Source organism: Alosa sapidissima, chromosome 9, assembly GCF_018492685.1.
Source record: "Alosa sapidissima isolate fAloSap1 chromosome 9, fAloSap1.pri, whole genome shotgun sequence".
NCBI lineage: Eukaryota > Metazoa > Chordata > Actinopteri > Clupeiformes > Clupeidae > Alosa > Alosa sapidissima.
Window position 1 is genome coordinate 7,343,272 of NC_055965.1, and position 60,948 is coordinate 7,404,219.

At 42.8% G+C, this 60,948-nt stretch overlaps 4 protein-coding genes across 7 annotated transcripts; 1 reads left to right on the forward strand and 3 right to left on the reverse strand.

Annotated features, from left to right (window-relative positions):
- Window positions 1-7,973: 7,973 nt before the first annotated feature.
- LOC121718238 lies at window positions 7,974-13,997 on the reverse strand. Of its 4 annotated transcripts, none has more exons than XR_006033883.1 (6): window positions 13,479-13,997; window positions 12,656-12,780; window positions 11,033-11,128; window positions 10,276-10,376; window positions 9,215-9,892; window positions 7,974-8,655 (listed from the first exon to the last, which is right to left on the reverse strand). XR_006033883.1 is itself a non-coding variant. In XM_042103172.1 (2 exons), exons 1-2 carry the CDS (start codon window positions 9,537-9,539, stop codon window positions 8,339-8,341), a joined length of 642 nt encoding a protein of 213 aa, XP_041959106.1. In that variant the 5' UTR covers window positions 9,540-9,762; the 3' UTR covers window positions 7,974-8,338. The 4 variants fall into 4 exon arrangements, 1 of the variants encoding a protein (XP_041959106.1); XR_006033881.1 differs by having other exon boundaries at window positions 11,033-11,131; window positions 13,479-13,996; XR_006033882.1 differs by having other exon boundaries at window positions 11,033-11,100; window positions 13,479-13,995.
- Window positions 13,998-18,334: 4,337 nt separating this feature from the next.
- LOC121717876 (testisin-like) lies at window positions 18,335-27,736 on the reverse strand. The gene is made up of 4 exons (XM_042102580.1): window positions 27,728-27,736; window positions 20,097-20,292; window positions 19,757-19,896; window positions 18,335-18,887 (listed from the first exon to the last, which is right to left on the reverse strand). Exons 1-4 carry the CDS (start codon window positions 27,734-27,736, stop codon window positions 18,678-18,680), a joined length of 555 nt encoding a protein of 184 aa, XP_041958514.1. The 3' UTR covers window positions 18,335-18,677.
- Window positions 27,737-35,650: 7,914 nt separating this feature from the next.
- Window positions 35,651-40,666, reverse strand: psmd12 (proteasome 26S subunit, non-ATPase 12). The gene is made up of 11 exons (XM_042103119.1): window positions 40,424-40,666; window positions 39,688-39,747; window positions 39,437-39,565; window positions 38,991-39,098; window positions 38,769-38,873; window positions 38,294-38,443; window positions 38,026-38,160; window positions 37,782-37,894; window positions 37,397-37,571; window positions 36,732-36,809; window positions 35,651-36,327 (listed from the first exon to the last, which is right to left on the reverse strand). The coding sequence occupies exons 1-11, from the start codon at window positions 40,529-40,531 to the stop codon at window positions 36,118-36,120; spliced, it is 1,371 nt and encodes a 456-aa protein (XP_041959053.1). The 5' UTR covers window positions 40,532-40,666; the 3' UTR covers window positions 35,651-36,117.
- Window positions 40,667-40,788: 122 nt separating this feature from the next.
- On the forward strand, window positions 40,789-59,018 carry ppp1r12c (protein phosphatase 1, regulatory subunit 12C). The gene is made up of 19 exons (XM_042103079.1): window positions 40,789-41,466; window positions 42,169-42,343; window positions 42,955-43,085; window positions 43,889-44,007; window positions 46,360-46,519; window positions 48,558-48,702; window positions 49,482-49,556; window positions 50,211-50,412; window positions 51,127-51,194; window positions 52,657-52,787; window positions 53,396-53,483; window positions 53,606-53,723; window positions 54,200-54,318; window positions 55,297-55,346; window positions 55,436-55,475; window positions 56,522-56,626; window positions 57,222-57,272; window positions 57,466-57,516; window positions 57,663-59,018. The coding sequence occupies exons 1-19, from the start codon at window positions 41,237-41,239 to the stop codon at window positions 57,747-57,749; spliced, it is 2,145 nt and encodes a 714-aa protein (XP_041959013.1). The 5' UTR covers window positions 40,789-41,236; the 3' UTR covers window positions 57,750-59,018.
- Window positions 59,019-60,948: the final 1,930 nt, after the last annotated feature.

Genomic DNA, 60,948 nt, shown 5'->3' on the forward strand with positions numbered 1-60,948 from the left:
TTAGCTAAGTTAGCTAAGTAACATGGTTAACATTTTTAGCATGTTAGCATTTTAGCAAAACTGCTAGAAAACATTAGTTAAGTTAGCTAAGTAGCATGGTTAACATTGTAACCATAGTTAAAATTGTTAGCATAACTGCTAGCAAACATTAGAGCTATTCCAACGTTCAGTTATCGTCAAATATCTACCTATACACAGCCATTAAACTATTTGAATATCAACATTCATTAAACTTCCAGTCTGTCAACAACTTTTAAACTATTTACCTTCAACTTTTAAACGGTCTACTTTTTAACTATCTTAAAACTACCTATCTATTAAACTAGCTGTCTATCAACAACTTTTAAACTATCTACATTCAGCTTTTAAACAGTCTACTTTTAAACTATCAACTTTTATTAAGCTATGCAACCACCATGTCTGTTCTAGGATCACCGCAGTAACCAGCTCTGTATTATCTATTTTAACTATACATGATATTTTACATCACAACTTTCAACTTTTCATGCACTGGTAATCCTTGAGAATTGCGTTTCTAGTTATTATTATTTTTCTTTTTACCTTTTTGTGCGCGCTATACAGCCCAAACCGCTTAACGTACAAATTTGGTTGAAACACCGTTCCGTAGATCTTGCAAGGCTTTACTGTCCTATCCGTTTTTCATTTTTGAGAAGTTTATACTTTTTGAGATATTTGTCAGCTTCTAAGCATACAATCTAGCTCTACCTGAACTACACATCCTGTTAAAGTGTTTCCTGTGTGTCAAAATAAAAGTCCCAGCCATATCTCATGCATTCAGCATTATATCTCCAGAACGGCTTGACGTACATGCTTCAAATTTGGTACGAGTGTTTTTATGGACTCAAAGATGAAGTGAGTTGAAGTTGGAGGTTGAAGGTCAAATGTCAAGGTCAAAAACACCTTGAGTGTGATATCTCAAGAATGCCATGTCACACAAGATTCAAATTTGGTTACTCCAAAAGCACCTTTGCCGGTATCACAATTACTGTACCCTACCAACCAGCTAGCAGCAAGCTCAACAGCCCCACCAACACCCTAACCAGCAGACTGCATCCCCTCGTGTAATTCCTCGGAATTGCATTTCTAGTTCCATGTGTAATTCCAATCCGGTACACAAGGTGGCTTAGAATATAAACCTATTGTACATATGTGACAAATGTGCCAATTTACTCTTCTGCTTTAATCACATGCCAACGAGGATACTCAAGACCAAAAAAAGGGCTGGGGTGGATTTCAGGAAGGAGGCTGTCACCTTTTTGATCTGGAGAGTTATGCTGTGAGAGGAGAGCTATCCAAATGTCTAAACTGTCCATTCACATTCTCTGGATACAAACTAGGGCTGCAGGTTCAGTTTGTCAGTTAGGGTGTTTGCACCCGTTGGCTGGTTGAGGTGAAACCTGCAGACAAGAATACCTCCACCAAGCAGGCACTGATGACTGCTCCTGTCGAGGCAGGAAAGGCAGACGCCAACCTGCCCAAGAAGCCTAAGAGCAGTCGCCCTGAGAATGCTGACAGGCACAAAGAAAAGAAGAGAAAGCACAAGCATGACAAGGGTGAGAAAGAGAGGAAGGAGAAACGGCGCCAGAAAGAGACAAGCTCGACCGAGAAAACAACCAAGTCTGGAGAGGAGGGGTCAGAAACGGACAAGAAAGCAGGTGGTTTTAAGGCGCCTATTAGAATCAAAGCACAAGGACTCCTCTAACAAGTCCAAGAGCAAGAAGGCCAAAGAGATGCCGTCTGTCATCAGCCTGCAACCAAGAAGTAAGCTTGGAGAGCGCATTATGCAAGTCTTCCATAAGCTCGGGGACAAGATAGAGAAAGTCAGGCACCCAAAACTAACCCCAGAGGAGGCTGCCAAAACATCTCAATCTGAGCGTCCCAGCTCATCTGGTGGGCAGAGGGGGACGGAGAGAGGATCATGTACCTGAAGCCGGAGCACCCTGGCATGTTCCCCCTCCCCCTCGTCAACTTGGCGCCACTGCCCCCCGGTGCGCCCCGCCGTTTCCACTGCCGGGAGTACTCCGCCACCATCACTGCCGAGCGCCGTGCCGAGAGAGAGGCCATGAAGCACGAGGCCAAGCGGCAGAGGGACAGTACAGTAAAGCTATGAACATAGCTAAGTACAACACTATGCTATGTTTTATGCTATGTACAAGACATGATATGAAGGCAGCATGGTGTTACCTGATAAATAAAACACCCGTTTCAATGTATTTATTTTACATCATATATTTTTTTTATTAATTACTCTGTAGAAATTTGCTTTCACTTCGACATTACAGGGTTTTTTTGTAAATTAGTGTAAAAACGGCCAAATTAAATGAATCAAGATTCCATTTATAAAAGCGGTAATAGGGGAAATATCCGGGGGGGGGGGGGGCACTTTTAATAGGCACTGTATGATGGGCTTGACGATTTAAAGGATTATTCATGTATGCCTGAATACAATGTATTAGTATGTAAGATGGCTAAATAAACAAAGAAAGATAGAGAAAAGGGGAGAGAAATAAAGTGCCAGTGCAGAGGAAAATCAAAATGGGTGCCTACAAGAGAGAAGAAAAGTGCCTGAATGGAAAGAGAAGAGCAGCCCTTGTATTTCTCCTTCCATTCAGGCACTTCCATGCCCTGAAGCAGGCGGTAGATTACACGATTTGAGCTATAACTTAGCACATAACCTCCTCCCGACCAGGTTTAGTTGCGAGCATAAGATACCATGGTGATATAGCGACGTTAAAACAGATCCACTTTCGTGTCACAGCATACCCTGGCTTTGAGAGCAATTTTGGATTTTTACATTTTGGATCACGAATGCGCTTAAATAGTGCTGTACGTGCAAATATCCCATGGACGTGCATGCATACCATACAACAACTGATGACAATTGATTTATTTGATGTTATAGGTTAGACACAAAAACTGACCGCAGTGTAGATTAAGCTATCGCTCATTAATGCGGAAGTAATTGCTTTTAAATAGGCGGTCTTGTGCGTCTCCACGTTTCACGATTGGCTAACGTCATCCCAACACAGAGAACGCGCACAGATCTGAGCTGAAAGCCTAGTTTGACAAATATATCACATAACTGCTATCGTAGTATCACTTAACGTATACCCCTGAGTCAAGGCTTTGTGAAGCCTCGATATGTCTACATAGCCTAGATATGTCTAACGTGCTTCGTAGTATACCCCACATGTCTAGGTTAGGGAGCCGAATTCCAAACACATCAAGGCACGCATGCCCAGTTATTATAATAACTAGTGCCAAAACAAGATAAGTTATAAAAGAGGCAGAGGCTGAAGGTTCAGTCTGAAATTCAAAAGGAAGGTCTTTACTATAGAGATTAGAAGTTATCTCATAAAGGTCTAGAAAGTAACTTTCCAAATTAATAATGTAGTTGTGATTTGAGAAAATATAGTCAGTGTAATGCTGAGCTGGTATGCATACTTGACAGTACATATCATACATAACTATCTCATTCACATCAACATCATGGAACTAACATGAAAATAAAAATAATTTGCGCTGTAAAGTGAATGTTAAAGTTTTATATTCCTTGTATTTCTTCAACAGTTCTGACATGTCATGATGGTACACTTCTAAAGCCCCAAATGCAAAACTCTTTGCTGTCTCAAAACTCTGCAGGTCTTTTTGCTTTTGTGTCATAAAATATGCAACTTTGCATGGAAAGCAGCTCCGTTGGTCCAATGCCTAAAAGAGTGTGAGTTCATGTGTCTGTCTATCAGCATGTTTCTCAGTCGGGTCAGCTGTAGGCTAAGGCCCCTTTCCATGTGTTTGGTTTCCTCCAGCAACTGCTTAGGATTTCTCTGGTACATACTGTAACGCTTCCAATATTCCAATATCAGGTCACGGACCCCGAAGGCCTTTTTTCGTCAGCAAATATGCGCCCCAGGTTGGCTGCTGGACTGTCTTTCACACCTCTGGCATTGAAAACCTGTAGAATTGTGGAGATTATGAGGGCGCCATGCCCACAACTACTGCATTGGGAGCACCAACCCTTTGTATGACACCTGGGAGGCGGCTTGGTAGTTTGCTCATTAGCTCAGCAGAGTAATCTTGCAGCCTTCCATTAGAATTCATTCCCACGTTAATGTACTGTTCTGATAATTCTCTAAAAAACGTGCGAGTCATATTATTAATCTGGTCCTGATTCAGTGACTGTTGTCCACCCATGATGATCCAAAGCACTGCACTGCAGAGAACTCCCTCCGCATGCAAAAGACAGAGCGATTTAAGAGAGGATCTAGTCATACACGTGAAGTTGGGTCCTTATAGCTAAGACCAACCCTGTTTTCTTTTTAAGCAATAAGCCCCGAGAGGCTGGTTTTAGAACAGCTAAGGGGCGTTGTTAGGCACAACGCGCTAACAGAGTAAACAGAGGGACACTCCTATAAGAGGCCGTGGAAAAAATAGCAGCACTTTTCCATGCCAGTTTCCAGATAATGGGAGTTATGGAACATCAAACGGTGGTACAATGGTTTACAGTATTTCAATGATGAGCAAGTTTGCAAGTTCACAGAGCAAAGAGCACTGACAAAGGTAACCAGTCCTAATTGTCTATATGCCAATCCTTAACAGAAAAAAATGACAGATACACTGTGCACAAGGACAGATTATAAACTGTTTATAAACGGTGTGTTTGAATTCCCATCCTGGTAGCATGCCTCTCTCCATTCCACACTGGAGAGAAGTTCATCTTGTCAAAATAACAATTCTATTTCCTTATTAGCTGCATACTTGAGGTTGAGGATATTCAGGCTCAAGTTTTTCACACACATGCATTCATCAGAAGTTCAGGGAACTTCAAGATTCTCTTGTTCAGTTCTGCACTAGAGGGGTGGGTAGTACCACGCTACATGAGTAATGCACATGAGTGAAAAAAGTATTTTTTTTGTGGAACGGCAACTTTCCATATTCCTTTTTCAAAACGGTACTTATACTTATACTCAAGTACATTTTTAAGCCAGTAATCTACTCTTTACTTCACTACATTTTCAATTGCCTCTCGTTACAAGTACAAGATTATTATCGGAGGAGAAAGTATCTCGAGGCATAGGCCTAAAAGCGCACCTCTCCCTCTGTGTACAGAATGAGAATGGTGCAATAAGTCACCTTTAATTTTAAATACCAATAAGACCAAAGAAATGTCAATAGATTTTAGAAAATCACAGCAATCCACCGACACTTTTATCAATGGGGAGACTGCAGGTTGTTACAAACTACAAATACCTTGGCATTGTACTGGACAACAAGCTTAAATGGGACTCATGTACTGATCTTTTGCACACTAAGACAGATCAAGTAATGTACTTTTTAAAGAAACTGCTTGTTTTTAATGTCAATAACAAGATGCTCCAAATGTTTTATAGGCTACTGCTTTTATTGAAAGTGTTTTAACTTGCTGTATTACTTGCTTTTTCGGAAATGCCACTGAGTCACAGAAAAAGACAATCAGAAAAACAGTTACAACTGCCAGCAAGATACTTGGGATAACACTACCGAGCATGGAACACATTTACAAAGACAGACTGGTGAGAAAGGCCAGTGACATTGTATGTGACTATACACACCCTCTGGCATCTCATTTTAAACTACTGCCATCTACATGTAGGCGTTGTTTCTGTCCACCCCTCCTGACCAAGAACAGATCCAAATTCTCTTTTATACCACAAGCCATAAAAGCTTTAAATCAGTCAAAATAAGCTAGATGTCCAGCTGGCCTGGTCATACCCAAGGGTGTCTAGTGTATTGTGATGTACTGTAGGCTATGTTCTTCATGTTATGTCTGTCTGTGTCTGATGTATGGACTATTTATTTGGTGTCATATGTCTGATGTCCTGTCATGAAGTGCCTTGCGACTGTGCCGCAAACCCAACTGCCCCACGGGGACAATAGAGTTATCTACTACTACTACGGCGTGGGAGAAAAGAAACAGAGCTTCAGAATGCATTGCTACGTTTCCCCGCGATTATAAAAGTAATGACTGGCCTATGTAGGCCACTACACGGAAGTAGATGTTCTATATATCTAACAGCTCAGTTAACGCAATGACGTCCTGCCAGCTGCTGCATCTTCTGGATTTGAAAATGTTCAGGTTTTTCTTGTTGTTCAGGATACCATGCACCTTAATTAGATTGCAAGGCCTTTGGGAATAAAACAGCCCCACAATAGCACAGCTCCTCCACCATAATTTTCATTAGGTATGGGGTTCTTTTCAGTATAGTAATTCTTCTATATATGCCAAACACACTTAATGTGTTTCTAGCCAAAGAGCACAATTTTCATTTCATCTGACAATAGACCACACTTCCAAAGTTACTGTACCATTTAGTAACTCCTGTCGTTTACATTGGTAATTAAATGACTGGACAGGCTGTTACCTAGCATGCCCTCTAAATAAGCTATTAGCAGTGAGGTCACTTTTGAAGATTTTTTGTGGGACTTGGTGACCCCAAGATGACACCTTTGTCTGTAACTCTCCAATAGTGGTTCTTATGGAATTTTTTGCCTATCTTAGGCAATCCTCCATACTGTACGTGGGGGCAAGATAACCATGGGTCTTTTGTCAGATTTCCAGATGATTAGAACCTTTTAATCATTGTTTTAACTGTAAATATAGCCATTTTCAACAAAGTACCTAGTTGTCATAGATATTCTTTGACTTACAAATGTCAACACACTTTCTTTTTATTTAAATTTTTTGGTGTATTCTCTTGACTTTCCGATGTTGAAAAATGACTAGAGGATTTAGCCTGTGTGACTTTATTTTCATATCATAGTGAAAAAGAAAGTCATGAACTACTTCTGAAAGTTCACAGACACTCTGATTAACTTTAAAAAAAAAAAAAAATTAGTTAGGAAAATGCTTCTGTTAGGTTTTGTATATAAGATTTTTCAGGGGTGCCAATAATTGTGAGAAATATGTTTTAGTTAAAAATATTTATTTCTTTATGAGATTTTCCTTTTTCTCAAAATAAATTTGCTTCCCTTCAATGTTGGATTTTTCCTATTTTTTCCATTGTGAGATGACAATAAATCACCAATAGATTATTTTTTATACCGGTTTTTAGTCAACTTTAGCAGAGGTGCCAATAATTCTGGAGGGTACTGTATATATTATCATTATAATTCATTAATTCAACATCATTATAAAATACATTATTCATTTTTTTTATCTCTGTCTTGAATTCATTGCTTCTCATCACTACATAGTGGTACATGATTTGACTGCAGCATGGTGTTACCTAATAAATAAAGCTCCCTTTCCAAGTCCTCTCCGTTCCCTACTCCTACATAGTTACTCCTGCATTGCTTTAGTTACAATTCAAATGATCATTGATATAGAATAGTGATCAAACTTCACATTAGTGATTAAACTTTCCACCACATTGTGAAAAAAACAGTATAAATCCAGTGGACTTTACAGGAAGTGACCGAGGGAAAAATAGTAATGTAGCACCGACTTTTTTTCATTTCCGCCCTACCGACTTTGTACTCTGTACTCGAACAACCGGGCCCTATGTTGTAAACAAACGCAGATATATGTTGTAAACAAACGCAGATATATGTGTTGTGTCTCGGCAATTCAAGTACATACTGTACATAAATGAAGACTATCACGTTGTTGTAGATTAATGCATTATTTAAAAAAGTATTTAAAAGCAATCACTTTGATTCTTCACAAATACATGTTTGTCCAGTCCAGTAGTTTGCACATTACAATAACATGACAGTGATAGCGAGGAAAAGAATTGCATTGGCCAAGAGAAAGGTTTAAATGTGTCTTGAACATTAGGATAGAACGGTGAAGAAATATTGCGAGAAATTATGATTAATCTGACTCCATAAAATTACGGAATGTACCTCAAATAATTACCAAGTTGTTTATCAGCTAGTAGCAGAGTAGTGCCATGGCATATAAGAAGAGATATATGAATGGTGGTGAATTAACTATTTATTAACCAGTAAACTTAAATGTAACCAATATCACTTAAATTGAAGTAAAATCAGACAGATACACTACAACAGGTTAGATGTCAGTTTAACAATGTAAGCTTAATCAAAAAAACAAGACTTAAACATAAACTTAACAAGATTGATGTCAAATACAGATTCAGATAAAACAATGCATTAAATAGAAATCTACTGGGCATTCCGCTGCGCGTCATGGTTGCATTACAACCTTGAACGTGCGTTTATTTTCAGATAATCTAATGGAGTGTCGTCCATTATCCCTTACGCAAATAACTGTGAAACACAAAAGGCCTCAGCTATATTTACTTTACCTCTCACATGCATCTTATTGCTCTTTGGCCTTTTCAGTTGAGCCTACATCCCTTATATTGGTGCTCTGGTGTGCACCACTTTGGATGCCATTGCCTCTTGAAAACCTTGCTGCTCCAATTACCATCATGGCCACCAGAATGCCCCCAGTTACTCCCAACACTAGACCTCTAGCTGATCCAGCCACTCCATCAGTTGCCCCAGCTACTGCTCCCAAAAGTGCTCCAATATAAGCCGTCATTATGATCCCTGATGGTGGTGCATACCGTCCAAGAAGAGCAAGTATGTCCCCTTGATCCTGAACAGCCACTTCGCTCTTTCCTGTCTCTTGCACTGTAAAAGAAAGGGGAAAGACATCAAATACTGACCTTAAATTATGTTTATTGTGATGAGTGATTTTGTCTATAAAGGAGATAAAACTAAATGTACTAGTACTGTTATAAATGTATGTTTAATGTATGAGCTTTTGTGATGCTATATATCAGTGGTTCTCAAAGCATAGACAGTAAAAGAAATGGATACAGCCACTCCATCGGACTTCAATCGAGACAAGTGAAGCCAATTTGATCCCCTTTTCCGTTGAAGCCTTATTGTACTGCGCATTCTCAGTGTCAGTTGAATGATAACATGTTACGTTAAGCAATGGACTGAAACACAGCAAGTCGTCTGGTAGCCGCGCTAAGAAAATTGATAACGTGCAGACTGATCTGAGTTTGAGTGCAGCTTTCGGTGGGTGATTTGTTCTGTCGTAGTGCCAACCCAACAAATCATCCCTCGATGCTTTCCTAAATAGTTTACCTGCTATAAATGATAGTGACTTCAATACAAAACAATAAGACTTAAAGTTATATGAAGACATACAGTGTGTTGAAAGTGGGAAAATTAAACTCACTAGTTGGACGTATCGTTTCAGAGCTATCGCGTCTCTTCATCTCATCAGAATGTTTCACTGTCTGTTCTGATTGTTTGTGTAGCTCTGCAGTGCCATCCGATTTTGCCTGAGAATAGCTTGGGAGGATATCTCTACTATAGCTCAGACACTCTCCACAGGTCTTTCTCACTAGATCCTCTATCACCTGCTGCAGGTCGGCAACCCGAGAGTCATTCCGGAGGATGAAATGCCGATGATCACATTTTTCAAGAAGCTTCTGCGTAGCCTTCACATGCCGACCAATGACAGATTCCTCCACCTCATATTTGCACACAAACAGCACCATGGTGTAATTCCAGGCCCTCTCTGACAAAAGCTCTATGTGTTGGCAGGCAGTGTGAATCTCAGTTGAAAGCACATCTGCATACGTTGATATGGGCAGCACTAGGATCAAGGCATTAGGTCCTGGTACGCACAAGGCTGCACCTTCCACGATCCGTTCAGTTTGAAAATGTGTTTGCTGCACAGCTACACTGTCCCAGCCAGGCGTGTCCACCACAGTCACCGTTTGTCATTTCCATTTTCCTTTTTTCTCTATGCACAGTCCAATGTTTTCTTCAGAAGTCTCATGGCCAATAATTTTGTCAGCCACATAAGTCTTTCCTGCTCCTCTAGGTCCCAGCAACAGAATCCTCAGATCTGACAGAGACCCAAACAAGAGAAAACCAAATGTGTTTGAGATGAAGCATAGGATGAAGCATAAAAACATGAACATTTCATGCACTAATCAATTCTGATATTTATTTGGGTGATTCCTATAAATATATCTACTTCTATCTAATACATGTATATTCTGAATAATTGTGCGTACGTGTATCCCTATAAAAAGATCTTGAACGGCTGATAATGAATCACACTGACAGCATTTTTTTTTATTTTACTCTACTGGCCTAGTGTCTCGTCCCTAAAAATATAACCCTGCCAATATCTGCTTATTACCGTCCTAAATAGATTCTACAGATTTCTGGTCACAAGTGTTTTCTTTAAATACGATAAGGATAAGATATTGTTTTAACACAAACCATAGGGTGTGAAAGATCCTCCACTTGCCATTGTCAGAAAATGTAAGTGGATCGTCAGATAAATGCATTCGATAAGAAGTGCCAGACATGTATTAATGTAACTGTGAAAAAACAATACGGTCATTACAATAGGGTCATTGGGTTCTCAAAGCATTTTTTACAAGCTCAACAAGAGGGATTTAAAGAGTTATTCCCAGAAGAATGGAAGCTGTTATATCTATCCTATGTCTATAGATTTAGAATGGGATGTCGTAAAAGTTCCTAGGTGTATTGGCCAGGTGTCCTAATGCTTTTGTCCATCCATAGTATATCTATCAACACAGCAAATTACACATTGCAGCACATGTGACAGAAGGACATTGACTAGACTACAGTAACAGAGCAAAAAAGAGAATGTGAGGTGAAAATCCTCTACAGTTTTACTAAATCAATTAACCTTATGATGATAGTGATGGCAATGATAATTGATAGAGTTAATAATGATAAATATTGAACACAATGCATCATTCATTTGCATGCAAATACATACCAAAACAATAAACAACATTTAACAGCTCAACTTCTGTGTGACATTTATTTTTGGCCACTTAGAACACTGCTGCCCCTGTCTTGGTCAAAGCTATCAACAAGTGAACACATTGAAGAAACATTCAGAGACCAACAAAAATGTCCATTTAGAATCATTAGCATTATGAACAGATCTACTAACTTGCAATTTGCATTATTATGAAAAAAAATTTAAAAAAATGGTAAGTACCTCGGCTCGAAGTACCTTGAAGCTCTGGTTACATCTATTTCCTCCCATATTGTATCATAAAATATCTCCTGTTGGGTACAAAGTGCAACGTGATGGCTGCTGCACATACAAAGAATAGTTACTTATTGAAAAAATACCAACAGTTTGAATTTTACTCCACAGTTAACTTACATAGAAGTTGTAGATGATCATATGATCAGATAGAGGAGAATCAAGATAGCTTATCAGGGTTAACTGTGCTGGAGTGATGTTAGGTTGTGCATGGTTTTTTGATAGCTTTCTAGGTTTTTACCAAATCTCCATTTCAAATATACAAAGGAGAGTGCTATATAGGGATTTCACACAGCGGCCAATCTACAACCAAGCCTATTTACCGTCAAAACCAAAATCACTAACAAATCATAAATCACTAACAAAAACATCTCCAACAGAACAGCCTTCAAGAGAACTTCACTGAGATTATCAACCAGGCACCTTCCTTCACAGGCGTTTCATTGAATTAGGCCCACGACACCTCCAGAAGGCTCAACAGTATCTGGCATCTCAGACTCACCCTCCTCCACACTCATAATGGGTCCTCATACCAACAAATACCAAATACAAACCAAACTAAACAACACAAAATCACCAACAAAGCAGCCTATGTGTACAACAAACAGGCTTCACTAGCAAGTTCCTTTGCCCCGTTGATGCGGGCAGCGGACTCTAGGCAAAACTAGAAGCATACCAAGAACAAATGCATGAAAAAATGTATAAGGAGAATCAGTACCTACATGCATCTGATGCATCATGGTCATTTCCATTCAATTTTAAGACAGTCCATCACCCATATAACATTAAAGATTACATCAACAAAGGGCAACTTCACATATTGAAACTAGTAGACCATAGTGCAATATACAAACATTACTTCAAATTCAATCACCAAAATACATTCCATACATTAACTGCTTAAACTAGGATTCATCTGCATATCAGTGTCATTTGACCAACACAGGTTATTCCAACAAAGCTCAAACAAACATTACAAACATTACCAAAATCACCATTTCTCACCAAAGCAGCAGAACCAAATAAATCCATTAGATTATTTTTAGTACACACAAATAATCCTTCAACATCAGTTCCAAAAACCCACAGAAAAGAGTCACTTGACCTTGAAAGTATAAAACAAAGAATGTGTTCAGGCATGGAGACAATGGAGTTCAAACTATGCTCCCCAATTCCTTCTCTTTTCCACAATGTGTCTTTAATTAGACAGGGCAATAAATGTCTTTGTTATATATTTATATCCATTAGTTTATACCAGTATGCAAATTATCTCATTAACTATGTGAGTTATAAAAATGTCCTAAGCAGAAATGGAAAAGTAACTGAGAAAAGATGACCATAAAGTGACCATTATCGGATTGTAGGTTATACCCCTGTTTGTGTAGAAATACAGTATGACTCACAACGTCCTTGCACTTGCTTGAATCCATAATAAATAGCTACCTTCATCATGCAAAGTCAAGACTGATTCAAATTGACAGAAATATATATTTCAAATAATTTCACAATAATATACAGCAGTCCCACGAGTAGGGACACATGATTTGCAACATGGAAAGATAACAGACAAACCTTGAAGCCACAGTTAAATATATCTATTTCCTGTTGATCAAATCTTAAGATGGCTGCCGAAGGTGTGACTGATTCAGGTGCCACTTGCCTTCACTGGTCATTGCATTCAGTAAAGCCTCTTGAACCTTATGAGTAACAGCATTGTCAAGGATAATTTCATGTGCCACTTTAAGTGGTAATCTACAGGCCTACAAATGAAAAATGTTTAAAGGTTTTTAACTATTATCTGATATACTCTCATTCCTTAACATATTGATAGGAAGAGGATGTTGCATAAACAATTAAACAAGGCTCGAGATTACATTCTTAAGAAATGATTTAGATTTGATAGAAATAAACTAAAATAAAGAAAGTCTTGCACTGGTGTTCGTCATTTCATTAAAAATGAAAACACATAAAAGATCACCTGTCAAGTACAAAGTACTGACTGGTGTTTGCTACACACATATAAAACTAGTTACTTATTTAAAAACACTTGTATTCTAATTAGCAGATAAAGAAATAAAATTTGAGATAAGATCAAATATAACCCAAACCAGAACTACGATTTCTATACACTGGCAACAACACTGGCCAGACAGAATGATGGAATCACATTTGTTGCAGTATAACACAGTTAGCTCTTCTCTTCAGTAAAAATTCAACACAACAAACAATATTATGCGATCTACAGTCGCAACAAAACACTGCAGTTTTTATTCTCATAATGATTTACTTTCAGATGCACACAGTTTTGTTATAAAGAGTAAGGAAATTTCTTTGAGAAATAAGAAGTGAAAAGAAACTTTTAAATCTAAAAAAATAAAAATGGAAATACCCATACCTTCAGTTCAGAGAGTTGCAGTGTCAGTGGACACATCGGAATATCCTTTTCCTGTGAAACATAAAATGGGTGCTGCATGGGTGCATACTGTGGGTGTATCTTGCTTGCAGTATAACACAGCAGTAAAACTCAATGTCACCTGATAATGATTGCACTCTTAACTAGCTGCATGTTGCCACGTAGGTTTGGTCTCAGCTTTGGTAGGGACACAACGCTTCCACTGCCGGGAGTACTACGTCACCATCACCATCAAGCGCCACGCCGAGAGAGATGCCATGAAGTGCAAGGTCAAGCGGAAGAGGGACGAGGCTGCCAAGATCATGCGCAGTGGCATGGACAGCAGCGTGCTGAGCACCTGCCGAATGAGCCGTGGGAGGACAACTGGTGGGAGACCGGACTGGACGAAGTGTGGAAGTTGGATGAGCATTTGCAGGGCCCCAGGGATGACTTGATGCTCAACTGAAATGAAGGAAGAATTCTTCTTTTTGTTTTATTAAATGTAAAAAGAATGTTATTAATATATGTCACCGGGTGACCCACAGCAGGCGGAACGAAAAAGGTATGCCATTGGGTTCCACCCTGAAGACTTTTAAGGGTCGGATGACAACAGAGCTCGTTAGTGCCTAACACTACTCAGATGTGTAGCGGGAATGCGATAGCAAGATGATTGGTAAACGAGGCTTGTGTAAGAGGCTTTTAATCTCTGGCTTTCAGTCTTACAGGAGGAGGGCAGGCAGAGGGAGACAGAGGCGTTGGTGAGCTCGGTGAGCTCTGTGGGGAGCACAGGAACCCCTTGAAGGGGGAACAGCAAAGTGCCACAGCCAAGCCGTCTGGAAGAGGGCAACTGGGCAACGTACAGAACTAAACGAAAGCGATATTTGCGACAAGGGTGCAGAGTAAAGACAGATGTCTACAGGGGTCTTCGCCTAGGGCGTTGCGAGGCTGTTGGGTTAGGCCCACTCCAGGAACTGCACCCTCGCAGAGATAAATGACTGCACCCTCGCAATGATAAGTGACTCCCCCCCCCCCCTGCCCCCAGGTGGTCACACATATACCAGCAACACGTCAAAAATGGAATGAGGTGTTGTTGTTGTTATTGTTGTTCAAGTACTGTGTCTTCTTTGGTCCACTCCTGGTTGCCTCCCGGTCAGCTCTGTTATCTGCATTGCTGGGATTTTTGGGCACAACACTCAGGTATTAATGGATGTCAGTGTAGCTCTAGTGCCGGCTATGTGCTCTATGTCCAGAGAGGTTTGATTGAGCCATGGTGTAATTCTGTTGTTTTTTATAGCCTTGCCACTTCAACCGTGCCCCAGCCGATGTCCTCCTCCCTTGGACCATTGTGCTGATGAAGTCAGGACGGGCACTGCTGTTTTGTTTAGTTTAGTTTGGTTGTGCGTTTTGCTTCCGTGCTGGTTGCAATTTTATGTCTGCTCTCATTTGTTTGTTGATTTGTGTTTTGTTTGTAGTTGTGTGGCATCCCACCATCTTGTGTAACCTACTGATTTATTGGACAAGTGCCAAGAATCACCCTCAGCTTGAGGCCATGGCTGTGCAGGCACTTGAAGACACTTTCCAGGTGACAAAAATGTATAGAAAAGTCTGGGGAATAGACAGTTATATCATCCAAGCACAGGCCATTTAGGCACTGCTGCATCAGCCATTGGAAAGTGACTGGCATCAACCTCATCTAGCGTGGTAAACCAAGTGGCCTGGGTCAGGGTCTTCTCTATACAAGGTGAAGGGAAGGCATATTTATGGGTAAGGGAATTCATTTTCCTGTAGTTGACACAAAAGCACTAATTGCCATCTATTTTACATAGCACAGCAATGGGCACTGCCCAGGGACTGAATAACCCCCTTCTTCAACATGTCTGCTAACAAAGGCCTAATTTCTCTATACATTGCCGGGGGTAGCGAGCGATATTTTTCCCTAACAAGTTGTGCATTTCTTGTGTGAATTTGATGCTGCACCGCAGTGGCATGGCCAAAGTCTTCTTCATGGCAAGCAAAAACAGTCATCTACCTCTATAGGAGGACCTGCAGGTCACTCTTCTGCTGTTCTGTCAGGTCGCCCCAGCCTTGCAAGCACCCAACCATATCAACTGGTGGCCCCTCTTGCGCTGTATACTCAGCTTGTACGATGTCCACCCGTCCTCCCGTCATCTTGCAAGGTCAGACTTAGGTCTGTCACCCCATGTATATCTGCACGTTCTACCCGGAAAACCTTAGTCAACTTCTGGTATTAGCCTATAGAGACAACACAAGAGCTTGAGTTCCAGATAAGAATATGGAGTCGGCCATCGATAACAGCAACAGTTCTTGCCACAGAAAATGCCTTCAGGCCAGGTAATGCTTCTATCATGCTATAGTAGCCCTGCCCCTTAAGACCTATCTGTCCATGCTCCCACACTACCACTTCACTTCTGGCAGGAACAGTTAGACCCCTACGACTAGCTGGACGCACAAACCCCATGAATCCATCTTCGCCCTCGCTTACAGCTATTTGTCGACACAAGGCGAATGTGCCTGTCTAAGCCTTTCTCGTCCCTTGATCCTGAAATACTGTGTTAGGGCGATCTGGGTGATTAAACAAGCCATGCCAACAGGTTAATAACATTCATGCCAATGAGTACCGGAGCAGTAAGGCAGTGGTCTGCTACAATGAAAACCCCACACTCTAAAATACAGCCACCCCCCACTTCAAAATCCATGCATACACCTTACATGGGATTGATAATCCACTAGCAGCTTTAAGATCCAACTTATTTGGGGCCTCACCATAAGATAGGGAATCATCTGGGTAATGTTGGTCAAACATGCTCTGTTGCATGAAGGTCACTTGTGAGCCATTGTCTATCAGCCCGACAAGAGGTACGCCATTCACTTTTACATCAACCTTGGGGCAGCCACCAACAAATATAGTCCCTTGGTCTCTTCCCCCACCCTTCCCTGCTACTTGGACCTCACTCACACCAGGGCGGAACTGCCGGGTCATCTCTTGCCTCCATGCATTCATCTGGCCTCTCACTTCCTGGATCCTGGAGATCTCCTGCCGGAACGTTGTGGCCCAGTCCTCTTTCCCTGTCGATGGGTTGGAAGCAGAGGCTCACAGCTTGAGGAACATCTCTTCCAACACTATGTTAAAGGTGCCATGTGTAATGTCCGCCAAAAAATCAATTCATACTCCACATTCCATAAAAGATTGGGGCAGTAAACCTCCAGAAAGCGAGTTGGTCTACCCTAGAGTAATAACCAAGACACGTGTATTGCATCTTGGCTGGCGGTTATGTTGCCCGCATACCGCCTCCCATGGAATTACCGCAACTGGAATTATGACACCTGTCGGGCTGTGGCTAGTAATTTAGCAAGCTAATTCAGGTTGATATCTCTGCAGCACTATACCTTGTCATTTTTTTAATGACATCATCGCCCTTATTTCTTCTCATTCTTTTGATGCGTGTAGCTCATTTTTTTTATATTTTTACCTCAATTCTTACACATGGCACCTTTTAAAGGTAGCGTCTGGGTTATGACGTGCATAGGCCTTAAAGGTCCCATAGTCAAAATAGATCTATGGGTTGCACAAAACATTTCCCTGAAGCTATTTGCGCAAATCTTGCCAGTTTCAGTCCCTTTCAGAATAGGCTGTTTCTGGGGCCTGTTGCCTGCTCTTCATACTAATCATCCTGCACATACACATACACTTATTACATTCTTACTACTCTTATAATGTTACTGTTTCTGCACTGCACTGGTTCTGTTACCACACTGCACATAGCTGTACATACTGTACATATCTGTCTATATGGTCCATGCTGAATATACATATTTATTTAGTTTTTTTTATAATATGTTCTGTTAATACACTGCATATATCTATATTATTCTCACTATTATTATAATAGCACTGCCACTACATTGCACATATCGGTACATGTTGTTCATACATTGTTACATAGCCATATTTATTCTGCTCTTATAAGGTAAATGCTAATACACTGCACATATGTATATTTAATTTGTATTACTCTAAGCCACCTTCTGTAAACTAACTGTATACTACTGTCTACACAGCCCTATATTTCTTGTCTTGTCTATGCACTTCTGGTTAGATGCAAACTGCATTTTGTTGTCTTTGTACTTGTACTTTGCACAATGACAACAATAAAGTTGAATCTAATCTAAATGCAAATGAGCTGTTGTTGGCCATGCCCACTCCGGAACTGATTCCGTGTTTACGTCAATGATGTAGCCTATTCCAGAGTTTAAAAGCATTTGTGAAACTGGCTGCCAACTACCAGGTGGCCTGGGTCGCCGACTACTGGGTGGCCTAGGCCTTCGGCCTCATAGTACCGCTATGCAGGTACATCTAGTTGTATATATTATCACATCTGAGAGGAATACTGTGCACCTTAATAAATAAAAAGTTATTAACATAGCTATAAGAACAGTTATCTGTTAAGATGTCATTCTGATGATGTTTTGATGGTATGGAAAAGGCTTTGTGGTTAGAGGTTTGCAGGTTTCTGAAAACTGCAAAACCACATATCACTTCCTGCAGATCTGGAACCAGATCTTCTTTTCCTGTCCAAGGTTTTGCATCTTGTATCTTATATAGGAAAATAAGTGTTTTGCAAACACCTGTTTTAATAGCTAAATAATGTGCATATGGTTTAGAAGGCCAGATCAATACAGTATGAGTTTACAAACACTCACTCTTTGTTAGGCCAACACGAGCAAACTAGCCATCTAACTACTGAATCACATACTGCGGTCCATACGTTACATGACCTTGACTTCAATTTAAATTGATTTCCGGTGTACACCAGAAATCATACGGATTTGAAACAAAAACTTTTTAAAAACTTTATTGTGTGCTTTTTTGTTTTAAGAGCGATAACTGCAAAACACACATTTCAATAAACAAAGAACATCAAGCATGCAGACATGCAGAGAGCTGTGTCTATGTGATGAATGCAATATATGAGACAGACAGAGCAACTACAAGAAATGATTTCAGGTGTGTGTCTATGTGTGTGTCTGTGTGTGTGTGTGTGTGTGTGTGTGATGTTTGTAGTACAAGATGAATGTGGCCTCCAGGCCCTGCAGAGGGTTACACCTGTGGGCAGCTGAAGAGGTTGACACACATAGTCCAAGAGAGTGAATGACTTTAACCATGATAGCAGCACTAGTTACTTATAGAAAACATGCTTCGAAAGGTGGCAGATTGTTGCATTCTGCCTCTTCAATGGTGTCCCGGATGAACTGTGTGAAGTGGAGGACGTTTGTGTAAATATCTCCGTTTTCCCTTCGGTCACACCCCCAAAAGCTGACCAGTCCGACCTGCACAAACCTCCTCTCCGCATCTCCTGCTAGGACACACACCAGGGGAGCACCACCATCACCCTGCACACACACACACACACACACTAGCATGTAATACCAGAGACTTTCTAATGAGGAGACACAGCACTCAAAAAATCCTCCATAGAAATGCATTAGTTAGTTTGAGGTTAGTTTGTAACGCCAATATGGCAGTTGTCTACACATATCACACCCCTTCCGTGGCAAAACGTCAACATGTGAATACATTGAGCCAATAATGTGGTGTGTTGTGAAGACACCGTGCCAGTCATGTGTTGTGATCTCGCCGCTGGAGCAAGATTGGTGTCGTGAAGCCTTGCGCACGCGCATTTCTGTCGAATAGATGCCCGATAAGTGCCCAAAAAACGTTGCAATATGGCCGCGGAGTGGGACTTGCCTAAAAGGACTTTGGTAAATACTCAGATATATACTGCAACACACATACATAAGCATTGCACACACACACACACACACACACACACACACACACACACACACACACACAGCATGTAATACTCACTCACATATACTGCAACACACTTATAAGCATTAACCATACACATACTTACACATACACGTACACATACACCATACACGTACACGTATGTAACTCTCACAATTATGATACGCTAACACCCATTTAACACACACATTTACATTACATTTTGAATTTTTTCGTTTGTCCAAAGTGACTTACATGTCAATTATATTACATGGGCCCAGAGCAACTCATGGTTAAGCACCTTGCTCAAGGGCACAATGGTGGAAGACGGGAAATGAACCCACAACTCTTTCAGGCTACTGCATGCTAGCCCAGCACTTTAGCCACTACGATACACTACACTACGAAACAAAACAAACACACACACACACGCGCACACAAACACACACATAAACACACACACACTGACCGAACAGGCACTCTTTCCTTCTCTCAGGTCACCAGCACACAGCTGGCTGTCAGTATGGAAAGGGTTAATCTGATGACATGTTGCATCATCAACCAGAGACACCTGCAGCTCCTGGAGAGTCTGGTTCCCACCCAGCGGCCCTGATGGATGGAGAGAGAGAAGAAGAAGAAGGAGGGAGAGAGAAAGACAGGTGACATGACACATGAACAACATGAACAACACATGATCACAGACAAACACAGACAAATACACACACACACACACACACACACACACACACACACACACACACACACACACACACACACACATACACATACACACACACACACACACTTACGCCCCACAGCTACGTTGCCCCATCCGGTGACCCAGCACTCAGTGTCGGTGCTGAAGACGTCTCGCGGGCTGGGTAGTAACATGGGCTTCATTGTGTCGATAAAGGACACAGCCTCCTGGAGCTGCACCAGGGCGATGTTGTTGGTGAACCTCCCGCTAATGGTCCTGAAGTCTGGGTGCAGCACCACCTGCTTCAGCTTGCACACACAACCTTGATTTTTTACTTTTAACGGAGACATGGTTAGATCAAGCAAACAGTGCTGCTACTCTCATCGAATCAGCTCCCCCAAACTTCAGTTTCTTGAGTGCTACCAGAGCAAATAAAAGAGGTGGGGGGATAGCCACAATTTTCAAGACATCTTTTCAGTGCAATCAGTCGTCATTCGGTGACTTTACTTCATTTGAATATCTGTGTGCATGCATTAAGTCTTCTCCTCAGATTTTATTACTGACAATTTACAGGCCTCCAAAACATTCAGCTAAAGTTTTTCTTGAAGAGCTAGGTGAACTGCTATCAGTTGTTTGCATAGAGTTTGACTGTCTTATTATATCAGGGGATCTGAACTTGCATGTGGATAATCCTGAAAACAATTATGCCAAGGAATTCATTGCACTAATCGATACTTTCTCCCTAACACAGCATGTACAGGGGCCAACACACTCTCTCGGCCATACCCTCGACCTTGTTATCACAAAGGGTCTCAATGTCTCTACAGCTGTTAAAGACCTGGCCTTATCTGATCATTTCTGCGTGTTCTTTGATGTGTCTATGTCCCCACACACTCAAAACACAGCTATGATGGTAAAAAGGAGAATCATAAATGATCAGACAAGTGCTCTCTTTGAGCAAGCACTTTCACTAAAGTCAAGTCAACTGTCAGACTCTGAAGACTTATTTGATCACTTTAATGCAAAAATGGCAAACATTATGGATGACATTGCTCCATTACAATTCAAGAAAGTTAAGGACAAACAGAAAGCACCATGGAGGCAAAATCCAGCAGTTAAACTTCTAAAAAGAGAGTGTAGGAAGACTGAAAGAAAATGGCGTAAATACAAACTTCAGATCCACTATGAAATCCATAAAGAGATGCTCCGCACATATAACTCTGAAATATGCAAAGCAAGACAGTCTTTCTTTTCTAACATTATCAATAGAAGTTCAAATAACACTCGTATTCTATTTTCAACTGTTGATAAGTTAACAAATCCCCCCTCACAATTAGCGCCTGAACTTCTCTCAACTAATAAATGCAATGAGTTTTCATCTTTTTTTAAAGGTAAAATTGACAAAATCAGACTCAACATATCTGCTCAATTACAAATTCAACAACCTGAACTTCCAGCAACAAACAGAGGGAAACTAAACTTGATGTCAGAGTTCAGCTTGATAGACTACGAAACACTTGAAAAAATGGTACAGAATCTCAGCTCTTCCACATGTGTCTTAGACACTCTGCCTACCAATTTCTTCAAAACTGTTTTTCACCTCATAGCGGCGGATGTCCTTCAAATTGTAAATGTATCACTGCTGTCTGGCACCTTTCCTAAGTCACTGAAAACAGCTGTTGTAAAGCCACTTCTCAAGAAGAATAACCTGGATGCCTCCATGCTAAACAATTACAGGCCCATATCCAATCTACCTTTTATTGGCAAAATTGTTGAAAAAGTAGTCTTTAATCAATTAACCACCTTCCTAACATCAAATGGGTATTTTGATTACTTTCAGTCTGGTTTTCGGGCAAATCACAGTACTGAAACAGCTCTCATTAAAGTTTTCAATGACATACGCCTCAACACAGATTCAGGTAAAACATCAGTCCTAGTGCTACTGGACCTTAGTGCAGCATTTGACACTGTTGATCACAATATTCTACTACACAGACTAGAACACTGGGTTGGATTTACAGGCATAGTTATCAGCTGGCTAAAATCATATCTACAAGAAAGGAGCTTCTTTGTTGCCATCGGAAACTGTACCTCAACACCAACGTCCTTGACCTGTGGTGTTCCCCAGGGGTCGATCTTGGGGCCACTATTATTCAACCTCTATATGCTCCCACTTGGAGTCATCCCATCACTTTTCAAAACTGCCACCATCATACCCGTGCCAAAGAAATCATCACCATCATGCTTCAATGACTACCGTCCTGTAGCACTCACGCCCATAATCATGAAGTGCTTCGAACGGCTAGTCATGTCACACATCAAAGCCACCCTACCCCCCACCCTGGACCCCTTCCAGTTTGCATACCGAGCCAAACGATCCACGGAGGATGCAATCTGCTCTGCCCTCCATCCAGCCCTCACCCACTTAGACAATAAAGACTCATATGTGAGAATGCTGTTCATAGACTTCAGTTCAGCATTCAATACCATAATACCACAACAACTCATCAGCAAACTGGACAAGCTAGGATTCAGTACCTCCCTCTGCAACTGGCTGCTGGATTTCCTGTTGCAGAGACCACAAGCAGTACGTGTCGGGAACAACACCTCAAGCACTCTGACCCTGAGCACGGGGGCCCCTCAAGGGTGTGTGCTCAGCCCCCTGCTCTTCACACTGCTAACACATGACTGTACAACCACTCACAGCTCCAACCATCTGGTGAAGTTTGCGGACGACACAACACTGGTGGGCCTCATCACTAAGGGCGATGAGGCTCACTACAGAGAAGAAGTAGACTTGCTGGCTAAATGGTGCAAAGACAACAACCTCCTGCTAAATGTCAGCAAGACCAAGGAGATTGTTGTCAACTTTCAGAGAGGCCACAAACAACTGCCACCACTGTCCATCGACGGAGATGCTGTGGAGAGAGTGAGCAGCACAAAATTTCTGGGGGTGCACATCAGCGACGACCTCTCCTGGACCACCAACACAGCATCACTGGCGAAGAAAGCCCAGCAGCGCCTCTACTTCTTGCGCAAATTGAAGAAGGCAAGTGCCACGCCTCCTGTCATGACTACATTCTACAGAGGGACCATCGAGAGCATCGTCTCCAGCAGCATCACAGTGTGGGGCGGAAGCTGCACAGATCAGAACAGGAAGACCCTCCAGCGCACTGTTAACACAGCTAAGAGGATCATTGGAGCACCACTCCCCTCCCTGCAGGACATTTACACCACCCGCCTCACCCGCAAAGCACTAATGATTGTCAAGGATACAACCCACCCTGCACACAAACTGTTCAGCCTCCTGCCCTCTGGAAAGCGGTACAGGAGCCTCCGCTCCCGCACCACCAGACTGGCAAGTAGCTTCATCCACCAAGCAATCAGGATGCTGAACACTCTACCCACTCTCCCATCACTGACAGCCCCCCCCACCCACCAGCCAACCAGGAACCTAGGAAACTAGGATCCTGTCTACCAAACCCCCCCCCCCCCCCCCAGTTACTTCATGTAACTGTTAAGACTATAGAAATATACAACACAACTACCTCTATTTTTTTTTAATATATGTCCTATATTTCTATTTTGATACATACATGTTCTATATTTCAGTCTTGCACTTTAATTTAATGTTTATTGTCTATGGCTATGTCCATAGTATGTCTATGTCTGTATTTAAAGCATGTCTATGTCTGCATGGGAAAGTAAGAAACGAAATTTCAATTCTTTGTATGACCAGTGCATGTAAAGAAATTGACAATAAAAGCCGACTTGACTTGACTTGACTTGACTTGGACAAATCATTCAAAATAATTTGATTTCATATCATAGCTATGCAGATGACACACAAATTTACTTAGCTCTTTCACCAAACGACTATGGTCCTCTTGAATCTATGTGTCAGTGTATAGAACAAATCAACACCTGGATGTCTCAAAATTTTCTTCAGCTGAACAAAGAAAAAACTGAAGTAATTATATTTGGTAAAAATGAGGAAAGACTTAGGGTTGCCACTCTCCTTGACACAAAAGGGTTGAAGGCAAAGGATACTGTTAAAAATCTTGGTGTATTAATTGACAGTGATCTAAATTTCAACAGCCACATGAAAGCGATAACTAAATCAGCTTTTTACCACCTCAAAAATATTGCCAAACTCAGAGGGCTGATGTCAAAACATGACTTAGAAAAACTCATTCATGCATTTATCTCCAGCAGGGTTGATTACTGCAATGGACTGTTCACAGGCCTTCCTAAAAAGACTATTAAACAGCTTCAGGTGATACAAAATGCAGCAGCTAGGACTCTAACAAAAACTAAAAGAACTGACCACATTACTCCAATTCTTACTGTAAGTCCTTGCACTGGCTTCCAGTAAGTCACAGAATTGACTTTAAAGCACTATTGCTTGTTTATAAATCAGTAAATGGAGCAGGACCTAAATACTTGTCAGACATGCTTCAGCAGTACACACCTTCTCGTCCTCTCAGGTCCCAGGTGAAAAACCTGCTAGTAAAACCTACAGTTAGAACTAAACATGGTGAAGCAGCTTTTAGCTGCTATGCGGCTCAGCTGTGGAACCAACTTTCGGATGACATTAAAAAGGCCCCAACTGTAGCCAGTTTTAAATCTAGACTTAAGACCAAACTGTTCTCAGATGCTTTCTGCTAACTGTGCCGAGTTACAAATTCTGAATCTGCCTTGATAATTATTCTACTTTGTCTTTTATTACTTTTTTTACTACTTTTGCCTTTGTTTTTGCTTACTAATTATTCTTTATTTTTAAATGATTTTACCTTGTGTTTTATGTTTTCTTTTTATTATGATCTTTACCTTTTAACTATTCTTTGACTATATTGCCCTTCTATGCTTTTATTTGTTATTATTGTTTGGTTTTGTTTATGTAAAGCACATTGACCTTGAATGACCTCTATGAAATGTGCTATATAAATAAACTTGACTTGACTTGACTTGACCAGCCTTCCAGAAGGTTCCTTCAGGCTCAGCTCCTCGACCCGAGCAAAAGAACGATCCAGGTCCACCTCCTCACTGATGGACCAAAGGGATATAAATAAATACACACACACACACACAAACACACACACACCTAAACAGTGATCTATAAATAAGGGCAGTTCCAGCGTTATGGATGTAACAATTGGACTCATATTGGTAAACAAAATGCCTTACAGTAGGGGCAAAATTAGTATCAGTGAATTAATTTGCATAACTTTTAATGTAACCTCTGTCCTCTGAATACTGATAAATCCTCAAATTTCATATAATCAATTTCATCCTAAGAATACAAGGCATTTTATCAGCGTTATGGATGTGACATGAAATGGACACACTTTTGTGAGAGATTACAGGTTTTCTACAAACTCTGTGAATTTTGAAGGAAACTGCCGAAACTACAATTGAAATAGTATAATGCCCGCATGCAGGAGGGATAGCCTATTCAGTTTTTCTTTCTGTCTCACGAAAGGAGCACACACACCTGAGAAAGACTCCAGATGTCTGATTTTAAGTTTCTTGGTTCTGAATGTAGGCTAACAACTGAAGTAGGCCTAGTCTGGTGCCCTCTTCCTCTGTCATGCTTTCGATTTCGAGTTTTGACAATGAGCAGCAGGAACAAATTGAACCCACGTAAACGACAATATAGGCTATAGGCCTGCTATCCGTCAGTTATGCTTAAACCCCGTTTTTTTAATGCTGCCTAACAGAACATCCAGCTGAACTATAGTTATGAACACTACTTTAATCATTTCCATATTTAATTTTATGCACATATTTAATTTGCAGTGAATCATCGGTTTGTCCCGCACCCGCGAACGCACCTCTCTCATCCCGCCCGCTCCCACAAAGAGCTTTCAAAAGTTGTCCCGCGCCGCACTCTTTTGCTTCGGGACCCGCGGGTCTACCACGGGAGTGCAGACCTCTAGTCTCAAGAGCCCGTATCAACCTAACCCATACCCACTCATTTGTGATTTGCACACATAAAGTACATGCACACTCACATGCACATACGCACACATGCACACATGCACACACACACACACACACGCACAGTCGCCGCACACATACAGACAGGCAAGCACACACACACATAAACACATACAGACAGGCAAGCACACACACACACATGCACAAACACCCACCCACATGAATGCAGACACATAAACACACACACACAGGCACGCATACGCATGTGCGCATGCAAACACACACACGCACACACACACACATAAACACACAAACACAGGCACGCATACGCACATGCACACACACAGACACACACACACACACACAGACACACACACACACACTCTTATAAACAAAAGCAAACTCACATATGCACACACTCATTTACATGCACATGAGTTGCAGGAGTAGGAGATGGAGACAAATTGACAAGTGTGATTAATTTTTGCAAAGAGAATATGCAGGACTGAGAGGCGGTCCTATTTTGTACCGCTATGCGGTACATCTAGTGTATTGCTGCTGTTACTCATGTTACTCTGTGGGTATTAGCTACAGAGGACCTGACACTTCAAATGCTGGCATATCGCGTCACATTTAAAATTAAACTGTGTTAAGAAGACGTGAACGGCAGGCTGAACAGATCTGCAACAGAAGGAGGTTGCTATTTTAACTCCAGCTGCAAAGTCAGCCATCTTCACCAGCTAACACGATAAATGTACAACAACAGTATGACAGTTACGGGAAGATAATCGCTCAGATTTTCGTTATTAGACCACTTGAAAATAGGCTATGGCTAGGCTTATCACTGGAGGTATTTTAATATTATGTTTGTTTTGCTAATGGTTAGGCAAGGCCTCCCTGTGGTTTTGATCAACCTAATAATCTTTGAAATGTCAACTGTAAACACTAAGGTGAAATGCGTTGAAACTGACATGCCACCAGAACAGATGTTTTATCGGCTTTGAGGTATGGAACCTTGGGTCCATTTATCCCCTTTTTAAATATGTATAATATTACCATGTGAACAATGTTGTTTCTATATGGTGGCACACCATATTTATGATGTAAAAAGAGTGTAATTCTCCATCAAATTCAATCAGATCAGTTACAAACAATAAAATATAGACCTAAATGAAGATTTTAACAACAGTTCTATTTGCGTATGCACAACTTTTTTTTTTCCATGGTAAGGATGACCTTTGCATGGAATTGCCCATAACCTTTATTTAAATAAAAAACTTTTAGAGGTTAGAGGTAGTCAAGTTAACCAGCCAGTTACAGATAACTCTAGCAAATTAATCCAAGCTATACTGAGACACACAGTATAAACACTCAGACACAGACACACACACACACACACATGCTTATAGTTTTTCTTGATTGCTTTGACCTGCTTAAGGAAACTGGAAACACTTTCTTTGCACAGCGGAAGTCATCTCTTGCAAATGTGTTCACACATTTTCATTGGGTTCACACAGTTCTCACACCCTTTTGCAAAACAGTTAACACAGAAGTCATTCAAAGTCCTCAAAATCTATTGGTTTCCCTGTGCTAAACAAAAGGAAAAAATATTTTCACATGTGGTAGAGATTCCTTGCACAAGTCTGAATCTCTGATACACACGTGTGAAACTCCTTTGCACAATTCTTCTATCACCAATATTGTTTGTTTTGCCATGTGTTTCTGTTCCCTGTGCCCGTGTCTCCGCCCCTCACCTGATCCACGTTAGTCTGTTAATTATGGTTTCCACCTGTCTTGTTTTACCTTGTTCATTGTCCACCTGTGCCCTGTTACCCCTGTGTATTTAAACCCTCTGTCTCCCCTCAGTCTTCGTTGGTTATTAGTCAATGTGTGTTGTGTTACACAAGGTTTGTTTAATTGGGACTAAAGATTCTTGTAACTCTTAAGATTGCCTTGCCGTACTTTGCCCTGCGTTTGGGTCAAGCCCTTGCAGCCGTGACACATTCATTATCCATAAGAGGTGCCATGTCTGTTCTGTGTTGCTATTTGCAAGTACGCTGGATCTAAGGCAGATTTAGAGAAATTATTGTATAGCCTATTTGGTTTAGAAAACGGTACAAAAAGTGTTTAATGTAGGTCTATTTTGATGAAAAATTACAAGTTGTAGTACAATGAAATTTGTCTTATGTCTATGTGCTTACTGTCTTGTCTATGTGCTTACTGGAAGTCGTCAATGACAGTTACATCTTGGGAGGAATGAATACAATTATTTTTATTCAGTACATTTAGTCTGATACCAGAAAAATTAGAGAAATGGAACAGACATAGCAAAAATGCTCATTTTGAGAACTATATGTTGCATTTTGTTGTCCAGTGTGTGATGACTGATTGAAATCACACAGTGATTTGATGACATGATGTGTTGTTTGAAGGCAAGATTTGCTTTTGCTGCATGTTTTAGGTGACATGCAGCAAAAGCAAAAGACTCCTGTGGTCGTGACCCACTGATCTGAGACCAGTGATCCTCCGTACTCCAAATCATAACCATCACTATACATAATCTCCAGGCGGATCATCCAGGGCCAAGTCCCCCTGCGTGCGTCTTGGCCCCCAACGATCGAACTACATCCTGGACACACACACACACTTCATATCACACACACACAACACATGGTAGTGCTCTCTCTTTCATACACACACACACACACTTCATATCACACACACACACAACACATGGTAGTGCTCTCTCTTTCACACACACACACACACTTCATATCACACACAACACATGGTAGTGCTCTCTCTTTCACACACACACACAACACATGGTAGTGCTCTCTCTCACACACACACTTCATATCACAGACACAACACATGGTAGTACTCTCTCTCTCTCTCTCTCTCTCACACACACACACACTTCATGTCACACACACACAGCACATGGTACTCTCTCTCACACACACACATGCACAGACACACACTTCATATCACACACACAACACATGGTAGTACTCTCTCTCTTTTACACACACATGCAGACACACACTTCATATCGCACACACAACACATGATATGCTCTCTTTTTCACACACACATGCACACACACACACTTCATATCACACACACAACAGTAGTGCTCTCTCTTTCACACACACACACACACACTTCATATCACACAAACAACACATGGTTGTACTCTCTCTCTCTCTCTCTCTCTCTCTCACACACACACACACACACACACACACACACACAACCACACACACTCACAGGCCCATGCAAAAGATATGGCTCCTGATAGGCATGGGGAGGCAGACCACAAAATACACATGCACACACATGCACACACCTGTGCATATTGTCTAAATTAACTTAAGGAAGACTGCTATTGGTCATTTCACAAAGTTTGGGCAGCTTTGGCTGGGCAGCTGTCGCTAATGAGAGTGCTGGAAGTTTTCAAATCATTTAACGCCTTATTACGATCCATTAAGCATCCTTAAGGAGAGCAGTTATCTGTTAAGCTGGCATAAGATAATGTTTTGCTAGTATGGAAAGGCTTTGTAGTTAGTGGTATGCAAACATACCCAACCTTTATGGCGTAAGAATTACAAAACTGTGAAACCACATATCAGATCAGATGCAGATCTGCTGAAAGTGATATGTGGTTTGGCAGAGAGGGGACCCATTTCTCTCTATCTCAATTCTTGTGCTGTCAAAGCACATAAATATAGGTAAATATAAATTACTTAATAACAATAATACTATTACCATCAATAACTATAATTATATAAAATGATAATTTATTAACATAATAGTTAAAATAAACAAAAACCTATCTCTCTCTCTCCATGTCCTCTCTCTCTCTCCCCCATCTGTGTGATAAACAGAACAGTGTCTAGTCCACGTCCTCCTATATAACAAGCAGGACAGTGTGTACTATCATGTGTGGTGATATAATAAGCAAGATGATGTCTGTATGTCTATATGTGCATGAATGACGTGTGTGTGTGTGTGTGTGTGTTGTGATTGTGTGTTTCCTCAGGGTCTGATGTAGTGCCTCTAGTGGTGGTCTACTTTGCAGGTACTTCATCAACCAGGTGAGTGGCCTCTAGCTCCCTCTGCTGGATAAATACTGCAATGAAACCCCAAGCCTAGATGCCTATAGTTCGAGTGAGTGTGTCTATATATACAGTATGTCTCTTACATGAATATATACCATGAAAACAAATCTGTAAATGACACCAGTAATAGTTACCATATTAAAGGGATATTCCACCATTTGGGGAATTACCCTCATTTTCCACCTCCCCTTGAGTTAAACAATTGATTTTTACCTTTCTCCAGTTCATCCAGCCGTTCTCTGAGTCTGGCGATACCACTTTTAGCTCCATAGGTCATTGAATCGTATTAGACCATTAGCATCTCGCCTGCTATCATCACGTTTAAAAGTGACTAAGATTTCCTATTTAAAAAGAAAGTGTAATAAGACCAACGGAAAATGAAACGTGGCAATTTTCTAGGAACTATACTCTCATTCAAGCGTAATGATCCAGTCACTAACCAATTCATCTGCTGCAGTTCAACCTTGTTGCTGGAAGTTAGCCTATGGGGACTATTTTCAGGTGCTGCATGATATCATTGTGCTGCTGCGCCCATGGTGTTCCTTGATTATTACGCTGGAATGAGAGTATAGTTCCATGTTAAATCAGCCTAGAAAATCGCCACGTTTCATTTTCTGTTGGTCCTTGACCCTGAGCCGCCACTTTGTTCTTTCCTGTCTCTTGCACTGTAAAAGAAAGGGGAAAGACATCAAATACTGACCTTAAATTATATGTTTCTTGTAATGAGCGACTTTTTTTGTAAAGGAGGTAAAACTAAAGGTACTAAAGACAATCTCCATAGGTCTTCATCACTAGATCCTCTATCACTTACTGCAGGTCGGCAAACTGAGAGTCATTCTGGAGGATGAAATGCCGACGATCACATTTTCTCGAGAACCTTCTTCGTAGCCTTCACATGCCGACTAATGACAGATTCCTCCACCTCAATGACAGATTCCTCACCTCTGCCAAAAGCTCTATGTGTTGACAGGCAGTGTGAATCTCTTCAGTTGAAAGCACATCTTCATACGTTGATATGGGCAGCACTAGGATCAAGGCATTAGGTCCTGGTAGGCACAAGGCTGCACCTTCCAGGATCTGAACATTTAAGGGGAGACACTAGAGGCAAAAACCGTCGTCTGATTTTACTTAAAAAAGAAAGTCAACCTATTTTACTGTTTTTTTTAAGTAATTTCAACTACCAACTAATCTAAGGACTAAGTATTGTAAGTAAGGAGGACTTAAGTTGGCACAACTAACACAGACTCAAAATTGTCAGTAAGGCACACTTGAGTTGGTACAACTTACAAAAACAAGTCTAAAAACCAAAAACAATTAGCAGAAGAAATTCTACAATTCTGTTCCCAGGATGCAACAGCCCCAGTCAAAAAATATATCACATATAATGCCTTACTGAAATTTAGTCTTGAAATACTTTGATCAAAGTTTCATGTTGTGTCGAGCCTTCTTAGTGTTTTATAAATAGCTATTTTGACGTGTTTATGAGGTTCTGCTACCACAGATCAGCAGCATGTCCAAATTTCAATCTTAACCGTTCTATTTCATCAGAAACAATCTGAAAACAGGGCTTTAAGTGTAAAATACCGAACTTGTCCTTTAATGTTGTATGTGACTATTGGCTTTGCCATTTGAATGTTGGGCAGGTCTGTATGATGTGGAGTTGATCTCGGTGACTGGAGTTCTGGGAGGATCTGTTGACATGAGCTGTCAGTACCCTGAGGAGTATGAACACCACCCCAAGACCTTCTGTAAGATGGAAGGAGACACCTGTCCCACAATTCTTCATTGTACTGGTTCATCAGAGACAAACGAAAGATTCACCATGACTTACAACAGAGAGGAAAGATCATTGCTTGTGAGCATGAGTAAGCTGACCGAGGAAGACACAGCTGTGTACTGGTGTGGAGTCGAGTCTCTAATTATCACAAATATGATAACTCGAGTGAAAACCTTTGGTATATCATGCTGTCACACTCTGTCTTATGCGTTGTTTGTTGTTTGCCTCAGTGTCTGCTGTGTCTGTGCTTCATCATCTCTCTCCATCTCCACTCTCTACTTCCTCCCCAGTGCTGCATGTGATTCCTCTGATTGGATATGAAGGAGGAGAACTGAGGGTCCATTGCCCTTATGAGAGAGGGTATAAAATATTTGAATAGAGTGGGATCACCTCATAGTGAATCAAACACTCTCATTCATACCTCCTGGCCCCAGACACAAGCTACAAAAGGGAGATTTTCTCTGTATAATGATGCCACTGCTAGAGTCTTCACTGTGACCATCACTGGACTCAATGCTCAGGATTCTGGGAAGTATGACTGTGGAGTTAAGAGACACATTTATGATGATATCCGTAATGAGATGCAGGTGTTGGTTAAACAATGTAAGTGTTTAAACATATTACTTTTTCATATTGCCTTTACAAAGTAACTGAAAGTATTTACTGCATATTTGGTGCGTTTGTTTTGACTGACAGTGGTGAATGCCACTGGATATGAGGGTGAATGAGAAGTATCAGTGTAGAGTTAAGAGAACAAGTCATGATGTCATACACAACGTCCATAATGAGCTGCAGATATTGGCTAAAGCAAATAAGTGTGTTCAAAAATATTACATTAGTCATACTTTACAAAGTGATTGAGAGTATGTTTACACTACTACACAATTGATACAGTAACACAGTGGCGCAAGTGGGTATGCGCTATATGCGACGCTGTTGTGCATTTCTAAATCATTTCTGCATTTCCTCAATGTTATATAACATTTTAGAGGACTTACAGGCTATAGGCGCCCTATCTCATTAGATAGGTATGAGTAGGCTACTGTGTCTATGGCAGCGGTCCCCAACGACCGGGCTGCGGGACATTCCTAACCGGGCCGTAGCCTCGACATGAGTTTAAAAAAAATGCATGCAAACTAAATTAAATTTAATTCGCAATAATGTCACGTTTTTACATGGCATAGGCCTATATGCAGTTGTTTGATTGCACGCATGTTTGCATTTTGCAAGGTCTATTTTTTTTACGTCTGTCTGTCCCGCCTTCAACACTTTTACATATTGCCTTCAGCGCTGCACAGCCTCAGGTCAGCTCACTTCACCTTCTTAGCGAACGGTAGTGTCACACGAAGTTATCTAAACTGCTAGAATGAGCAACAAAAAACAAGCATCTTTAGCAGGTCACTGGCCAGAGTGTTTGAGTTGCGAGAGCCGCTGCAGAGATTTCTTACAGAAAAAAAGTCACCGTTAGCCGCACATTTTAGTGATGAGGACTGGGTGTCAAAACTCGCTTACCTGTGTGACATATTCGGGTTGCTTAATGACCTCAACCTGTCACTTCAGGGGAGAATGACGACTGTCTTTAAACTGGCAGATAAAGTCGCTGCTTTTAAAGCCAAGGTTGATTTGTGGGGACGACGAGTGGACCGGGGTGTATTTGATATGTTCCAAACAGTAGTGGGGGTTTTGGGAGAGACTGAGGCAGGGCCCTTTCTCTCGCAGCTGGTGCATGATCACCTTGTTGCGCTTTCAAATGAGTTTGAGCGTTACTTCCCATCCTCCAAAGATCCACGGCAAACCAATGAGTGGGTCCGCAACCCATTTGTCAATATCCCGAATAGTTCTAACTTGTCAGCGCAGGAGGAAGAGCAGTTGATCGAAATTGCAAATGACGGTGGTCTTAAGAGTGTGTAGCCTATAAGGAAACCTCTCTGGCGGGTTTTTGGATCAAAACCAAAGCAGAATATCCCTAACCTGACCCTAGCCAGATGAATTTCGCTCCGCCTAGCTCCACTCATCCATCTGGAACCGATCCATTGAAGTGTTGTTTCAGAAGGCTGGGCCTAATCAAAAAATGCTTGCATATGCATATTGCAAATGCTTGCATCTATTGACGTGCTACTTCAACCACTCACATCGAAGCCAACTAGCCTGGCAGGCCATCCTATATCATTGAAATGTATAGTCTGGCATCGAACCATTCACCTCGCTTAATCCAAGGGGCGGGCAGAGAATTGTCTTTCAAACTGCCTAGGCATGCAATAGCCCAGCGCTACGACCATATCCGTATCCGGTCGGCAAAACGGCAAATACATCCTTCTTCGAAAGGAATGACTTAAGTGCATTGTGTTGCTCAACTTTAAAAGAAAAGCACAAGTCCAACTTCTCCAAAGTTGACACCAACGCCGATTCAAACAACCGCTCTTCGTTCGCCATAGCCACCTTCCTTGTTGTTCACCGTCGCAGGACTAACAAAATAGAGCGCTGTGATTGAATAACATCCACGGTGTTAGCCAATAGAAATCCCTATGGTTTGATACTAGACGTACAGGCTGAGCAAATGAATTTGCTAGGGTGCGTCTAGATTTCTAGGCAAGAAGCCAACCCATGACGCTAATAACAGTCTCACAGTCGCTTCTACGCTATGTCACATCTATGAAACTCCCACCCTGCGTCCTGATTGGCTGAACCATAAAGTCGGTTGCAGAAATCACTCTCAATGGAAGAGGTCCCAGATGGATGTGAGTGAAGCTAGGCGGAACGAAATTAATCTGGCTAGGGTCAGGTTAGAATATCCCGAGATAGCCATAAAAGCGCTGAAAACGTTGCTACCATTTCCCACCACATATCTATGCGAGGCCGGGTTTTCGGCAATGACTGCAACTAAGACCAAATTGCGCAATCGACTGGACATTTCAAACACACTGAGGGTGTCACTGTCTTCCATCACCCCCAGACCGAACCTTCTTGTTGCAGGGAAACAAGCACAGGGCTCCCACTGATTATATTCGTAATGCACGTTTAGTTCCCATGTTTTGTTAAGCATGTTCACACTTATAGATGTAGCTTCAAGTTGTTCAATATTTATAGTTCATATTGTTCAATTTTCACTTCTTCAAGTTTCTTCACGTTTTTCACATGTTTAAGAGATCGTTACCTTCACTGTTCATACATAACTGGAGCTAGTTCTTTTCAAGTAATGCATGCACAACACATATGGAACATGGAACCCCCACCCCCCGCGGTCCGTGAAAAAAAAAATAGGAAACAAACCAGTCCATGGTACATAAAAAGTTGGGGACCCCTGTCCTACATGATTATTTAGACAGATCAGGATCCATATTTTGGAATCTCAATTTGGTCTCACTTTCTTCTTCATTGTGAGATAGGGGTGAAGGTCTGCAAGCAGTGACTGCTTGTGTTGTTATGGTAACGCTGAAAGCTCTGGCCTAAAGGGCCCATTGGAGCTGTGCAAACTGCTCAGCTGTCTCACGCAAGACGCAAGAGCGCCTTCTGCAGACTGCATGTTTCAGCTCGTTTGGTAATAAACAGTTGATGTTTCTCTGCTGTCAAATAGCTATCTATCAGTCTTGTTAACGGCACCTTCCTTGCTACCATTTCTCTCTGCCAAAAGTCACAAGACTGACTGAAGCTTTGATGTTGAGATTTACCATTTAGTTACAATGATGCCCTCTACTGGCCCATGAAATGAAGATCCATCACTGGTATGTGTTAAAGATGTACAACTATGTATAATACAACTTGAACCTCAATGCTGTTAGTTCTGTATTATTGTATTATCTATGAAAATCATCAGAAAAACAGAGATTATTGTTACGATTTTATATTTTGTATTGCAAAGGTTATACATCAAAAAGCACAAGCTTACAGTTATGTTTTAAAACAGCCTGCAGCTGAGATGTTCTTAAACTGATCCTTTGTCCCTCATCAGAGGAAGAGGAAGATGGAACTACTGCAAACATTTAGAAATGGACCACATACCTTTAATGATGCAGACAAAGTAAAGGGACTGCTTTAGACATCGACTGCAGGCCACATTGAACATTTTTTTTCCAAACCAAGAGGGTAACAAATATTATACTGCAGAACTGACAATTGATCAATCTAGAGTGTGCCACCTTCATACTATATTAGGTGGTTGTGATGTTCACAGTCCAAAAAATTGTAGACGTTTTTCCAAAGGCAAAAAGGATTTTGCTTTTTTTTTTACAGCCTCCCACGTATCTTCTGAGGCCATTTCAGGCAGACAACCCAAAGGGTCTTCAAAATGACCACTACTGCAGATTGTGGATCATCTCCTCTTTGGCTATGAGGTGAGTGGTCTTGTTGACTAGGGCCATGAGGGAGTTCAGTTTGTGGGACCAGTCATTCAGCAGGTCGTTGGGGTCCTTGGGCCTCTGGAAGTTAATGATGCCAGCAAGCCGGTCCACTTTAGCATAGATGGTCTTGTTAACCACCAGAGTGGACAGAAACTCCTCCGATTCCTATAAGAAATGAAGAGAGAAAGACTTTAAACATGAAGAGAAGAGGCCGACACTGGCTGGTCCTCCCCAACTCAAACTACAAAGGCATAGCATCTGATAAAATGTATGTTATCAGCTTACACACTGAAGCAGCAATTATAAAAACATCTATCATTATAACAGCTATAGTGAAATCACACCCATAGCAATTGTTGCGTAGCTATTTAAACTAGCATTTTTTGTCAAAACCACACACAAACTAGTACGTATATCTATAAAGCGCACCAATATGCCAATTAAAAAATAAAACTGGCAAGACTTTAGCAGAATGTGTGTACTGCCTGCCACTCAGTAGGAAGGGAGCACCAGGGGACTGTCTACTGACAACCCAGATGACCAAAGACCACAGGAAACAGGAAACTTACATCGATGGAGAGGTCCAGGAGGCCTGCCATCCTCTTCATGGTAATCCTTGTGTAATATTTGGCCATAATGCGGATGTTCTGAAAGGAGACACACAAGGCAAGTAAACACTTCATTTCTTCTAAACTGCATTCACATTAATACAGAATCAGAATCGTTTCACGTTCACAGATGTTCACAGATCCTCACACGGGGCACAATTCTTGGGGCAGCCATGGTCTACTGGTTAGGGCTTCGGGCTTGTAACCGAAGGGTTGCCGCTGGTTCAATCCCCGACCAGTAGGAAAAATGTGGGCGGGGGAAGTGGTTGAGCACTGCTCTCCCATGCCCACATCCACGGCTGAAGTGCCCTTGAGCAAGGCACCTAAGCATTCACTGCTCCCCGAGCGCCGCTGTAGCAGGCAGCTCACTGCTCCGGGATTAGTGTGTGCTTCACCTCACTGTGTGTTTACTGTGTGCTGTGTGTGTTTCAATAATTCACAAATTGGGATAAATGCAGAGACCAAACTTCCCTCACGGCATCAAAAGAGTATATATACACATACATACATACTCATACTTACTTACTTACTTCAATGTCCCTACATTCTGCTATAGGCCGTTCCCCCTTACTGACCCACTCTAAACGGTCATCATTTCAGTCAGAAGAACCCTCCAAAGAACTCACATGCTCCACCACTCGGTTCTTCAGGTCCCCCCATCTTTTCTCGCCCTCCTCGGAGTACGTGAAGACGTCGGTGGCGGGGCTGTCAGGGGAGCCCTCCCTCAGCTCCTTCCCATAATCCTCCACCACGGAGGCCCAGCGCATCAGCTCCATCGTGGTGAACTGCTTCAGGAGCTCCCTGCAGGGAGGAGGAGGGCCGTGAACTCAAGAATGCCATCAGGATAGGCAACACGTGCATACACTCAAGATTTATCACACACGAGCACAGAAAAGAGACCAGGATGGACAACAGTTGTAAAAAAGGTTACATAAAAGACAAAAAGACAAAAGCAAACCAGGCACAACACATTAACCAACCACTGGACATGGATCCCCTTAAGATTCTTACTTGTATTTGGGGATCTCCTCCAGCTTTTTGTCAGTGTTGATTCTGTGGACCAGGTCAGACTGCTCGTTGTCGTAAGGTGCCAGAATCACATAAAGCACCACACTCTTCAGGGCCTGCAATACACAAACTGCCTTCAGTGGTGGTCAACATGTATCAGAGGGGGAAAAAAGACTAAGAAATCTTATGAAAGAGAATTGAAGCAGACGAACACAAAACCTGATTTTCACCAGCTGGAGTGCCATACCTGATGCCATTTGGTGCTGTCCTCCAGGATGCAGGGGGTGTCATAGATGGCACGGTAGTGTTTGCAGATGGACAGGTAGGATCCCTCATGCTGGTCCACTTGGATCATCAGGTTGTAGTACTTCAGCTTTGACTCCTGTAGATATTTAAAACACCATGCAAAGATATTTCAAAATACCGAAAACCGAGCTCAAAGGAGAGTAAACATTTAGTGGAGACCCTCTAGGTTAAGTTCTCCAGTTAGTCTAGTTATAGTGAAGCTCTCTTACCTCTGTGCCCTCCTCCTGGAAGAACTTGGTGTTGATTTTCTTGCTGATAATTTGGGTGCGGATGTAGTCCTTAACGGCGATGCACAGCCTCATCTGCTCCAGAATGAACTCCACCTTCTCCTTTTTCTCCATGGAGCCATATGTCTCCACCTACAGCAAAACAAGTATAGAATACACTGTAATAGATGGCCAAAAGTGCACACATTCTATTGTAAATATTGAAATATCTGAGATAAATGTATGAATTAATGGGTGAGCCTTTACACCGTTCACTTTTATAACTTTGATATTACGCACAGTATGGTTTGAGGTTTGGACAGAAATGCAGCTTCTTAAAATAATATGAAATAATATGAATAATCCTAAAACATTTGCCATACAGTTTTTAAGGTCTCACACTGACTACATATAAACAATAAATCAGACACATCAGTTTCAAACCATGCGAAGAACGTAATAGTAAAGATTAGAATACCTGCAGTTCCTGAAGGATGGCGGCAGCCTCTTTCACCTCACCATTCTTCTCCTTTATGGTACCCAAGGTCTTGGTGAGCCTGGCACGCTCGATTTCCACATAGATCTGTGACAAAATAGCCAAGTTACTATTGTTGTTGAATCAAGGAGAAGGAGAAATGTTGCATACATGTAAACTTCAGGGAAACAAGTATATGAATAATTTGTGAAGAAGAGACTGTACCTTTCCAGCAGTGACAGTCCTTAGGGTATCAATAAGCCTTAGTTTGATGGTAAGGTCAGTCAAAGTATCAACATACTTGCAGCACTCTTGCACCATTTTTGCCACAGCCTGGTTTAAAAGACAAGAAGCATTATAGGATGCACATCAAAAATATTTGGTTGATTGTCAGTAATCAGATTTACCACTTTTTTTGTTAATTGTAATCCCAGTAAGATATGAGTCTGCCAAAACAGCATAGTTAACCAATAGTATTCTTTCACACAAACATACAGGCATTTGAGGGAGTTTTTGGGAGGTAACCAGTTACGCCATACTGTTGGAGATGCAAACAAACGCTGCATCGCCATTGAGATCACATAGTAAGGAAACCATAAATCCGATATTGTTTGCACCTCCAATTGGTCTGTGTGACGTTTGTTAGTGTCAAAGAATATACGCATTCTTACCTGTTTCAGTTGACTCCTCCTCTTTGACAGTAGCATAACGTTTTCATTGAGTGCATCCCAGTCCTTTGCCTCGTGACACATCTGCACAATAGCCACCAAAATCCTGGACGTCGAAACCATATCAGAAGCCTAAAGATAAACGAGATGGTACAAAACATACATTCAGATGAAGACACACATCCTTGCTTCATGACTGTTCATGGCATTTCGTTAGTACAAGGGATTAATGCTGTAAGAAAGTGCTTGCTCACCGTTCTCGTTTGTTTTTCTAAAGACAGCAGACTTTCAACGGCTTCTTGAAGACGTCCTTCCTATAATGTGAAATGTAACCACAAGGTTTCACATGAGAATGTAAATGTTGCCAACACAAGTACCTGGCAGCCGGTAACTGACAGCTTCTACCAACAATCGTTATAAGTTAGATGCTTGGTAGGCTAAGGGGCTATATCCCGCTATAGCGATAGCCGACTAGCACTAGCCCTGTTATGAGGCATCAATGTAGCTGGACAGCTAACGTTATCGTTCACTTTTTAAGTTGAAACTGTATGTCAAATAAAGCACCTAGACGCCCCGTATACTGGGTGTAACTAATTAGATGGACTGAACGACAACGTTATTCTAACTAACGTTAGTTTGACTCTGATGGACAAAATCAGCATCGTTGAAGTGATGTCAAACGTTACAGGCACCGAACATGACAAGCTGGGATGGACTAGCTAACGTTATAGCTAACAATTACTAACTAGCGTACTTGCGTAGGTTAACTACCATCAAGAAAAATGGCCAAATGAAGGCATGGTGCCTTACTTATCAGAGTAAACACACGTTATTTTGAGACCCAAGTAGCCACTACGTTATACGGGTAACGTTTGCCTTAACTAATACAAAGTAACGGTTAGCTAAGTAAGGCAGTTAGCAATCTTGATAGCATGCTAGTGAATCGTTAAAGCTACATCATGACTCAGCCGAGCTTTTCATTCAGCTTACTTTAGCCATTTTTTCGCACTCCGGTATCCGTTGGTCTACAGTGGAACTGTAATCAACCTCCATTTTAACAATTTTTCCATCTGACCGCTCTGCTCTATCGTCCGACATTGTGAAACTTCAGAAAAATGTCTATTCTGTCACAGTGAAATTCAGCTACTCGCTGTCCCAAACGAAACCTTTAGCATTGATTGTGTGTGTTCCGGAGGTTAGGACAAATCAACCAATGACAACAGAAAGATTATCTTCTTCCTCATCAAGCTGGTTGGTTCAGAGCGGTTGGCAAACTATCTATTGACACCTTACTGCCACCGCATGGGCCGGAGGGGAAAACGTCGACGTCTGATACAGTTCGTGTATGTACCGGGCTCTGGTACCACCCAGATCCGCTTTTTTTAGGAACGCGATGCATCTTGCCCGGAGCGCAAAAGTGTGTCATAACATGAAATAACCTTTGCCACTGAAACCAGACTGCTCCAAAACACCCATAATAGCAACAGGACATATTCATCCTCGCTGGATAGCCTAGAGAGTCACTACACTTTAAAGTTCACTGTCTCATTTGCCGTGTTACATTATGTAGCTTTTAGTATGCCGGGCATTATGAGACAAAACTTCCGGAGGGTGATTTTCAAACATTTCTGAGCAAGCTTTGAGAGAAGCGTTTTGAGATTTGACTGCTTCCTCTTAATGGACAGGAAATGACGAAAGAACTTCAGCTTCAGTCAAGGAAGTGGTAAACTGATTATAAACAGTACACATGGAGGGTGTGTCCGAGTGAACATTTTTATAAGTTAAAGGGTTTTCAAGGGAATAATGGGGGACATGGCGAAAGCTAAACGTCGGGAACAACTAAAACGATGGTCCGGATCAAGTACAGACAGAGAACCACCAGTACCCAGACAGCGGTGGCGAGGAGATGTTGTGGACTCGGGTGAATCGGAGGCCGTAGGCGTTGAGGAATCGGAGGGATCTCAAGATGCGGATGGAAACGGATCTACCACCGTAGAACACCAAGGGTCAACAAAGCAAACTATGAAACGAAGGTAAGATAAATAAAACGAGTATCTCACAGTCAATTTACTGTTGAATCAATGGAATGAAGTTCTGAGGTTACTGTTGCAGGTAGCTAGTTAGCCAGCTAGCACTCCTAGCTAGCTGATAACTTCAATGTTCACGTCCCTGTCGTTAGAACACAAGCTAACGTTACACACTGTAGATTCTAAGTTAAAGAGTTAGCGGCTGTTGCAAATGCTCTGCTACTTAATCCGTCGTGCAGATACGTGTAATTTCTCATTGAAAAGGAGAAAACATAATGATCGTTATTGACGCTGTCACACTGTTATGACTGCAAGCCTTCGACATTTCAAACATGTCGACGGCTCAAGATTTGTCAGATATGAGGATGCAAGTAGTGAGCCACAGTTTGAAACCCAGGTCCTTAAGTTAATCTCTTCAGGTCAGGTGCTGACCTCATTTATTTAAATTAGCGTGATAGAACAAGAAGTTATGTATAATAATTTAATTGAGATAAGTACGTATTTACAGAGTAAAGGTTTAACTTTCTGTCACAAGTCCAGCTTTGTCAATAGAAAAAAGACAGGCGTGGAGTGTTGTGTTCCTGTTACTTGGACTTTGCAGAATAATGGACAGGGTGAATTCTAGTGCCAGAGATCAGTTCAGATGGACCTGTTATACCGTGACCTCAGCTGATTTCGCACGAACATATTACATCATGGCTTCCCCAGGCGAAGAGTTCGCTTTGAGAGAACGGCCGAGTTCTTGGCTGTCTGTGCCAGCGGTGACACGGAGGAGGCTGGGGAGATGCTGAAAGAGGCCGAAGGGCTACAGATCGTGGACCCGGAGATCAATGGAGGCATCGTCAACTGCTCCAATGCCGATGGAATCACCGCCTTACACCAGGTCGGTAATTGCTGAATTTCACCGAGTTTCACTGAGTCATGATATCCAGCTCATGTCTTTAGTACCTTTGAAAGCGTACTGGGAGGTGTGAGGGCTGTGATTTCTACTCCTGCAGCTTGCCAACCAGCCCTCCCTCTGTAGAGCTAACTCTCCTGTTGGATTTTGTTCCTGGCCTAATCTTACTCACCTGATCGCTCTAATCAGATAGTCCCCTGGATATGAATAGATGTGTTTAGGTATGGTATGAGCAAAAAAAAGGCAGGAAAAAAAAACATGGAGAGACAGTCTTCTCCTTGGTCCCTACTATCATTTTAGCGTTTGAATTCTACTGCAAGAGTCAAAACAGATTATTCACAGTTGTCTATAAGTTGTTGATCTACAACAAATTTGCCTTCAAGAGGCTTCAAGTGTTTATTCCCTTGACCGCAGCTATCCAGCAGGTCACCTCATCTGTCTGATTTGTCTCCCCAACCTATTTATCTAACCACTGTGTTCATATATCCATCCGTGTGTTTTTGCAAACAATGCCTCACTAAAGTCTAGTGTATAGCCACAGTGCTTTTAACCTGCATGAGTGCCCGAGTGTGCTGACGTCCGGTGCTTCACCACAGGCGTGCATCGATGGCAGCATGGAGGTGGTGGCTTTCCTTCTGCTCCAGGGCGCCAACGTGAACCAGGTGGACAGCGAGGGATGGACGCCACTGCACGTCGCCGCCAGCTGTGGGAACCTGGAGATCACTGAGTATGTTGTGGACAGTAGAGACATTGAGCTGAAATGCCTGCTGTGCAGTGTTTATGGTGGTGTTTACAGACTTATAACGTCTGTTATTGATTATATCTCAGTGGTTATGGTTAAATTTAGAAATTGGGGGCAAAAATTATCTCAGTGTCTATTATCTTATGTTTCAAAAATGACTGTCCTCCTGTGAGGCATTAGGTAGGGATCACATTGATCAACGGCAAGCAGCATAACAGACCGGCAGTGGAACAGTTGAGCGACAGCATTACGCTAGTGTGAAACAATTTGAGCGTTGAACTTGGTTCAACTTTCAAAGTGTAACGCAAAGGTTGTCAATGGTCAGTTAAGGCAATAGAGCGTAGACCTTGTATTGCATTCATTGTGTCTACACTTGAGATAAATAAGTTTGTTTTTTCTTTTATCACAGACACATATATTGGTAGATGTTTTTTTCTTTACCTTGACATGTTTCGACATATACTTCCGTCTTCATCAGAAGGTCACACGGTGGAGTAGTGTGACGCGTTTTTATCAGCTGATGTAGTTAGCGTAGACCGTTCCTGTAACTTAAAAACAAGATAGAACTGATGGTCTGAACGTTGTGTTACACTTCGCCGCTGCCGCTTTGTTAAGTCCAGTGTGATCCCTCCTTTAGAAATTGTAAACATAGTGAAACTATCTGGGGTTGCGGTACAAAAGTAAAAGTGGGATTTTGGTTAAGGCAAGAAATGTTCAGTGATTCCAAGACTACAAAACTGCCTGGTTGGTCCTGAGAGCGTCTACATCCTTTGTGTGTTTTTTTGCAGATTCCTGCTGGATCAGGGCGCGTCGTTGAGTGCTGTGAACTGTGACGGAGACGTGCCCCTGGACATCGCCGAGGACGAGGCCACGGAGACGCTACTGCAGGACCACACGCAGAGACAGGGTCAGTCCACTCACACACACACACACACGCAGAGACAGGGTCAGTCCACTCACACACACACACACACACACACACACACACACACACAGAAACAGGTCAGTTCATTTACACACACGCAGAAGCAGAGTCGGTCCATTTATACACGTACACAGAAGCAGAGTCCGTCTACTCACACACATACAGAAGCCGAGTCCGTCCACTCACACACATACAGAAGCCGAGTCCGTCCACTCAAAAGCAGTCGGTCTATTTACACACGTCTCTGCATAGAGCACTTAACCTACATGTCCAAACACCTACACCAGGCTCTCGCCAAACATGGAGGGTGTCTTTGCAGAAGGGCTGGATTTTGACTGATATTTAACTTCTTTTTCGTTCATGGTTTGTTGCCTTATTAGTAATGAAATGCAGCCCAACCCATATTGGTTTTTCAATTGAGTTGGTCTGGCTGTGGAGTGTGGGTGCAATGAAGACTTCTCTGTTGCCACATGCTTCGCCTCCTACCCACGGCTTTGCCTTTGCTCTACATAACCATAACCCCAAAAATGTAGGGTAATGTTCCATGCAAAGTGTCACATGGGGAATGTTCCATGTAAGTGTTTGCCACCCCCCACACACACACACACACACACTCTCATACTCACGCTCTCACTCACACACACACACACACAGGTGTCATTGTGGTTTGGTACATTACATTAAGAACAACAGATAGAGTTAAAACGAGATGAAGGATTCACTCAGCACCGTGTTTGTTATGGTGCCATCACATGCAGCGCGTTACTGTGTGTGTCTCTTGAAAAACAGCCCAGTTCTGTTCCTGTCTCTGTGCTCAGATACGTTGAATATCGTGTCCTTAGCTGTGCGGACGACACGACAGACACACACAACAATATCCATAGCATCCATGGGGCCCATTTTATTCTTAACCCTTGTGTTACCCTCAAAACTTACCGACATGCTTTATCCTTGGGGTCAATTTGACCCCAGCTAAATAAACCCTCAGAAAATGACTATAATTCATATTTTTACCCAGTTTTTTTGTGACAGGTACTTCACAAGAGTGTAATAACCACCATCAAACGCCCTACAAAACACATATTGAAAACATATTGTTGTACAAATTTCATGCTAACTCTGTTGTACCCTCCAATTGAGGAAAAGTCATGAAACATGAAGCAAAAAAAAGTGAACCATATATTTAATGATGTTTTACATTGCTTGGGGTCAAATTGACCCCAAGGATAACAGGAAGGTTAAACTATTTAAACTTGTACTACTATTACTATTACTGCTATTACTACTACCACCTACTTAAAGAATGCAGAGCAATTACATTGTAACTAAAGCCAAAACACCATCTGTTACCTTTGATCATCGCTAGGTAGGTGAAAATGGTAGTAAGGGGGACTCTATTGGTGAAGCATTATTTTGGTGGGTTTGTAGTAGCAGTGATGTGTGTACATAGAGTATATTGTGATGTATTAGCGGTGATGTGTGTACGTAGATGATATTGTGATGTATTTGCGCTATGGAATCATGGCATCATGAGCCTCCACAGACTACAGACACTTTTGTCACATGGTAAAACATGCTCACCAGTTCAGATAAGATTGTCCTGGCCCTTAAATGCCATGTTTGGCCAACTCTGTTGTGTGTGTGTGTCTGTGTGTGTGTTGTAGTGTGTGTTTTGTAGTGTGTTATGCTTTGTAGACTATATTATCTAGACTCAGATAAGCTTTACATCCAGGTGACGCTGGGGACAGAGAGCTTGTTTGCCACAAGAATGTTTGGAATTTTGGAGCGACACATTAAAGTTGTCGACACTGATGGCTTGAGAACGCTTTCTCTCCTTCCCCAGCGCTCAATTTGTGAGCTTAGCTACTGGCCTACTTCCTTAATATAGTGATATGTCCTTTACTCTCTTTCCAATTTATTTGGAGGGACAGCCCAGGTTGAGCTTCCTAAAAGCCTCCCTGAAAGCTTAATAAGAAGGGCAAGGTCTTGACATGGTAGCTATATATTTTTTTAAAATGCTTGTTGGGAGCAAGGACGGTCATCGAGTAACAGCAAACACAAAATGATCATGTGGACATAAGTGTGGACACACTTGCCCCTCTATCACGCCTTTTTGAATCGCCTACTTACATATCATTACATATCACACCTGAGGAACACCGCTGGCTGAAACATGTCTTTTGAAATGCCTCTAGTACACAGACTCACTTAGTCACAGAGGGGCAAAGGTGACCATTAACATGCTTAGGGGGACTGGCGACATGGATTGGATTTTCTTTTTCTGCCATATATATTCTGTGAACTAAAGGTCATTAAAATGTTCTCTCTTTTCAGGAGTGGACCTTGTTGCAGCCAAGCGCGCGGAGGAGGAGCAAATCATGGGCGACGCTCGCCAGTGGCTGACTGAGGGCCTGCCCGCGGACGTCCACAACCCCAGGACCGGTGCCACTCCCCTGCACGTGGCCGCTGCCAAGGGCTACCTGGAGGCCATCAAGTGAGCAGCTCCCGGTCCTGTCCTGCCCCACCCCATCCTCTCCCACCCCTTCCCCTCTCATCCCCAGCCCCATACAGTCGTTGTTCTCTCTCTCTAAGTGGAGGATTCCTCCGACCTCTGACCCCTTCCTGTCGTGTCACCCCTGGTATTTACATGTGTGGCGGCTGAGAAACACTTGAGTGGAGAGATTTTCTATTCCTGCTCTGACATGCATGATGCCACGGACAGGCTTCGGTGTAAGAATAAGCGATGATGCCGTTATTTGCAATGATGCCGGTATTGACGCAGTGCACAGTGCAATGAGAATTGGTCTGAACCTTGTCAAAGCACTTTTGATTTCCAAGGGGCATGTTGGTGTTGGCCCTTTCAGAAGTACAGAAAACACATCTCCCTTATAAATGAAGGTTTTAAATGCAGTTGACTTAGTTTCAACGAAAATACACGTCTGTGTGTCATGCTGACGCTATCAGTATCGCCATTGGTTGTGTACAAAAAGCTGTGCCATTCTCTTTTGTCTGTGATCGTTTAAAGACGGCACCAAGCTGGATAAGAGAGTGTGATTTTTGGAAACTGGTTTCGGAGTTGGAGGGTGGCCAGGCAGATATGCTATAGCACATTCAAATGTGCAAAGAGCAGACCACAATCAAACATAAAAGGATTGAGTAATTAGCAGCAGTAGTGGTCATTTTTAACATCTAGAGGAACATGATGGAAGTTGAATGGTTATCTTTGTTTGTTGAGGTTTAACGGAAAAGGAATTCATTCACAGAGAACTTCTTCATTTGTGAACAGACAGACCCAAGCATGATTGGGTCGTGCGCATGCTATTGAATAAGCAAAATGAGATCGTGCCTAGTAGCGCATAGCCTGCAATGTTGCGTGTCACAGAGCACAGTGGTCCTCACAGTGTGGAGGCCTGACACAAGGTGTGGTCCGGCTCACAGGAAACCCTGCTGTTTTCGCTCAGGATGTGCTATTATTAATGCCTCTCAGAAATAACTACTCGCTGCAATTGTTGTCAGGCCTTAGTTATGAGTTTCGTTAGTTGATCCCTGGAGTTTTCTAGTTGGGGAGACAGTGTAAAGTGTCCTACTGCTGAGGCCAGTGCAGTGCTGGGAAAGACGGCCGAGTGTATCTCACACACACACACACACACACACACACACACACCACAATGAATCCGTTGAGGCGTGGCACTCGAATAAGATAACGCCACTGTCGCGCTCGCCTAGATTGCGACACTTCTCTTCGAGGCGCGTGGCTAAGAATAGACGCTGTTTACATCCTGGCGTTTTGGAGCGAGAGAAAGTTCCTGAGGAAATGAGTATACCCCCTCCATCCGTGCTCAGAGGGCTCTCCCAGTCCTCCTCCCCCCTCCAACACTCTAACAGTAGTCACCACCTACAGACGCAGTTACCCCAAGCCAACCAGTGTACTGCCACAGCATGGGATAGATGTATTCGACAGTCTGGCAGATACTGTAATGTGGTGTGTTTATTGTGGTGTGTTGTAGTCTTGGCTGTGTTTTTTTTAGTGGAAGGTGAAATAATCAGTGTCTTTTGAATGGGATGTGGACACTCACTGATGGTCATAAAGATGTTGACTGTGTGGCTGACACTCACTGATGGTGATGGTCACTGTGTATGGTGACCAGAGAGCGGCTCTGCAGATGAGCTGAGTGCTGTGATCATGGTGTTTGGTGACCAGACGGCAGATCTGTAGATGAGCTGAGTGCTGTGATCATGGTGTTTGGTGACCAGACGGCAGATCTGTAGATGAGCTGAGTGCTGTGATCATGATGTTTGGTGACCAGACGGCAGATCTGTAGCTGTGATCATGATGTATGGTGACCAGACGGCAGATCTGTAGCTGTGATCATGATGTATGGTGACCAGACAGTAGATCTGTAGCCGTGATCATGATGTATGGTGACCCTTTGGGTCTCTGTGGGGCTCTCCGTTCTCCCCCCCTCTGTCCCCCTCTGTCCCCCTCTGTCCCCCCCCTCTGACCCCCTCTCTCTGCTGTGTCCCCCCCCCAGGCTGCTGTGTCAGTGCGGGCTGGATGTGTCGGCGGTGGACAAGGATGGCTGGACTCCCCTGCACGCGGCGGCCCACTGGGGACAGGGGGAGGCCTGCCGCATCCTGGCTGAGCAGCTCTGTGACATGGAGGCTCGGAGCGCGGCGGTGAGGATCAGGGACAGGGGGTTGGGTTGGGGAGGGGAGGGCCGAGGAGGAATATGTTTGTATGGTAATGGGGTAAACTTTATACTATAAAGTAACTAAAATGTCATTAATATGGATAATAATAATACCGGTAATCTCATATGTGCAGTCGATCAGTAATAGGCAGTAAACTACAGATTTCATGTGGTAATAACTAGATAGAATAGAATTAGAATTGTAAGGGAAGCAGGATTGTGAGAGCATGGAGAAATTACATTTCAATTGCTTGCATTTCGATTCATGTATTTGTTCAGTGTAGATAGTTGTGTAGGCTGACAGATAATTGGGGGAAGAATTAGACAAGTGTTGATTCAGACACCGAGGGACCAATAGAGAGAGGGAAAGGTAGACTGAGGACGACGGTAATGGCAGCAGAGATGTGTATGTTGCACGTGAGCTAAATGGTGGCGTTGCAGATGCAGAAGGCTGTGTGTTTTTTCCTTGTTCTGATCAGAGGTGTCTGGCAGCGCGCCCCGTCACCAGACAGGGCCCATTTCCGAGAAGCCGCAGCTAGGCACTCTGTGCAAACATGGGTTTTGAAACTGTGTAGGCAGCGAACAACACTAGGGCAGAGATGACATTGTGGCTTTAGCAGTATAGAACCTACTGTGCGCATGGCAGTAAAGATTTTGTGTGTGTGTGTGTGTGTGTGTGTTTGTGTGTATGTATATGTATGTGTTTGTGTGCGTGTGTATGTATATGTTTGTGTGTCGCTGTTTCCGTTTGTTTGTGTCTTTTAGGGCCAGACCCCTTTTGATGTCGCTGATGAGAGCGTGGCGGTACTGCTGGAGGAGCTGTCTCAAACCCAAGCTAATGTGAGTCTCTCTCTCTCTCTCTCTCTCTCTCTCTCTCTCTCTCTCTCTCTCTCTTCCGCTTCTTCACTTCTCTCTAACGGTTGCTCTTTTCTTTTGGTGTTTTTGCCCACCCTCCGCTGTGGCTAACATGTGACAACACACTATTTTTAGCAAGTCCACTGATGCAAGGAAATGTGCTGGCCACTGTTTTCAGGAAGTAGTCGATCTGATACTTTGAGCTGATACTTTGATGCAAATGAATTGTAAAGCACCTCTCTAGTGTCCCAGGATGACTCAAATTCAGTTGGATAAAATGGCCTCAAAATTCTATTAGTGGGTAGGATGGAATTTAAAGGTGGAGTATCACATGTTCGCTGTTGAGAAACAAAACTCCCTACAATTGTGATTTAATTCTAAAGACACAACAAATAAGAAACTGACTCTCCTGAATTTTGGCAGCCTTGTGAAACATTTAGTTTTTTCCACTCTTTTTTTTGCATTAACATTATACAGTGTGTCTGTCCTGGGCTTATAAGGGTTATTGATCATCCCCACTTGTTGGCACAGTGTTTCTTTGGTGGGTGTATTTATCAGGTGTGCACAAGAATGACGTAGTGTGATGTGCACACAACATACATAACATGTTTTTTTTTTTTTTTTTTTAACTCTTTCTAGTGGCGAGAGGAGAGGTCCAACAATGACTCACAGAATCCCCCAGGGTCAACGGCTGCCAACGCTGCAGGCAAAAAGACGTCTGGACGCAGGACGTCTGTGTGCAGGATGAGCAGCAGGGATAAGATAAACGTGCAGGACCTGTCGAAAGAGAGGGGCATCTCTGGAGGCCTGGACATGAACGAGGAGCGCGAGAGCAGCCCAGGTAGCACTCAGTCCCACCTTCCGCTCCTTCAGAGTCTTCCTCACTCTTCCTCACCACCCAAACACAGTGTTTTGCACACATGCATGCGAATGGCACACGTGTTCTGTTGCTCTGAGTTCAAGTGTTGAGTTAACTGGAATTTTCAGAGTTTTTTTTTTGTTTTTTTTTTCCCCCTAGAAGCCTCCTTTTTAATTAAAGTATAAATGCCCTTGTAAATAGCCGAAGGGTGTCTGTCCTCTGCTTGAGCAGATCTTCTCACCCCCCACCCCATTTGTGAAGGTATTCAGCATAGTCAGCAGCACTCAAAACAGACGGATCACCCCAAACAACTGTGAGATTGTCCGTCTCTCTACTAACTGTGATCACACAGTCCTCTCAAAACATTTGCCTCGAATCATACAGCTTTACCACAACCACTCACTAATACTCAGTCATGCAGAAAACCACAGCCATTTCATTACAGTGGTATACAAATGCTTTAAGTTCATAGGGGTCCAAGAATACTTGGGGTTAAAGGTATTTGTGTAAACAAATACAGTAGAATACTTCCATAAACCAAAGAATAGAGGATTATCGATTATCCCTTTTTTTGTTTTGTTTATATGATTAAATGTTTTTGTTTGTTTGTTTTCTGTTTCTAAGCACATGTGCAACATCCGATCAGTGTGAATGTGGATGTAAAATATTGTGACGTGTGATGTTTGTGTGTTGCAGAGAGTTCCACTGTGTCCAGTCCAGACAGTGAAAGTATTACTACCTCTACCACTAGCCCTGCTGAAAAGGTGAGGCACCATGCGCACATTACACACGCACACACCAGACCACGGAATGCCACAGAGCTTTTCACCTGTGTTGAATTCAACACTTTCTGTAGTGTTCCTGGCAGTCAGGTTTTAGTGTCAGCTGGCAGATGTATTTATGAAACATACGGCAGGGCTCCAGAGTGCGACCAATTTAGTCGCAAATGCGACCAAAATTTTTAAGGGTGCGACTAAAATTTTTCCTGGGTCGCACTGGAGCACCTAATGTCATAAGGTTGAGCGCCTAGACTTTACTAGCATCTGCTGTCTCTCCACGAACTAAGCGGTTGTTCTACTTTGACTAGTGGTGCATGGTGCACCAATACTGCAAAAGTATCACAATACCCTGAAATTAGAAACCTCACAATACCTAATTGTATTAGTATCGATATAGCCTATGTTTAAGACTGACAGTCGTGCGCTTCCCGTAGCCTATGTGACTTTTCTCCTCACACGCACACAGCTGTCGTGATCCGAGCGAGTAGCGATGTTGATTTTGACCTACACCTCTCAAGTTTGTGTTGCCTAGGCTATGGAATTTAGTTAATTTAGGCCTACTGTTGAGTTTTCCGAAATAAGCTACACAACCTATTGGCAAACGTTTACATCTTGAGAGAGTTCCTTCTAGGTAACTGTTAGCTCACGACACGTGTCATGTCTATCATTAATGTAGTGATGATTTCAACAAAATCATAGAAATTAACATTGCAAGACACTTATCTCTTCTATGATCCCATAAATATTTTCTTTGACTTGTTAGTTTTTTGAACATTTATTTTATCAAATGACATAGAAAACATAATGAATTGCATCCATGTATCCTTGGATGATGCGCGACTATTTTCCTCTAGCCTAAAACCATGAGAATGAAAGCTACTTTGGCGTTCCTCTTAAAGTGACAGGCACTCAATTAGACCTACACACCACCACTGTAATAACATTGACACTGATGTGAATGATCACAGTATTCAATATTACTGATGTCGTCAAGGTGGTGGAGGCCCCAAATCAAATCAATACTGTCATTCCTGGTCCATGCTCTGACAACAGCTCAGACACGGAATGTATATGGAGAGCAATAAAAAGGGGACCTTAAAATTGTGATGTTAAAGGTGCCGCGATGAAAAATTTGGGTGCACCTAAATTTTGTGCTGGTGCACCTAAATAAAAAGGTTAGGCGCACCAGTGCAAGCAATGCAACAAGTTAGTCTGGAGCCCTGTACGGTATCTTATTTTTAAAGAGATATGTTTACTTTTTAACGGTTTGTCCTGGACTGTTTTTCAGTGGCAGGCTTGTCAGAGACACCTCCGGCTCTGGCAAAATGAGCTACTGCAGTAAAGGAAATTCTTTAGGAAGAAAAAAAAAAAAAAGACGACTTTCCCTGAAGCCGAACCTCACTGAACGCGTCCTGTTGTTTTTCTTGCTCTTCTTGTTGCTGTGCAGACGGCCGAAGAGAAGGAGTCGGATGAGAAGGACCAGGACTTGTCCAGCCGGACGGCGCGGGTTCAGCCCACCCCGCAGAAGCGAGAGTCTCCCGCCGAGAGCCCCAGCAACGCCGTAGCCGAAGGCCGCAAGTAAGACACCAGCGCCACCCAGTGGGCTCTTAGAGAATAATAAAGAGATAAATATGTGTTGGAATATCCTCATTGTGCGTTGACTAGTGGGCCTATGCTTCCCTGTCCAGGGTTGGAGGGTGCAGAATAGTTATGTGCTTGCAAAACAAAAACAGGAAGCAAATAATTAGTGAAATAAAGAACAAAAACAAAAAAATGGCAAGCAGAAGAATGTAGACACACTCCCAAAAAATGCTATGAAATGCCACACAACTTGCCTGCAAGCAATTCCACAATTCCATCCAACTTGCCTGCAAGCACTTCCATATGAGGCACATCTTAATGTGTTAAGTAATATACAGACTGTGGCATCTAGCGTGTTACAAGCTATCAGCATTAGTTAAATGAGCTAAATGAACAGTAGACAACCTAATCTATCTAGTGGGGATTCACACATGAGACACGGTAGCTCCTTTCCATTGTGTGCTCCAGTCCAGGTTACTGTTGTAGTTGTAACGGTCCAGTGATACAGAGCTGATGAGGGCCACTGTATACTGTGAGAGACTTCAGTGCTGAGCTACCAGACCGATGTCAGACGGAGGGTGTGTGTGGTGTCGTCCTCTGTCCAGGTTCCAGGCGCCGTCCCGTGACGAGGAGTCCGAGTCCCAGAGGAAGGCCCGCTCCCGCCTCATGCGCCAGTCCAGGCGCTCCACACAGGTCCAGTTGGTTTTTTAGTTTGTTTACTTTTTAAATGTACAATAAAGTACCAGTTATTTTATATCCATATCGCGCTGGGTAGGGTTAAACTCAATTGCCGTTGTTTATGGTCTGATTAACAGGGGGTGACGCTCACCGACCTGAAGGAGGCAGAGCGGACCATCAATCCCCGCAGCTCAGAATCCCCCCGCAGCGTCCAGCCGGTCAGCCCCATCGTCACGGTGACGCCAGCAGAGAGAGGTGAGGAGAGAGGGTCTCCACTCCAAACTGACTGATGTCAAGTAATTGCTTCAGTGCCTGTGAATAGGGTTCTGTAGTGTCTCTGCTCAGTGGATAGGTGGCAGTGTTTCCACACAAACGGGCTCCTCACACCACAGCATGTCTTAGACAGGAAGGGAGGATTTAAGATGGTGTCTGTCCAGTCATATCTCAGCATTTATAAAATATTCTTATTTTTCTGATTACTCAGTTATTGATTGGTGACATATAATTTGAAGACCCAGCGTGACGGTTCATTGCTATCAGAGATACAGTTAATGTTGGTTGGATAAAAGAATGAACGTCTCCTAACATACATAATGGCAAGGTTATTCTAATGAAAATAATATTGAAACACCGCAGCATATTTTTTAGCATATGAGCGGATGACCGTCTCCCTGTGGGGAGTTCTGACGTCCGGCTGGTGATGTCTGGCTCTGTTGTTGCCTCTGCTGCAGACACAGACTCAGTCAAGCAGGGGGCGCCAGAGGGAGATAACCGCCTGGGCTCCAGGGAGCGCAGGAAAAGGGAGAGGAGGGAGAGACGCTCCACCGGAGTGGTCCAGCTCACTGGAGAGGTGATGGACACACACACACACACACACATACACACATACACACACACATACACATACACATACACACATACACATACACACTTGAATTCTTTATTTGAATTGACAAATTTCTTACAGGACTGGTTCAGATATTCTCAGAGATAATACAGCTTTGACACTCAAGGGTACATAAAGCATCTCCTACACTACACAGCAAGACTGCCTATCACAGCTGATGTGGAGCAGAATTTTGACCGCTGTTTAGATTTTTTTTTTGATAGCCCTGCTAGCCGTAGCCCACTGACCGTCAGTTTGTGGACATGTCCCAAGCTGCCAATTGTCAATGCTACGAACTTACAGGGTTAGGAAGTCATAGCCTGGCAACAAGCTCAAAACAAGTTTAGAGAAATTACGTGCTGCCCAGACCAGAGTCCCTAACCTAGGTATGTGCCTAATATTGGATGAAATGCAAGAGGATACCAGATAACCTCCGTGTCCAGGACTAACCCACGCATTGTCCCCTCGAGGACAATCAGCCCACACATGACATTCCTCTGGAAGCAACTGGAATCCATGCATTTTCACAGAATTATTTTTGGAATCTGATCCCTTATCATACCTGTTCATTCGTACTTGTCGCTCGACTTATCGTAACTAAATTCAAGATGGCGCCGTAAATAAACTACCAGTGGTTTTTCTCAATGTCTCGTTTTAAATGTCACGGCCCTCGGAAGTCTACCAATGAAGTGTGGAGCTACTTTGAGCCTCGTAAATGGTGTAAAACAGGGATTTATTTGCATGGCTAGCCCGATGCCCGAGGCACCCCCATTGAGAACCTGTTGGTAGCATCGGCTAACTTGCGCCAGATTTCGGAGTGCAGGGGAAAAGCTGAGATGAGCTATGAGACAAAAGTTCACACTCTGTATCATGTTTCAATATCACACCAAACTTCTCCTTTAAAGGAACTACCCGCTCATTGTTCGCCTTGTGTGTTTACAGACAGAAGATGCTGATCCCAGTGAAGATACCCTCCCAGCCCATACAGCCCTGTAAGTCTATTGGTTTATTTCTCTGTGAGGTCTTGTGCCATGACTGTGTGTGTGTGTGCTAATGGGTCACTCTGTGGTCTCCTCTACAGTGAGCCGCAGTCAGAGGACTCCTCGACGGACTACAGGGTGGTGAGTGTCCCTCACCTTCGCTGATACACACCGTACAGTCTCAGGGCTGTCTACTAATACACCCAACAGTCTCAGGGCTGTCCACTCATACACCAAACAGTCCCAGGGCTGTCCACTAATACACCCAACGGTCTCAGGGCTGTCCACTAATACACCCAACGGTCTCAGGGCTGTCCACTAATACACCCAACGGTCTCAGGGCTGTCCCATCATATACATACTGGTCTCAGGACTGTCCCCTCAGGCACCCAACAGTCTCACGGCTGTCCTCTCATAAACAACAGTCTCAGGGCTGTCCACTCATAAACAACAGTCTCAGGGCTGTCCACTCATACACAACAGTCTCAGGGCTGTCCACTCATACACAACAGTCTCAGGGCTGTCCACTCATAAACAACAGTCTCAGGGCTGTCCACTCATAAACAACAGTCTCAGGGCTGTCCACTCATAAACAACAGTCTCAGGGCTGTCCACTCATAAACAACAGTCTCAGGGCTGTCCACTCATAAACAACAGTCTCAGGGCTGTCCACTCATACACAACAGTCTCAGGGCTGTCCACTCATACACAACAGTCTCAGGGCTGTCCACTCATACACAACAGTCTCAGGGCTGTCCTCTCATACACGCACCAGTCTTCAGCCTCCCTCACTCCTACAGCCACAGATCTCTGCGTTGTCCCCATTTTGCATCCCAGAGATACTCGCCCTCCTGAAAGCTCAAATGACTGCCCTCTGCTTCAACATGCTGGGGTCCAGCACTCAAACCCACACAAAGGAGCCAGTGGGCCGGTGTATTAATTAATAAGTAATTAATAAGTAGTTCTCCTTTAATGAGCGCATAGACATTCTGCACCGCCATTTGGCAGCCCTGCTCCGGTTAAGTTTGGGCAAGGGGCTTTTTATTACTTGGTGTCTTCACAAGATCAAGGGTGATTTCACAAGAAAACCCAACACCTTTTCATCTGTGTCAGCTATTGCTTAAGTGAGAAGCCGGATCTAGGCAACACTTGTGAAACTGTGTGTGTTGCTTCCTGTTTCCTGCTAGCTGTACTCGGAGGTGCTGGAGGAGAACGCGCTGCTGCGTGACAAGCTGCAGGAGACGCAGCTGCGGCTCAGCGAGAGCAAGGTGGAGCTGGAGCGACTGCGACAGGTGAGGAGGAGGAGGAGAAGAGGGGAGATGAGCGAGGGGTGAGGTATGAAAGATGTCAAGAGGAAGAGGAGAAGGGAGAGGAAGATGAGCTGGGGGGGGGGGTGTAAGACAGGCAGGATGTCAGAAGAAGGAGATTGGAGAGGGGGGGGGGGGGGGGGGGTGCAAATGAAAGCGCAGCTGCAGCTGGTAAAACAGGTGAATGATGACGAAAGGGAGAGAATTTTCAGTTTTTCCAAGGTGTGGGTTTCCTAGGAGCACTAGTCATTAGTCATTAGTCATTAGTCTAGTCTAGGGCCGTGGGACACCCAAGTCCGAACAAGTCCATCTCTCCTCTCCACCCGCAGCTCTGTCCTCATGACCCTAAGTGCATGAAAGGGATCCCTCTGAGATGATGAATCACACATGACGGGTCACGCATGGTCATGCAACCTCTGGCCAGCTGTTGCATGTGCCTGCGCCAGGCAGCGTTCTCTCCCCGTCCGTGCAGAGAGAATGCTGATCGGTGCTCATCTGTGGTGCACGATATTAACATCATCGGTGTTGTGTTTGTGTGTGTGTGTGTTTGTGTGTCCGTCGGTCCGTGTGTCCATGCCAGAGTCAAGAGAACGGTTCTGAGCGGCCTGCCCTGCTGGAGCTGGAGCAGTTTGTGAGTTCCCACTTTTGACCTCGTCCCTCCTCCCACTGACCCCCCCTCCCCGCCCCTGAGCTGCAGGTGTCATGTCACCGGGCCAGTAGGAGCCAGAGCTGTGGGCCCTGTATCTAATGTGTTCTTCTTTTCTCTCTCTCTCTCTCTCTCTCTCTCTGTCTGTCCCCCACCCCCCCTCTCTCGCTCTCTTCAGGAGAAGAAAGTCCTGCAGAGGAAGGCAGCAGAGCTGGAGGACGAGCTAAAGGTATCTAGCTGATGTTTGAGTCTGATTTCATTTATTTGTATTGCTTATGGGAAAAAAAATGCAGTGCATTCCCACCACAGGTCTTTCTGATGCGCTGCCTTCTCTCCCCCCCCCCCACCCCCCCTCCCCCCCCCTCCATCCCACAGGTCCTGGTGGATCTCCGTTCAGACAACCAGAGACTGAAAGACGAGAACGCAGCGCTCATCCGCGTCATCAGCAAGCTCTCCAGATGAGCCCTCCCACGTTAGGGTTGGGTTTTTTTGGCTGTGAGCAGTGAGAGCCAGCATGCCCCTCATCTGCATGCCGGGGGCACGGGGCAGATGACCTCTGTGACCCCAGCGACAATGACCATCTCTCTCTCTCTCTGTACACGCACTGACATCATAGCACATAATCTCGATCTGGGTTAAGTTTCTCTCAATCCCTTAATGTGGGGAAAAGTTATATGGAAAAAAAAACTACTGTTATCCAAGCTATAAGCTGCACAGCCTCCTCTGTGCAGTAGGGCACAATTTGGAATTTGCAGGGTCCTTTTGTTCTGTTTTTGCTGTTTATGTTTTTATTTTTGTTTTGTTTTTTCTGCTTTTAAATGCACTGTGCTTCAGATGTTTTCCTAACTTCTTGATGGGAGTAGCCCTGGTTAAGTTTAAGGTTACGGCTTATTTTTGTACTGGTATAAATTGCTTTTAGGTCGTCTTGCCACCGGCTCTTCTTCGATTACCACAAAAGTGTATGCTCAAGTCAGCCTACCTACTGTACCTTGATGGTCCTTCCTGGATGATGTCAGGTTTTTTAGCACTGAAAGAGAAAACAAATGACAAGGAGACATGGTTGCGATATTATCATTGTGTAAAAACAAAAAGACAAAAAAAAAAAAAAAACTTACATGTGCCAAAAACAATGTACGCCCATTCCTGTGTACTTCAGCGTGTCTCCATGGGGAAAAGGTGGGGAGTGTCGCCAGGGTGATTCTCAGGAGACAAGTTTAGGTCAACACTGTGCCCGAGCTGACCGCGTCCGTCGTCAGCTGGACCAAACTGGCACGTTGCATGGTTTCTCCACTCTGTCGGTGAATGTTATTTATGTTGTGTATATAATCTCTCAGAGGGGACTTGTTCTCTGCCAACGGTTTAGTGGTCTCATGTTTTTATTTGATTTTTTTCCCTTCAGGAGGAGAACAGAGTGCTAATACTGTGACTATGGCTCATGTGGTGCTCCACACACAATGGGTCGAGTCGATCTGAACGTTTACCGCCCTTTTCTTTTGTTGTTATTTTTAAGCGAATGCATGCCAAAATGTATTTTGAAAGAAAAAAAAAAAACGAAATGTGCCTTTCTACATATCTGTTTTAATATTTCTATTTTGCTTAGATAAAGAAAGACTGTCAAAGGACAGGATAGTGCTATAACAGAAATGTGTCAGTTTCTCAGTCATCTCATTCCCATATATGAAACGTGAACATTTTGAAGATGCAAAATAAAAAAAAAAATATCTGTGTAAACTGTTCTGTTAAACAAACCTTCATTTCAAATTTAAATGAGTCTGGACTGCTACTTCACTAATTCTCAGACATAGGCCTATTTTAGGCACACCTTTGATGTCAATAATAGACAATAATCTACTGTATAAATGAGCATCACCTACTAAGCCCCAATTTCATTACATTTATGCATGCTGTCAGTTTGAATTTCCCCCAAATACATTCGGGATAGGCTATCGAGCGTAACAAACTATATTTGATGTAGTTTTGTTGCACCAGGCCAGTGGTTCTGAACCGGTGTGCCATGGAATTTTGTACTAGCTTCTGGAGTAGACTAGAGGCGTATTTTGAAACGCATCAATGACATGGTTATAGTAGGTAGTCATAAAGGGGTTGTTTCAAAGTAGCCCAATATGCTTCAGATCTATAACCAGCAAAGTAATCATATGCATATGTGGTCTCTGCTCATGAACACTATGTTTATGGAGCAAGTATGGGCATAAGACTGAACCCCTGTTTTAGCCTCAATAATGTATGTGACATACACGTCAATAATCAATAACCAGAAGTCTGTGCCTGCGTGTGTTGGTTTGACCTTTGGTGTACCTTAGCTCAAAAGAGTTTGAGAACCTCTGCACATGAAAAGCAGCATTCTCTTTCAAGAAGGCGATCATATTTCATGAGGATTTATTTCCTTGCAAAACAAGGAGGCATTTGAAAGGTGTGAACTAAATGATGGTTTGTCATTTATGGAAGGTTTTTCCTCTTACTTAAGGTAGCCTACACGTGGCGTGATATTGGGTGTCAGGTCAGGTGCCACAAAAATTATATTTTGGAATATTTCTCACACTGACATTCATGCCCTGACAAACACTCCCAGTCCCATATGAAGAGAAAACGATGAAGGCACCACCAACTGCGTAGTGAAGGAGAGAGCAGTCACCAAACTCATGACACGCCGTATATCGATATTTTCACAACTGTAGACTGACCATAATATCCATTTACTATAGAGAGAAGGAAAGAGCAGAGGTGGCCGTGCAGTTGTGAGATGAGATGAGAATGGAGAACATGACATCGAGGAGAGGCCATGAGGTATTTAGAGGAAGTGGGAGATGATATTCCATAAGGATCATATTTATTTCCTTGCACCTGCAAAACAAAGAGGCATGTGAAAGATGTGAACTAGATGATGTTTTTTTTTGTCATTTAAGGAAGATTTTTCCTGTTCAATTAGCTTCAGGTAATCTTGCCTTGCCTTGCCTGCCCGAAACTTAGCAACAGAGACATGAAACTGCTTCAACTGGTCTCAGAGATGTGGAAAAACATAATGTGTAATTCTGGTAAGAGCACAACATGTTCACCAATGTAGGCTATATTATGTTTACGGCCTTGAGACGAAATTAACATTTTTGGTGACAGCGAGTCAATCGGCAGAACACTACACTGTGTAGCCTAGGCCTACAGCTCCACAAGTGATTTATCTAGTTAGTTTCTAGTAGCCTATAATTAGTTCATGCAACTTTTTTTTTTTTTTACTGGTAATGTTTCGAATTGTTTGGTGCATTATCCGATCAGAGAGAGAGAGGGTGATGGAGGGCATGCAATGATCCCAATTGGGCAGGAAGAAGGTGGCATGGTTGAGTGAGGAAAGGAGCAACTAATAAGAACATAAGGTAGCCTACAATCAGCGATCGTACGAAATTTCAAGTAAATACATTTTTTGTCACATTCAGTAATCATCTATTCATCACCCATTCCGTAGGCCTACTGTAAAACAAACAAACAAATCCGGTCTTTGTAGACAGCAGGCTCCGAAAACTGGAAACGAAGGTCTGTCCCCCAAACCAACGAAAACATGCACGTGCATTTTTAATAGCCTATTGAATGGTAGGCTACTACTACGAATACGACTTCCTGCGCAATTGGTCACTGCATGCAACAAAAAGGT

What these genes read in the sequence shown, in the direction of transcription:
- LOC121718238 (XM_042103172.1), bottom strand. Translation starts at nt 9,539, where the DNA reads ATGGTGCTGTTTGTGTGCAAATATGAGGTGGAGGAATCTGTCATTGGT. An exon ending in TGAAACGATACGTCCAACTA is followed by an intron (nt 8,656 to 9,214) that starts GTGAGTTTAATT and finishes TTTCTTTTACAG; the next exon opens with TGCAAGAGACAGGAAAGAGC.
- ppp1r12c (XM_042103079.1), top strand. Translation starts at nt 41,237, where the DNA reads ATGGGGGACATGGCGAAAGCTAAACGTCGGGAACAACTAAAACGATGG. An exon ending in TGGAGGCTCGGAGCGCGGCG is followed by an intron (nt 48,703 to 49,481) that starts GTGAGGATCAGG and finishes TGTGTCTTTTAG; the next exon opens with GGCCAGACCCCTTTTGATGT. An exon ending in AGTCCAGGCGCTCCACACAG is followed by an intron (nt 53,484 to 53,605) that starts GTCCAGTTGGTT and finishes TCTGATTAACAG; the next exon opens with GGGGTGACGCTCACCGACCT.
- psmd12 (XM_042103119.1), bottom strand. Translation starts at nt 40,531, where the DNA reads ATGTCGGACGATAGAGCAGAGCGGTCAGATGGAAAAATTGTTAAAATG. An exon ending in CCATCCTTCAGGAACTGCAG is followed by an intron (nt 38,444 to 38,768) that starts GTATTCTAATCT and finishes GTTTTGCTGTAG; the next exon opens with GTGGAGACATATGGCTCCAT. An exon ending in AGAACCGAGTGGTGGAGCAT is followed by an intron (nt 36,810 to 37,396) that starts GTGAGTTCTTTG and finishes GTCTCCTTTCAG; the next exon opens with AACATCCGCATTATGGCCAA.
- LOC121717876 (XM_042102580.1), bottom strand. An exon ending in GGGCAACGTAGCTGTGGGGC is followed by an intron (nt 19,897 to 20,096) that starts GTAAGTGTGTGT and finishes TCCATCCATCAG; the next exon opens with GGCCGCTGGGTGGGAACCAG. An exon ending in AAGGAAAGAGTGCCTGTTCG is followed by an intron (nt 18,888 to 19,756) that starts GTCAGTGTGTGT and finishes GTGTGTGTGCAG; the next exon opens with GGTGATGGTGGTGCTCCCCT.